Raw genomic sequence first — 72,089 nt, 5'->3', positions numbered from 1 at the left:
CAAAGGACAACATGGACAATAAAATGAGGTTCTGTAGTCCTATTAGATGTCAGTTCTCTAATAACTACCATGCTGTTTTCCCAGTGACACTCTGGGGGGTTTTAGATATTTTATCATGCTTCTTTCTTCAGACAAAACATGAGATTCATTTGGATGGGAAGGGAGAGGAATGGCTTCAGGTCCAGGGACACCTCAACATTACTAATTTCATAAGAAAAGGAGAGATTCTATTTGACATTGTCATTTGTGGATTCTTTATAATTGAGCTTGCTACAAAGAAACAATGTAAATATCATACCTAATCTCATGTGTGTAGGAGCCACCAAATATATATGTAAATATATGAATATTATCCATTATATTATGATATATATATATGTGTGTGTGTGTGTGTGTGTGTGTGTGTGTGTGTGTGTGTGTGTCCAGCCACCAAAACTAGATAAGACTGTTGAATCTTAGAAGGCATGCTACCAGGAACAGGATGCAGATGTTTCCTGAGAGACACAGCTCAAGGACATCCAATTCAGAAGTGAAAGCTCGTGTCAAACCAGTGAACTGAGAACGGACCTCTTGTTGTTAGATTTTGAGAAACGATTACAAGAGCTGAAAGGGCGTCAACACCATAAGAACAAGAATGCCAAAAAAACAGAAATTTCATTTTCAACCAATATTAAAAGAATGTATATGGACCGACCTAGTGCTCCAACTGTGGAGGAGTATGGCCTTTTTGGTCACCAAAGGAAGGAGAACTCCTTTGGTTTAATGCCTAGGTTTAACTCCCAGTTCATGGGAATATCAAGGGGCAGTAAGGGTGGTTATAGAGGAATTGGAGGGGACCGCTTATAGATCTTATGGACAGGAAACTGGAAAAGGACATAACATTTGTAATGAAAATATAGAAATATCCTATTAAAGAAGCAAATAACTTGTTAATTTAGAGAAAATGATAGAAGTTATAAAAAAGAGAACTGCCTGCTAATCATCCTTATTGACTCAGAAACATAAAGAGTCATGGACAATGCATGGTAGTCAGAGTAATACTAGTTGAAAGATTGAGATGATGAAGTCTCAACTAGAAGCACTTCTCTCTCCAAGATGTCAGTGTCAGAAACAATGTGCACACTAATTTCTTCATCCCTCACATAACTGTAGCCTTTTATTTTTGATGTTGAAAAATAAATCGAGGCTTGGATTTGAGAAGCATCATTGATCATAGTATTCTGCTAATGCAGTTTATCCAAGATTCTTAAATACACAACTGCCATAAAATCCCAGAACACACAATTTACTTATTACAAAGCAAAATTAGCACTTCAAAGAGTATTTCAAGGCTGTGCCATTTTGGTAACTAGAACTGCTAGGTACTAAGTGGGAGTATTTATTTAATTTAGTGTTTAAAAGTATTCTTCTTTTATGTGTGTGTTTGCCCGAATGTATGTAAGTTTACCTTGTGTGTACCTAGTCCCTTCAGAAGTGAGGAGAAGAAAATGAGTCCCAGGCATTGGAATTGCAGATGGCTGTGAGCTGTCATGGGGTACTGGGAACTGAGCAAGTTCCTCTCCAAGATCAACAGGTTTCCTTAGGTACTGAGCCATTCCTCCAATCCTATTTTAACTTTAAACAAGTGTATTCATTAAACTAGAAGGTTAACAAAAACTTACAATCAGTCCCCTTGTACTGCTCTCTTTTTGCACTCCCTATAGACAAACATTTGTAATTATCCATCCCATTTGCCTCCATAATTGTAAATGTTTTGATTAGTCAGTTTTAAACATTATCAATGAGCTGACAATTAGCTTTTAAATAAAAAAAAATATGCCAGCAAAAATCAGCAAAAGGTTTCCATAGGGCATCTCCTCAGTCTTCATTCTGAATTCTTCAGATTTGTTCCTACCCCCTACCCTAACTCCTCTTCTTGCCACACAGTGTATCCTCTTCTATTTTCATGTCACATGTGGTGATCACTACCATCCCCTCCTGCCTTAATAGCTCTTTTTAACCCTTTCATGGTCCCCTTTCTAGTTTCATTTCACACACACCCAACCTAGGTTCCTCATTGAGAGGAGGCAGGCAGAATTTGTATGACACTGTAACAGGATTTCAGAATGAAGGTAAACTGGACTGCACAATGGCTTCTTCACTTTTTTTCTTATAAATTTACGATTATATTTCAAGAAAGTATAACTTTATTTTCTAGAGCATTAAAATATAAAATAATAAGGGTTTGGGGATTTAGGTATGCGGTAGAGTGCTTGCCTACCAAGTGAAAGTCCCTGGGTTCAGTCCTCAGCTCCAAAAAATAAGAAAAAAGAAAAAAAAAACAAAATATATAATAATAAAGAAACTGACTGACAGAATCTATTTGCCAATATCACTGTATGGAATTCTACAAATGAGAAGTGTATGACAGGAAACAAACTAGCATTGATACAGAGCCACTGAACTTACACAGTGAGCACAGGAAACAAATGTGTCCAAGTGTTTACTAAACACAACAACAGTCATAAAAAACCCATGTGTGGTGATAATGAAGCAGCTTTACCTGTCCCTGCTTTCTTTCTTTCTTTAAAACGGTTCTAGGGACTGAAATCTGCATCCTGTGCCTGCTTGTGCCTGCATGCAGACACCTGGCCCTGCCCCTTGTTTCCCTTTAGTTGAGAATTATAAAAAAGTATGTTCAATGCTCAGTGATGTTTCCTAAATTCTCATGTGAGGATGACTGCTTCCCTGCAAGGGCTCACCCGAGGCCCTGATGCACACAGCATTTGCTTACGTATTCTGCTCCAGTCTTCACAGGCAACTTTCTCTGCCCAGGACCGCACAATCACATTCTTTTCAAAACACAAATTTGACATAATGGTGACATTTTGATATAGGTCAATACATTAACTCAGGCTTAGAAAGATGGTTCAGCAGTTAAAAACACTCTCAAGATGTCCTGAGATCAAATCCCAGCAACCACATGGTGGCTCACAACCATCTGTTATGGAATCTGATGCCCTCTTCTGGTGTGTCTGAAGACAGCTACAGGGTAGTCATATGCATGAAATAATATATAAATCCTTAAAAATTGTTAACTCAATCTCTATGCTATCCACAGCAGAACATTAGGCCAATAAAATTATCAAGAGTTAATGAAGTCTAACACTCTTACTTTGATAATCTTCTGCAGACTTCGCTGTCTGAATGGCCTAGTTGGTGTACAGCTGCGATTGGATAAGGACAGCTAGATTCCCAGTTCATGGCTCAATGTTGTCAATATCTAATCACATTTACCTTTACTAAATCATCTGTGTAAGGATTCTTGTTCTTTTAATTTAAAATTCAGCATCTCTTAGCCCTGTAACTCTAATATGCCAGTAAAATCATAAACAATATAATATAATATAAAATATATTATATACAATATATGACATATATATTTTTTTTCCCACTTTGATTGGGTTGGCACTCAATTCTAACAAATGTCCCACTGGCTCTACTACACAAAAAAGAAACAGATACGGTGTTTTGTGGACTATATTGGTATCTGGGATAATTGTTTTGTAATCATATTAGTTAACTAGACCTGTGTCAGTACTGCTGTATGACCTATCTAAAGATATATCTAAGATAAGTGTAAATGTTCCACACATGCTTTTTGGGGGTATAAAATTTCTTGACAGAGGAAATTGTTATCTCCTGCATTCTTATCAAAGAAACCCCAGTCCATCTTGAGATCCCAGATGAGGATATAGCAGGAGCTGATGATGCAAAGGATGACCACAGGTAAAAGAACACCATGGTGTCAGAGTGACTTTGTTCTGGAGAAACAGGAGAGAAGAGGAAAAGGAAAGAAAAGGTTACTAGATTGAATTACAGTTCCTTAGTGAAGGTAGATTCTTCATAACACCATAAAGAAATCAAACTGTTAAAACAAACATCCTTAAAAGAATCATTGTCAAACAATGGTTAATAACAAATATGACTTCTCTGATGTGCCTCAACAATCATTGAGCTACCCGTATACAAAATTATACAAATGTTTACTAGGGGTCTGTAGCATTTCAGTGTACTCTTTTGATGTCTAAACATGAAATTTAAACTTCTACCACTAGGTGACAGCTTAGGGTAAAGATGGGGAGAAAAACAGTGCAGAAACCACAGGAAGAGCCTGCACCACTTTCTCTCCAAGAGCATCTGGGGTGTTTTTAACTTTAGAGTATCCTTCACACACTGGATCATCAATGCTTACCCTTCAGGAGCACAGAGGACTCCAGAGAAAATGCTGAGAACACAACAGAGGTTATGATGAGTCACTTACTTGCCCTTTATGTTTATGGAGCTGAGCTTCCCGCAAGCTACAGAGATACATGACATTCCCTCCACGCCTCCCCCAACTGAGGCATCACCCATTCAAAGGCTAATCTGTCTTTATGCTGGAAACTTTTGGCTTTATTCTGAGAACACAATAAAGCACATCAAATTCAAATCAGAATAAAAACAATTTGTAAACATAGTCATACATTTTAAACTTTTTGGTTTTGAGTGCCATTTGCTTTCGGAAATCCTCCTCTGGTTATTTCATTTGTCCCCTTGATGTTCTCCAGTTTCAAGATATGGCTAGATAACCGATAAACTGGTTCTGAATTAGGTTTTAGGTATGAAAGTGTGTTATGTTTAAAAAAATTGTTGTTTATATCTAGGGTTTATAAAACATAAGACAACACACAAGATAGTTTGTAACCACTTGAAATAACATTGGAAAAGACATAGGTTTTGATTTCTGAATGCCTTTTTGAACCTTAGGGTCATTATTTTATTCAAATTAATGCTCAGACATTTACTGACACAAGAATTGCACAGTCAGAAAGAGCTGACACCTTGCAGGCCTAGAACAACTGGAGTCAGTATGTCTTATCTCATAAGATACATAACTGTTTGCTGACACAGTCATTATTAAACGGTAAGGCATATAAACTTACAGCTAGGTATATGTTAAAATAATAGACACTCAATTGTATCACTTCTTCCTGGTGTAAACTCTTTTTCTCTACCCTTCGCAGGTTGCATATATTCTATCTGGATGATAGAAACACTGTGCATTGTTGGTCTACTGTACATCTTCTTTCAACTCCACATGCAACAGTAAGTGGCATAAAACTGGGTCTGATGGGAAAATTTATATCATGGAAATCAAGAAACACTATAACAGAGTGTTCCCAATCTGTACTCCCACCTCAGAGCTGGTTTATTAAATAAATATACACCAGCATATGACTTACTTAGCTTCCTTTAGACAGTTAGTATGAGGTAAAGGCAAGTGATCCTAATTGGATCTATCAAAAAAAGAAGAAAATAGAGGAAGAGAAGTGAGAAGAAAAAAGGATGAAGAGGAGGAGGAAGAAAAGAAAGAACAGAACAGAACAGAAAGGCTCTGTTTTGATAGGAAACAATCTCCAGGTTTAATTCACTGTGGTTATTTGAATAGGTTTGGCCAAACAGACTGAAGGCTGGGTCCAAAGAGAGTGGCATTATTAAGAGGTGTGGCCTTGTAGGAAGAGACAGCTTTTAGTTCTAATATGTTCATGCTAGGCCCAATGTAATATACAGTTTCCTTATGTTCCCTTTGGATCAAGATGTAGAACTCTAAGTTCCTTCTCAGCATCAGTCTGCCTGTTCTTTGTCATGCTTCACACCATGAAAATGGATTAAACTTCTGAAACTTGTAAGACAGCTATAATTAAATGTTTTCCTTTATAAGAATTGCTGTGATGATATTGTCTATTCACAGCAATAAAGTAGTGAGAAAGTCATAAGAATTTTCTTCATAAGCATATTGGTCTAAATATTTATATTAGAACACTGAATTTGAATTCTACGTATCTAACAAAAAACTTGTTATCTAGTTATATTTGGATTTCTTCAGAGGTCAGCTAAGTAGTAGGACTTATCAGCTTCACGGGTAATTAAAACACACTTACAACTTATCTACCAATGTTTACAAAAATAAAGCAAATTCATGAATGGAATGAAATCCAGTCTTCAATATTTAAAAAAATAAGATGAACAGAGAGATTAAAAGACAAGATATTTGATGATAAATTAGCAACATTCAAAATGAAATGTTTATGATAAGCCATGTAATCTACAAATTTTATTTCATTTTAATAATAGTAATAATAATAATATTATTAATAATAATAATAATAATAGTAATAGTAATAAATTAACTAGCTTGCTAGTAAGTGAGGACTTGCACATAATAAAAGACATATATCCAGTAAGTCATATGCTGGTGTTTGTCAAGTGAGCATAAGTAGTATCAAGTCTTATTACTTTATTAGTTAGTGAAGAAATAAATATAAATTAATGTCAGAGGAAAGTATTAATACTGAAACAAAACAGAGTATACTAATCTCCCTGCATTTCTACATTTTTGGCTTGTCTTTATAATACAATTGTTAAGATGGTGTGAGCAGCTTCCTATTTCTAAGCCCATTTATTCTATGAAACTTGTAGGAGAAAAAAATTTAGTTGTACTGGCTTTTAAATATCTTCACAGACTATTCCAGAGTAGGTTATATTTTACGTCAGATATCAATGATGCACCCATGCTACATTTGGGTCTCATTTTTTTATCTTCCCTATTTCCCTAATAAAGAATATTCCGCCTTTAAGTCCTCCTCCTTCTTTGGTATTGAGAGGATGTCCTGGAAGGATGCTACCACAACTTTAGTCCAGCAATTACACCGTAATCTCTCTTGGCTTACCCTGCTAGTCCACTTTAGTAATAATAAGGATCACAGAAAATCAAGTCATTGCTATTCTGCCAGAGGAGTCTCTCTCTTACTCATCTGCCATATTTGAAACAGAATATATGGAACAAATTTATAGAACTGACATCTATTGAATTTAAAATAAAAATAAATTTCATAACAGTTGCTGAGCAACAGCCATGATAGGAATGAAAGTGAAATAAGAAGGGAGAGGAGTGAAAGGTAGGAAACCAGAGCACCAAACAGCAACCCATCTCTTTTTGAAAGGTGCTTAATGGGGCAGCATGTGAAGGGTGTCTATCCTGTCAAAAGTCTCCTACTCTGATAATTAACACTTTGAAACCAAATTTAGATAAAAAGTTAAATGGGGCATACATTGTTTTCAAAGTCCAAACTTTGGAGTAAGCTGAATTATGCCTGAGGTTTGCGCGTATGAAAATTTGCATTTATTCCTATAATCCCCCAGATCAAACTACTGATTTTTGAGATTACTACTGTTCTCTGAGAAATTAATAGACAGAAAATCTGCAACATATAATAATGTAAAAGTTGTATGACTTCTGAAGAAACTATAGCCTGTATTCTGACTAATTATATGTTGCATGACATCCTCACAGTGACAGGCAGCAGCAGTGGGCACAGATCCAGCAGTCATGAGTTCATGACTCTCAGCAACTGGTTCTCCCCAGTGCAAAAGCTCTGATATGTTGTCGGCTACATGCATGAAATCCACTTAGACTGACCATATTCTCAATGCTCATTAATTACAGGACACAACTTTCTCATCCGTCAGAAGTATGGGTGCCTAGTCACTGGTCATCAGTGAGTTTTAGTGCACATATGATTCCACATGGTACTCCTTAGATGATGACCACCTTCATCTTTGAGTGTGAAAAGCAGCCATTCTCATTTTCATTCACAGTTAAAGATACGACAATCCGAGAGACGGGAGGTACAAAAATAACTGGTTTTGATCTGAGTTGGAAGCCAGACTCTATCACTTCCCAAGCTTATGGTTACAGGAGACTTGTACTCTTACATAATTGGATGTAGAATGTGGCTAACTAGTCCTAAGAATAAAAGAGGAAAAATGAAATAGCAATTCTATTCTGAAAATTTGTACCTCAGAGCATGCTTCCCTGATCCCCTCTCACATTTAAAGTGAAAAGGAAGTCCTAGAAGTATGGAGTACGATTAAAACTATTTCTAAGATAATGCAGGGAAATTGTTTTAAACCATACATAGAGGTTAAGGGAGCAGCTCTGTGGTAGAGCAACACTCTGCCTGTGTGAGACCTGGACTTGACATTCACATCAAAAAGAAAAAAAAAACCCAGCTGGCGGGGATGTGCGCAATGGGAACATTACTCCATTGCTGGTGGGAGTGACATTTGGAGATTTCTCAGAAAACTGGGAATAGTACTAACCCAAGACATAGCTATACCAGTCCTGAGCATATACCCAAAAGATGCTCCACCATCCCACAAACACTTCCTCAATTTTATTCACGATAGTCAGGAATTGAAAACAACCTAGATGACCCTCAGCTGAGGGATGGATACAGAAGACTTGGTACATCTACAGAATGGACTACTATCCAACTATTAAAAAAAATACATCATGAATTTTGCAGACAAGTGGATGGAGAATATCATCCTGAGTGATGTAACCCAATCCCAAAAGGACATGCCTGGTATGTATTCACTAATAAATGATATTAGCCAGAAAACACAGGATACTCATGTTACATTCCACAGACCCAATGAAGCTAAACAGGAAGGAAGGCACAATTGTGAACACTTCAAACTCACATAGAAGGGGAATAAAAATGTCATTAGAGTCAGATGTAGGGAGGGAACTGGGTGGAAGAGGGGATGAGAAGGGGAATGGGGGGAATTCATTAACAGGTGTGGGGAGGAAAAGGAGGGATGGCCAAATGGACATGAGAATGAGTGTAAATCTGCAACTGACAGGGGTAGGGGTGGGCAACTCCAAGGTGAGACAGACCTGGGATAAGGGAGTTGACCAAGGTCAATGGGAGCATCCTTAGCTGTGACTCACAGCACTGGGGATATGGTACCCAAAGAGGACACTTCCTGTAGCCAAGGCAGAAACCTTGGTGAAACAAGAGAGACACCATCCCATCCATGAAACTTGACCCAAAATCTATCCTGTCGTCAAGAAATGCAGGGACAGAGGATGGATCAAAGACTTAGAGAATGGCCAACCAATAACTGGCCCAACTATAGATGCATCACATGGGCAAACACTAATCCCTAACAGCATTAATGAGTCTCTGTTATGCTTACATACAGGAGTCTAGCATGGCTGTTCCCTGAGAGTCTCCACCGAGCAGCTGACTCAGACAGATGTAGGTAACCAAAGGAAAAGAGTTGTCAGAACTTGAGGACTCTTATGTAAGAATTAGAAGGAAGGATTTTGGGACCAGGAGGGGAGTGGAACACCATACAAAGACCAACAGAAGCAACTCATCTGGATCTTTTAGGCTCTCAGAGACTGAATCACCAATGAAAGAACATACCCAGGTTAGACCTAGGCCTCCCTGCACAGAAGCAGCCTGGACTTCATGTCGGTCCTGAACATCTTGCGGTGGGTGTTCCCAAAAGCTGTTGCCTGCATGTAGGATATGTTCTAACTGGGCTGGCATGTCAGGTTTCAGGAGCAGTGGATATGCCTAGTCTTTTAGAGACTTGATGTGTAAGGGTTGGGGGATATCCAGGAAGAACCCTACCTAGTCAGAGGAGAAGGGATTGGGGAATGCGGAGAAGGAATGTGTGAGTCAGTGATGAGGAGGGGGCAGTGGGCAGGATGTAAAGTGAATTAAGTTAAAAAAAATAATAATAAAGGGGGAAAAAACCCTAAGTGTTAGTGTCACATATCTTTAATCCCAGCACTTAGGAGGCAGAGGCAGGCAGTATATAACTGATAAGTGGGTTCAATATAATTCTAAAATTAGGAAAAGAAATTAAAAGAGGCAAAACAACCAGGAAACGAATAGTAAGGCAGGGGGAATCTGTTTACCAAATTGAGATGTAATATGCAGTTCCAGTATTGGCAAACACAAAACACAAATGAAGAATCTAGGAATGGACACCACAGCCCCCAAAATGCCTAATTGATCTTGAAAGCTGACGTTCAATAGAGCAGAGACAGCTCTTTTCAATAACACTAGTGTTACTCAAACCTGACAGCCAGATATAATAAAAATTTGACTATTTCAAAACTTACATAGAAATTCAATCAAAATAGATCATGGACTTACCTGTAAAACAAGAAAATAGGACACCAATTAAAACGTGAAGACCGAGATAAAAAAAGAAAAGAAAAAAAAAAAAAAGAAAACTTCAGACCAAGGCCTTGGTAAAGAGTCTTCATACAAGGAAATATTGATAAACTAAACTTTGATTGTTAAAGGCCATGTTAGGAGGAAAAGCATCAGCAGATGCTTCTTTGTGTAGCCCTGCCAACTTGGAACTCTCTGTAGACCAGACTGATTTGAAACTCAGGGATACACCTGCCTCCACTTCCCTAGTGCAGGGATTAAAGGATGGGCCACGACTGCATGACTGGGGTAATATTTTCTTATAAAAACTACCAGATTTTAAAAACTACCAGATGAATTCTACCTAATATGTAAAGAACTCAACAAATTAAAAAAAAACTAATAGGAAATTCAACGAAGGGTGGATTGAAAACATACACTGATAATTCATCAAGAAACAAGAAATTCCAAATGAAACGGCTAAATTCCAATTTAATCATCTAGCAGTGTGGCACATGTGCTTGCAAATTGCTCTACAGAGTGACAGATGAAAACTGAAGCGACCTCTGATATACTGAAGTTCTCCAGAAGTGTGCTAAAAAGTAGACAAAGCTCCTTTCTGGGACTGGGTCAGTGTTTGAGATGGCTGGCTGTTCTTCCAGAGGACCCAGGATTAATTCCCAGCATCCATATGTTTCTTCACAACTACCTAAAACTCCAATTCCAGAAGTTTCCATACCCTCTTCTGACTTCTAAGGACATCAGGCTCACACATGGTGCAGACATACATGCATGCTCAATGTTCACATTCATAAAAATATTAAGAGGAAGAGAGAGACATTCTCTAGTATTTCACTTGTGCTTTCTACATGTTTCTGTCACACCATGGAGCTCAACCAACCAAACTCAGACACAGGAGTCTTACACAGAAGGTAAACCTTACAGGTAACAAAGGAACTGTATTTTACACTTATAAACCTATAATTTAGATGAGTGCCTCTTTCTGTGTAGCACAGTTCATATGGTAGAAAAGTAAGCCAGTCCTACTCTGTCTATATTTCCAAGGCCATGTTCCAGCTCTTGACATACCAAGGCTTTTCACTCAAATGTTTCTTTAAAATTCTTTCTGGCAGAGGACTTGGTTAAATTGAAAGAGAGAAGTAATGAAACCTTACTGTAGGCAATGAAAAATTATGTGGGGGATTAATAAGAAAACAATTAGAATCTTTTAAGTAGTGTTTGTTTGAAGAGGAAGAATTGGGTGGGGAGGTTTTTGATACAGGGTCTTACTGTATAACTTTGGCTGTCCTCAAACTCAAAATCCTCCTGACTCAGGCTCTCAAGTGCTGGGATTACTGGGCTATACCCCCACACCCAGCTGTGAAGTTCTTGATATAGGAAACAGAATAGTGTTTGTGTAAGTGTCAGGGAAAAGAAGGACCACCCAGCAGTTTCTACACTTTGTACAGTTTTCTTTGCTTTAGTCTTTCTGTACCAGAAATGAGATATGTTGAGTAGGTTATAATATTTCACTTTATTTGGTAAATGTTGATTCCCCTTATGTAATCATGTAAAATTTTTGCCTTTAAAGAAGATAAGCTCTTTGATCTCCTTTAAAACCATTAAAAAATATGTACCAAGCACTGAGAAGCCTGCCTGAATCAAATGCAAATGCTGTTTCGATGAAATATTAGGTGATGACTAGATTTTTCTTTTTCTTTCCACTAAATAGAAAGGAAGCAATATTTTACTGTATGAAACAAATTTTCTTTCCATATTTCAATGAAAACCATATACTGCATACTATTCAGGGTATCACTGAGGAGGCCAAGGTGTAGCTGAGTATAAGGATATGCTTATCATGTTCAAGGCTTTATTGTAAATCCCCAACATGTGTATGTGCAATGTGTGCACATTTTTATCCACTACATTTTAAGATATATATATATATACATATGTATATATATATATGTATATATATATGACATGTTTTATTTATTAGCATAATAGCCAACTTCCTAATTTTTTTCAATACTTCCTTTAAAATGTATTTTATTGGGGCAGAACAGATGGCTCGATGTTAAGAGCACTGGCTGTTCCTCTAGAGGATCCGGGTTTAATTCCTAGGACTCACATGGCAGCTCACAGCTGTGTGCAGCTCCAGTTCCAGAAGAACCTGGAGAGAAAGAGAGAGAGAGAGAGAGAGAGAGAGAGAGAGAGAGAGAGAGAGAGAGAGAGAGAGAGGGGGGGGGTATAGATACACACACACACAAATGGTATTTTGTTTCAAATGTGTTCATGAATGAAATATGAATCTTTGAACACAGAGATTGGCTGCTAGCTGAATTCTTTTGTCTCCAAATATCAATGATAGCAAATAACTAATATCAAATATGTTTATTTTTTAATATAACAAAAGAGGCCAAATAAATATTATCATAACTACTCTTCCTAAATAGGGTGCCTAAATGCTCACCCACAATGATTCTAAGTGCAGAGTTAATGCATCCACCTCTATCTTAACAAATCATGCAGCATAAAATAAAAACAACCACTTCACTGTATCAATTTTGAAAGTGCACTTAATACAGTGCTGTTACTATGGTAACCCAGGCAGACTAGTTCTTTGAAAGAATCACATCAGAGTCTAAACAAGATCATGTCATGGTCTTTTACTCTACTTTCCTCACGAATCTTTCTTTTGCAAAAGCCTCAATAGAACAATATCTACATAATTAGTCATTTTGTCTACCTTCTTTTGTCCCAGTAATTATTTCTAAAGACTTTGTTTTTTAGGACACTATCCAATAAAATAACCTAACTAGGGCTGGGGCAATGGCTCAACTGGTAGGGCATCAGCCTAGCAAACTGATGCCCTGAGTTTGATGTCCATCACCACATAATACTGGTTGTTGTTGTTGCACATTCCTGTAATCCCAGCACTTAAGAGGGAAACAGAAAGAAAGGAGTAGGAAGTTCAAAGTCAAGCGTGCTACATAATGAATTTGAAGCTAGTCAGACCTATGTGTGGCCTAGCCCTGTCTTTTTTTAATTTTTATGTGAGACTTGTAATTTTTGTTTTGTTTTGTTCTGTTCTGTTCTGTTTTTTGTTTTCTCATTCAAGACAGTGCTTTTCTGTGTAACTCTGGCTATCTCAGAATTCACTCTATAGACAAGGGTGGCCTTAAACTCAAAGATCTACCTGCCTCTGTTGGGATTAAAGGGATGCACTGTTACCACCTGACATGAGACCCAATCTTAAAGAAAGAAAAAAGGAAAGAAAGGAAGGAAGGAAGGAAGGAAGGAAGGAAGGAAGGAAGAATGGAAGGAAGAAAAGAAGGAAGGAAATGAAACCTGAACACAATTCAACGACAAAATTTTGCCATGCCAAGTTCTAGACTTTTTGGTACAAAAATTATTTATGTGTCCGATATGCAGCAATATTCAATTTTTTAAAAAAACTTTTTGATATGATCAACAAAATTAATAAACGGCTACTCCATTTTTCTCTCCAGGGCATTCATGCAGCAAGCACACCTATAAAGTCTATACCATGTTTTCAGGACGATTCTTACAATGATTCTGTGAAGTAAATAGATATAGGTATTATTATCTCCACTTTAAAGATATAGCTATGTGTAAGACAAAACAGCCGTGACAAATGGGGTCAAGGGAAACAGAAGAAGGAAACAGAATTACCCCTTACACTGCCAGGTGAGACTGGATGAGCCCTGTGGCTCAGTGACCACATGGCACACCACACTCAGGATCCTGAGCACGAGCCTGGTATCAAAAAATAAAAATAAGGAGCGAGACAGGGCTACTCACTTCTGTAAACCCAGAACTTGAGTGGATATGGCAGGAGGACCAGACCTTCACGGTCATTCTTAGCTGCATGTCGTCTGAATGTCATCTTTTATCTGTGGTCTTGCAGGATGTGTGAGAGATTTGTGCTAAGGGTTTTCCTGATCACTGCTCACAAAAAATAGTATAATAGAAGCCTTTCAAAAATATTTGGTTTTAAACCTCCACAAATTTACCACTTTAACCATTCCTTAGGATATACAGTTAAACAAAGCTCTATTATTTTAAATCAGATATAAGGAAATAATAATAATGTAATCTCACATTGTTTTGTTTTTGAGAAAAGAATATATTTACTATCAGTTTACATACATATGCAGTAGATAAGTAATCAATGCATCAAATATATTAATGTAAAACTCTACCACATTAAACTATAGTTAAATAGGAAATATATATATTTATTAGTACAGAACTGCTTCATTTATAAATAAATTTGCTGGCTCAAACTTCTGTTCACATTCCCTAGCCCCCTGTGATACTGAGGACAAAGCATCCATTTCCTCATAAGCCAACTGTTCAAACACAGAGGTCAGAAAACAACCTGATGGAGGCAGGTCTTTTTTCTCTACCATGGGTGCTCAGGGACTGAACTCAGGCTGTCAAGTTTTGCTTCAGGTGCCTTTACTTGTGAAGCCATTTTGCTGGCCCATCCCAACCTTCATTGTATTTCTTCTTACATCGTGCTAAGGAATGACCACAGAGCTCCATGAATGACAGGTAAGCTATATTATTTATTTTGAGACAGGATCTTATTATGTTGCCAAGTTTTTCTGAACTCACTCTGTAAATAAGACAGGCCTTTGACTTGTAATCCTTTTGTGTTGTTAAAGTTCTTTATGTAAACATAAGTTCCTCAAGGCTGAGTCTCAATGCTGAGATTCGTGATTGTAAATGGTGTGAAGACCCTAAGCCGACTACCTTAGACTGTCCCTTTGAAAGTCACTCACTGTTCACGCCTGAGTCTGAACATGCCTGTGACTATCCAAATCTGTCAAATGTGTTCTCTGTGTGTGGGGAGCTTGGCATCAGTGTCTTCCCAGGTGTTTTCTACCTTATTTTTTCAGACAAGGTCTCTGATTGAACCTGCAGCTCAATGACACCATAATATGACTGGAAAGCAAGTCACACTGTCTATCTCCCCAGAGTTGGAGTTATAGGTGTTTGCTGCCTTCCACAGCCTTTACATGGGTGTTAGGGACCAAATTCACTACAGCCCTAAAATGTATGCTTAGCAGGGCACCAGCCCTTACCAATCTGAAAGCTAAACATGTGACCAGACATCACAGATCTACACAGAGTTCCCCTTGTTTTGCTGCAGCCTGCTTATTTGCAGTGACCACCAATGTGATAAATGCACTGATTTATGTTTTTTTTCTGTATCAAATAAAATATTATGTGATCACCTCCAGTGGTTATAACCTGAGTCTGTGCTCCCAGGCTACGAGCACTTAGGTTTTCCTCAAGAATTAACTATCTCTTATTTCCTGGGGTGAGTTCTGTATTTTGTGTCAATAGCACCTACCAGCAATTTTAACTTCCTAATGAATATATTACTAGTATAATTTATCCCAATACTCATTTATATCTGAGACAGGAGGAAGATGTTTCTGATTATTTAGTAAAAGAAGCCATATAGCATCTTTTACCAAATCAACTGTCAATTCTATAAATCAAGGTGCATACTGGTATTGACTACTGGCATTCCTTAGGAGGAACTAAAATTATGGAATTCATGGGGATGTGTTTCCTTCACTGAGGTACTAAATTAAATTCTATCACTTAACAAGAATGGATACATTTTCAATACTATTCTAGCATAGACCCTATGTCATACTATGAATGTTCAGGGACACCAATATCATGGTACTAACAGTGCCCTCATCTGACATAGCATCAGATACATGTTAGAGCAACAGTAGTTTTGTACTTCTGAATATGTCTCCCAATTGAGCCACACAGAAAAGGTTACTGAGAACAATTTACGTGAGTATTTAAAAGCACTTTACTAATCTGCATTAGTCACAGCTCTTTGCACTGTGTAAGGTGTGGGCTGATGCCCTGTACTCAGCAGACAAAGAAGGAATGCATTTTAGTGCAAGGATGGGATATCACTGATTGACAGTTCTTGGAAAAAGGTTAAAAATTCAAAAGGAGCGTCTGCATTTGGTTCTGAACTTAAAAGTTTTTTTTTTTTTTCTATTCCCAACAGAAGAGCAGGAGCAAGTCATAGCAGGATGCCTTGGAGATGAGAAACAGGAGCGATCAGAGAACTCAATTTGCAATTAAATGGACTGTAAACAATTCTTACAAGTTCATCAAAGAAAATGATTAAAAATAAACTTGGTTGCGAGAGGGATTTTTATGCACCTAACCATTTCTTAACCTCATTAATAAACAAGGAAATTTCAACCTCCCCAAACCCCCCAAGAAAAAATTAACAAAAAAGTGCTCAAAAACAAAAAAAAAAACAAAAAAACACTCTAATGAACTAAATTAAAACCCCAGGCAGCTATACGTTTACAGCCACTGAGCAACAGACAGGGTGAAACAGCATCACAATTCTTACCAACTGACTGCAAGTCTTACTGATAATAACTGCTAATTGAAATGAGATAAAAACTGTATTCAAGGCTAAACTGAGATAACCCGGGTCTGGAGCCTCAGCAGAACCAACGGCAGGGATGGCAGAGTCCAGGGCAACAGATTGCAGTAGTAAGGGCTCAGATGGGAGACCTCAGCCTACCTTTGTGGGTGCTGTAAAGGGCTGGAAATGTCACGATGAAGAAAGTCGTAGAGTATTTGCCAGGCAGCATTTACTGGATGAGAAAAGGCTCTTCTTGTGTCACAGTACCAGCACAGGCACTGAATGAAATAAAGCCAAGCAGGAATGCACTGAACAGTGGCTCGCACTCCGTATGTATATCTTTGGCAAAATTCTGGTTCTGTGAAGATTTCAAAGAAGAAGGAAAACAATATCACAATTCAAATGAATTAACTGTTCATACCATTTAGTCTCACAGTACAGGTAACCATCAACATATCCGTAAAACCCTAACCCGTGGGTTCACAGTCACTTTCTCCTATGCAGACACCACTTGCTCGACCTCTTTAGTGGATGAGAAACCGGAGAAGCTGAGGTGACTACTGGGCAATGTTTTTTTGATTTCGGAATATCCTAGAACCAATTCAAACAATTTTGTACTTTTTTCAGTTGGAATAAAATTATAGGAAAAGAGTCTATTAATAAAAGGAAGAAAAACACATGCTTTGTTCTATGACTTTAAACATAGGAAAATGTAGAAATATCACGGGTACTGAGACAACTTTGTAAGTGGCAAGTTACTATAAACATACACCCAGAGCACGCTCTCTATGGCCTCCTCATAATCATAGAATGCTTATGGCTCATTATTGTTTTTTATTGCTGCTCTGCAGTAATTTTTATTTTGGGGACAGGATTACATTTATGCACCCCAGGATGACCGACCATCCTATGGCTTCAGCCTCCCTTGCAGTGATTGCAGGGGCGTGGTGGCCTGCCACACCCAATTCATCATGATCTTTTCTGAGTACAAGCTAGATCTGTCTCCATTAGATCTTTGTTATTAATGCAGAATTCCTAACTAAATGAACTTGGCATCACCTAAGCATGAGTAAAGAGCCAGAAGAAGGTCAAGACTTCTGAATTGACCAGGATGTTCTTTCTCACGGCATCTGACATGATTCTAAGCAATCAGTACATGGACCACTGGCACCTACAATGGCATCCTCAGCATTTCTATGAGGACAAGTTGCTGGCACTCTAGCCGTTGTGATACAGCTCCCAACACATATGAAGGTTGAGAGATTACTGCTGAATTCTTTAAGTGTAAGTTTTAGATATATTGGCAAGTGGTTAACTAAAATCATAACACAACCTAAAAGCCAAATAAATGATTTCAGATAAGGAGATTGCTAACAGGGTGACAAACACATTTAATTAGATGTGCAATGCTGTTGGATGAGTTTTCATCATGACCTTTACTGTCATAGTTATCATTCCCAATAGTTCTTTGTTTATGCTGGCAATTCACTAGTGTGAATACAAAATTATACACTAACTTGTGGATCATTTGGCAACCGGCCCGCCTCTCATCCCATTTTAGTTCTAATTGTTAAAACAGATCATATATTCCAGGTCCATGTGAATCACTGACAGGCTGATCATCTGATCAGCCAACCAGAAATTTTCAAAGCCTACCTAATGGAAGGGAGCAGTAAATACTGGATACTGAGAAAAAGAAAGGAAAAAAAATGAGAAAACATAGAAACAGTTCTCTAGTTCAAGGCTGACCATTCAGTGTGACTGCTGGTAAAAAGGTAACCAATAAATCACACAGATACACAAAGCTCAGACAACGAGGGTGGGTAAAGTAGTAAAGTAGGAAGGAGTTGAATGCAAAATTGGAAGGTAAACAGTGGATGAGTGTGTGGTTGTTGTTGAGGAAAGGAGGAAGGAAGGGGAGGTAGAATATGCTAGCCATAGTGGTTCGTTCCTGTAGGCCTTCACTTAGAAGGCTGAGGCAGCAATGCAACAAGTTTGAGGCTAGTCTGTGCTACGGAGTAAGACCCTTTCAAGAAAAAATAAGTGATGGAAGCACAATAGGCAACCTGTTGTTAGGGTACAAAGCATTTGCTGGACAGGGGAGCACTTGGTTGACTACAAATCTCTGCTTTGCCTATAAAAGACATGAAGGGCCAGACAGTGGGGGCTCATGCCTCTAATCCCAAAACAGGGAGGAAGAGGCAGGCAGATCTCTGAATTGGTGGCCAGCCTGGTCTACAATGTGAGTTGTAGGACAGCTGCACAGAAAAACCCTGTCTCAGAAAATCAGGGAGAGAAAAACAGGCAGGGAGTGTGATCATCTAAGGCCTGTTGCATTCTCTAAACTAAATGACACTCTTAGAGCATTGGGTTTCAAGCCCAGGGTCTTATGCACATGATGTATGCACTCTACCACTTGACTGCACCCACAGACTATATAATATTGATTTCACTAATGAAATGGTAATGACTGTGTTCGCCTTTAAATTTCCACAAAAATCACATCTGACCACTATTCTGAATATAATGATAAATCTTTTAAGCAACTAACTCATGCAATATATTCCCTTAGAGTTTATTGAATGGTATAGCTCAATTCTTATAACAATTCTCTTAAGGAGAATAGGTTGAGACAGAACTCACTATGTAGCCCAGGCTGACCTCTAACTTGAAATTCTCCTGCCTAAGTGCCAGGATCATAGTGTGTAACATCACGCCAAACTATGTCAATGGCATGTTTGCTGCTTTAGAGACAATAAGGAAGTTTTACTTTTGCTACTGTGAATGCTATCTTTTGATCAGAAAATTGTCATAGTACATTATTGAGGAATGAATATGTAGGTACAGTGACCATTATGAAATCAATTTCTCTGTCACAAGTTTAAGTTTTACCATAGGCTCCTGGAGTACAGCACCCTGGGCCCCATCACTGTTCTAACTGTAGGACTTGCTGTACCTTTTACTTCCAATTACAATACTAATTTTCCAATGTTCACTTCATTTTCAAGAGGCATATTTGTCTTGCTCCAACGGTTGCTTGCTCTCTTCTAGCCCTTTTCATATTTGTTTTAACAGACTTGATTATTATTATTCAGATTTACTCTTCGGATTACCACTAATGGCCTTCTTAAATCTCCTGTCCTCCTGGCTTTCATTCAGATTTCTATTTTCACACTAATTTAAACTACTACTAACCACTGAGACTCATCAATACCTCCACATCCCTCTAATCTTTTTAAATCAAATATCTTGTGCGAACTGAGTGACAAAAGCACACTTCAACATCTGTCTAGGTCCAGGGCATCTAGGACTATTGGAGTAGAGATATGATAAGTCCATAAAAACTATTTTAGAAAAGAAGGATGTTCTGAGGTACCCTGGGTGAAGTCACTTACTTTTATAGGTTTTCTGGCTTCTGAGCTGCTGCTTGTAGCCCAGCCAGAAAGTCTGGAATTAGATGCCCAGAACCACAGTACCTTGATCAAGGTCAGAATCCTAAGGAAGGTGTGTGGAATGGAAACTGACTCTCAATACTATTATTGTTATCAGTCAGAGATCCATAAATGGACCCAGAACTTGGTTTTTATTTTCCAAAATTATTCAGTCCCTCTTTTTTGATATGAACAGGGTGGCCAGTAATAGTTTGCCTGCTTTGCCTTTGGGTTGATTAACTTTAAAAACATTCTATAAAATAGAGATGAGTGTCTGAGTTTTCTCAGAGGAAGAGGGTTTCTTTGTGCTCTATTTGTATTGTTCACTGGATCTTAAGGAAACGCTTATCATAACTCTGGATAGAGGCTCTTTACTCAGATCTTTTCTTCCCAAAGGAGAAAGATCAGAGGTTACCTGTAGGAAAATAATTGCAGGAGCTGCACATTCTGAAGCCATATTCGACTGTTGAGGACACAAGGAACTTAATTGGATCAATCCTAGGTATGCAATGAGATACTTTGGGAGAAGAAGAGGAAAGGGCACTTGGGCATGGCTGATGCACAGCATGATGTCATCAATACTAAAAAGAAAGAGGGTTGGTGTAGTTCTTCTTCATCTTAATAAATGTGTATAATTTTTTTTAATGTTTTTTCTCTCCACGCATGGTTACGGAAAGATTGACATAATTTATTTATTTTTATTTACATTTTAAATGTTATTCCCTTTCTCTGTTTCACCTCCAGGAACAAACTATCCCATCCCTCTTCCCCTGATTCTATGATGGAGCTCCTTATACACCTACCACCTACTCCCTCCAACCTCCATTCCCTGACATTCCCCTACTCTGGGACATTGAGACTTGACAGGACAAAGGACCTCTCCTTCCAAGTCCATCCTCTGCTACATATATGGCTAGAGTTATAGGTAAATCCCTGTGTACTCTTGGGATTGTAGTTTTGTCCCTGTTATTTCCTAGGGGAAGGATATTTTTAAAGTTGTCACAGATATAATTTTAAGGAAACAGGTGCAAAGCAGAGAGGAACATGTTGTTATAAACATAAGCACACATCTATTGAAGGAAACTAATTAGAATGTCCAGTAGTTCTTATGATGCCCAGCCATACTTCTCCAGATTTCCAGTGTTTTTTTGTCACTGAACTCAGCCATTTAACATTAAAGGAAGGCCATTCTAACTCAAAGAATCCATACACACATCCTTGTCTTTATAAGTCTTCAGGAAATAATAAAGATATTATCCCCAAGGAGAGAACTGCTTATTAGTTTTAATACAAAATTCTCAACTCACAATGACAAACAACAGAATGTTCAGAAGAGACAGAGATAGACAACACATAAACAAATGTATATAAGGAGACAATTAATGGTGGCTACAACACAATCATACACTTCCGAAAAGGGTCATTTGGAGACATCTCACTAGAATCTTGATGTCTGTTACCAGAAGTAAAAAAATGGCCATCACTATGTTCAACAGAAGGTGTTATATCGAGTAGTGAAGTGGCAAGATAAATGACAATTTCTATAGGCAATTTAGACCAGGGTATCACAGGTGAATGAACAACTCTTTTGAGTTTCTTTGTCTTGGTTCCCTGTTGAATGCCTCAGGTTGCACTTTGAAAGAATTCTTCAGATATCAGGGTCATAGTCCATGATGAAATGTATAAGTTGCTCAAACTGGTTACAATTTCAAAAAGATAAATCTAAGGCTTCCCGATATTACAGGGTAAAATCGACAGACACCTCAGAATGACCAAAGCTTGGAGGGAAACATTTTCAATAGACTAACTCCAAATGCAAATTGCCAGATTGAGTTTTAAAGACACATATCCTGTTTGGCTATTGAAGGGGGAAACAAGAAAGCAGTCTAACAAGAGTCAAGAACATGTGGTTAGCTATGTCATCTTCTCAGTTTCTAAAAGAGTGTTGGGTGTTCTGCCATAAAACTTATCAGGCCAGGGGGTAGAATCGCGAAACAGCTTGAGCTTAGAAAAGATGGAGGGATCTTTGTCCTCATAGCCAATGTGAAAAGAAAATAGACAAACTAATGCAGAATGACAAAGGGTACAAAACCACCAAGCATGGAGATTGGTATCTAATGAGGTGCTTCTAATGGGTGAAGAAAATAAAACAGGGTAGTGAAGAAGGTATTTATAAATATAACCTAAGGTTGTATTTACACATGGTTGTCTAAATAACCATAACTAGTTGTAGAAAATGATTAATAATTGAAATCAATAATTGCTTCGTATTTTGTTAACAAAGTGTTTCTATAGATTTTTGTGTTTTCTTTCATCAACTACTGTACCATGCAATATAATAACAATTAAGACAATACAATCATTTTCATATTCATTTCAAATTTGAGATAATAAAGAAAGTGCCATAAATCCCATTTCACCTATTCTAAATCTATAACATGTTTGACATTGTGGAATTGATAATTATATCGCATTCAGTATAACTATGACCTGGTTTAATATATAATTCGTTTCTATTTGTATGTAGCATCATTCTACTATATCAAGGTACCATTATAATCTGGTCATTAATTTCATTTACAAATTATTCACAATATAAGGAAGTATGATGTCTCAAGTTGACAAGAAGTAGACTCGTGATGGCTAATTTGTTTGCCTACTTGATTACAACTGGAATTATATAAAACCATAAAATAATGGGCATATTTTTGAAGGAATTCTGCTTTCATTCAATGTGAAAAGATCTACTTCTAGTCTGAATATGTAAAATACAAAAACACACATTGAATCCAGATATTTAATTCTGCTACAAAGTGAGCAATTCCTTCTATTGGAAGCCTATATGAGGACATGGAAGAAAGAGGTGTTTGTTCTTATCCTGCTTGTTCTGTCTTGATAGAAAGTTTATTTCATTACTGGCATTAAATCTTAATTTAAAAGAATTCCAAAACCACAGAAGACAACTTAAGACATCATTCTTGGTGATGGTGCAACTATAAGATTCTTGAACTTAACTTTCACAGCCAGTCATTGTTGGATTAACTGGACCAGAGACTGTAAGTCACTGAAATAAATCTCTCCTCACCCCATATGTCCACAAACCAATACAGGCACACACACACACACACACACACACACACACACACACACACACACACATATATATATATATATATATATATATATATATATATATATCAGATCTATACTTCTCTATCTGTTCATCTACCTACCATGATACCTAGATACCTAGACATATAAATAGACACAAACATTAATGTTAGGTTGTGTCAAATTGGTATAGACTCAGGATAGAGTAGGTGCCTCCAACCAAGTCACAGGGATTTGGTGCTTAATTCTTCTCAATCCAAGATATCTGTTACTGCTGTGGAAGCAAACTTCCTCCATAATTAGTATTCAGTTAAACAGGACATAAACAAAACTGTGCGAGAGTTTATAGGTATCTTAAGAAAAAAGATAAAGAATGCCAATAAAGAATTTTGGTTTCAATTAAACTTCATGCATTTAGACTCCATCTTTAGCACTATGTTTCATGGCTCAAAACTCAACTTTTTTTTCCCTGAGGCCTACATGCACAATGGACAACCGGGAAGACACTGCTTCAAGCACTTGCCAGTCAAATCCCCTTAAAGCACACTCTGCAGGAGTAAACTACACCCTCAATCTTGCACTCCATTTTCTGATGCACAACTCTGACTGCTTTCATGGAGACCAGCTGTGACTAGGACTAACCACATAAGGTCCGGCCCCAATTCCTTGTGTAAAAAGACCCCTTAAAGCACACCCAGGAACCTTAAATAGCATCCCAATCCCTAGGGTCCATTATCTGGAGAACAACTTCCACCTCTTTGCTCTAGATTAATTTGGTAACAGGGTCCCCAATCAAAACTTATACTAGGTACCATAGAAACAAGTTAAGCACCCAAAACCCAATAGGTCACATAGGCCATAAACATCCGTGGATAGACTCCTACTGGGTTTGAACTTTTGCAAGTAACTGGTGCTCTGGGACACTCAGACTAGAAGTTAGAGAAAAAACAGGAATCAATGGTGTGGGGCATCCAAAAGCACTTTTCCAACACTGATAATCTCAGAAATCATCATGTAAATCAATAATAACTGCAAAACCAAGAGAGCTAAAGGCCAACATAAGATCACAATCAATAACTCCAGGGCAATTGGTAAAACCATGTTCTAGCTATCCTAAAGCAGCCTGTCATGAATATTAAATCACAGCTGCAGCAGAAAATGACCTTAAATCTAATCTTATGAAGATGGTAGAGAACTTTAAAAAAGTAATGAATAAGACCTGTAAATAAATATAGGAAAAGACGATCAAATGAGTGAAGAAAATGAATAAGATTGTACAAGGCCTGAAAAGAAAAATAAAAGAAATGATAAAAACATAAAATAAAGAAACCCTGGAAACAGAAACCCTAGGTAAGAGAACAGAAACTATAGACGCAAACATCAACAAGGGAATATAAGAGATGGGAGTGGCAATTGCAGCCATAGAAGACAGAAGGAATTAATCTATCAGTAAAGAAAAATAGTAAATCTAAAACCTCCGAGAAATATGGGACACTATGAAAAAAGTAAAAAACAAACAAACAAACCTAAGTGCAATAGTAATAGTTGGAGAAGATTCTCAGTTCAAAATTCCAGGAACTATTTTCCACAAAGTAATAGAAGAAACCTCTCCTAACCTAAGGGAAAAGATGTCCATGAATGTACATGAAGTTTACAGAACAAGAAATATGTTTGACTAAAAGAAAAGAAATCAAACAAATGTGTCCACATAATAATCAAAACACTTAATCTACAGAAAAAGGATATTAAACGGTACAAGGCAAAAAGCCCAAGAAACAAACATAGGCAAACTTAACAAAATTATATTAATTTTCAGCAGAAGGTCTAAAAGCCAGAAAGGCCTAGCCAGATGTCTTACATACAATAAGAGAACACAGATATAGGAAAAGATCACCATGGATTAAAGCTAGGATTAAAAATCAAGGAAAAGTCTCTACAAACTCATATAAATTAGACAACTCTTTACCAAATGACTGATGGCCTCGAGAGGACATACAGAAATTAAAAACATTCTAAAATTCAGTGAAAATGAAGGAGTAGCATACAGAAACTCATGAGAAACAATGAGAGAATTGCAAAGAGGAGAGTTCACTTCAAAAAGGGCCTTTCCAGTCCAATCAGAGAGATCACGTACCAGCAACTTAAAAACACAGGGGAAACATCTAGAAGAAAAAAAAAAAAAGAAAAAGGGAGGGAGACAGAAGGAAGTTATCAAACTCAAGGCTGGAATCAGTAAATTAGAAAAAAGGAACACAATAATATTATCAAGGATCCCAAGAGTTGATAAAATTAACAAGTTAGCTAATCTAATTCAAACATGGAGGGACACTATCCTAACTAACAAAATAGAGAAATGAAGGGAAACATAACGAGGAACAATGAGATAACTCAAAGAATCCTTAGGTTTACTACAAAAGCATATATTCCTTAACATTAAAAAATCAGAACAAAATAGTCAATTTCAAATTTAAATCAAGGTAAACAACTTAAATGGAGGTAAAGCCCCTAAGGAAATAGAATCATTAAAAGTCTCCCAACTAAAAAAGGGGGTGTAGAGTATGGCAGATTGGAACACATGTGGGAATCCTCCATCTCTAAGGCAAAGGATAGGGAGCAATTGAAGAGGAGCATGTGAGAGTGGGAATGGGATGAGAGGACTTGGAAAAGGCTGTAGTCCAGATGCAAAGGGAAGAGATGAAGGGAATTAAAACAAAGAAATTACTGGCCACATGACCTAACTCTCCCGCAGTTTTCCTTACTGTGTTGCAGTCTTCCTTTCCCTAACTTATGTTCCTTGTCTCACACACTTGTGGGCCCCTCAGACATGGGCACAGAGCTGTCACACAGAAGAGCCTGGAGAAATATTTGTTGATTGTCTGCTGAGAAGAGGGCAAGCTGTAGAACACACCTCCTCTCATATTTTGATTTTTGCCAACTAGCAACCTTTTAGGACACTTATGGAAGGTGATTTCGACCAATTGTGGATGACAGAAATTTTCTTCAGTCCTTTAAGGGGAGAAAATGCAAAGCTGGGAGTAGGTGAGAAAGCCTTCTGAATCCTAAGTGAAAGCATTGTATGGAGTTCCTCTACTTGCTTTCTGGTAAATCAGGGAAGAACCAGGCAAGAGTGCTTTCCTGGCGTACTAGGATATTGTAATGTAGTTTGTATGCAACAGGGCCACCAGGGGAAAGGATGGTTAGGAAGGCAAGAAATAACCAAAGAGCCTTGTAAGAGTCCATTGTCTTGGAAGTGTGTCTGACTAATGCATACTACACATCACCATTTAGAGCTCCTTCTTATGTCACAGTGGGAGCCTGTCTGTATGTGACAATTGCGGCACCCTGACTGTCCAGAGGATCTCTGAGACATACAATTCTTTATACACTAATCCTGATCTCTATAAGGTGTCAGGGGAGTGACCTTGGAGCACTGAGACAATAGGAAGACATAGCGCAAAACACACACACACACACACACACACACACACACACACACACACACACACACCAACACCACCACCAACACCACCACCACCACCATCAACAAGAAAAACAAAAACAAACAAACAAAAAACAGCAAAGAGGTAATTTGTTGTAGAAAGAAAATTAATCCCAATCTAGTGTTTTTACCCTGTCTTTGTCCATTTTATTCCCTGTTAAAAGACACACACACAACACACACACACTCGCACCCACACACACACACAACAAACATACATACACAATTTTATTTAGATAAGCTATTATGAGGAATGGAACTGGCCAGATATTTACACTTTATCTCATTAAAATCTATTGTCTATCTATAATTCCACACTATTAGTATGTTTTCTCTGGCCTTCTCTTAAGTCCAATTAACCAGATGGTATGTCCATGCTTTTTTGAAACATCAACCATTGCATGTTCCACCTCTTTCACTCTTTTTCTCTTCTGGGTCTAATATGCCTTCCTCCCCCACCCTGACAGTAAATTCAGCCTCAAGTCTTCCAATGATCCCTTTTGGCTTCTTCAAACATCACACATACCTGTGTGTGTGCATGGACATATGCATGTGCCTGTGAGTTTGTGTGTGCGTATGTGTGTGTGTGTGTGTGTGTGTGTGTGTGTGTGTGCGTGCGTGTGTGTGGGTGTGTGCATGCACATATTCACATGGTTAAAACACAAACAAACTTTGAACATAAAAAGAGAACTCATAACTCATTTGAAACAGCGCTATTAGATGAGTTTATCAATCATCAAAAAAAAGTATTTCTGTTCTCAACTGGTGGCTTTTTACATACATGTTGGGAATTCAAACTCAGGTCCTCATATTTGCATGACAATGAAATCACCAAATATGACATCAGCCGAACAAATTACATTTGAATTTTGTAAGCTTCTTAGGTTTAGTCTACATGTTAGTTATAAATTCAGATACTATTTGTTTAAATACAAGTTGTATGGTTGCGTAGAAATTTTTAAGAGTCCTCAGATGCCTGATATTGTTGGTTCATGCCTTTAATTCCAGTACCTGATAATGGGTGGGTGTAACTGTGAACTAAAGGCCAGCCTGGTCTATCTAGTGAGTACCATGATACCCAGGGCAATACAAATAAAACACTGTTTAAGAAAACAAAACAAACACAAAGACAGACAAACAGACAAAAGTGGCCCTTTGTCTGGAGCAATCTAGGAAAGGCTCAGGCTAACAGGTGACCCTCCTTGATTTCTTTGACCATTTGCGTGGACTAAGATGCAGGAGCTAGAGTTCCAAAGGGTCAAGAGACTTCATCTGGGGATTGCTTCTTGCACCTGATTTGCCTTTCCTCTCAGACTTACAAGCACAAGAATTGCTGTGCATTGCCCTGTCCCCCAACAGTCCCCACTGAGTATCTGTCCTGCAGATCAACAAAAGATAAGCTTTCATATAATAATGTTGGTTAGATGAATTAATGATTTTATAGACTTCCTCATTTGCTTCAGATAATCTTAGAAATTAGGATTAAAGATATGATTTTAGTTGTTTGCTAGAAAGATGTAATAAAGCAAAACTAAAGGATAGAATGAGACCATTCCACTTAATAGTAAATAAAGGCTATATAATGATAAATACAAAAGTATTTCATTATTACCCTAAAAAGAGAAATAAGTTGGGGACGAATTTGTATTCAAGGTAAATATTCAGGACCACGGCTTAAGTCACTGTGCATGAAGTTTAGGCAATGCCATAGGACACTGTTTCTTTCAAATTATAAAGACCATATAGAATGAAACAACCCTTTGAACATCATCCTTCTATAACTCCCATGATTTGTAATATTTTATATCTGAGGTAATTTTTAAGATCATTTGTTTAAGGAGACATAAAAATGCCATTGAAAAGAAATAAGTTTGGTGCTTTGGGGGACTCTTTCTCTACCCTATCAATCCTTGCATCGATCCATCGATCCACCCAAATGTATTGGTAGGTCCTCTACGTTTAATATCCACATACATGGAGGTATATTTGTATGCATTTAAGTATGCAGAACACCTGTGGATGAATCAGCTGTTGGACTGAATGACTATATATAAAATGTACACCAGTCTAAGCACATTATCCTATGTAAAGTATTTAACAATAACCTTTGGAACATTTTACCTAGATGGAATTCTTTTTTGCATAGAGAGAATATTGTCTAAAATCTATGAAAAGGTAAAAGCACTAAACAAAAGGTTGTGCAGCTTTTTTTTTGGTTCATCTGATATATATATATATATATATATATATATATATATATATATATATCAGTGGGAGTGATGTCTTTCTTTCCCTTTTATATGAGGTTCAATAACAGTTAAGGAGCTCCCCAATCAGGGAGAGGCTCCTGGCTGACTTGCCAGAGAAAGCAGGAATAAATATTTTTCCTGAATTCCTTCTGCTAAATAGCATGTGGTAATCAACACATATTAACACTTGTTTAAGAACAAGTAATGAAGAGCTAAGGTTTAGCACAGAACAGTAGGACAAAACGGAAATAGTTAATAAAGTGTCAAATTTGATGAACAAGTGATTCCCATATTTCTTTATTTATAGTCATTTGGATCTGATCACAATCTATGGATCTGGGAATCAACTTCTTTGTTCTGGGTGAAGGTCCCCACAATGACTCTTCATTGCTCTGGAATGCCATCTTGTATTTACATGCTTTTGTGCTATTTTAACAATAATCCAGAATCATCCAACCTAGCTGTCAAACATCACATTATCTGATGTTTCCAAACCAAGTAATTGCTAGTCCCTCCTGGCCATGGCATATCACGGTGTTGAAAATCCATTGTAGCCCTCAGCAATGCTTCTTCAAAACTTGTCAGCAGCTGCTGTACTAATCCACACATCCTTTGATACATAAACTTTCTCCTGTGAGAAAGAATAACCTATACAGCAGGCATCGTGTACTCTGTTGTATACGATGTTATTCTTTCAGCCGACACATTTCACTGTGTACTTATTATATATCGCAAACACTATTGGGAAACATCTGCCTATCCAAAAATCTCAAATGAAACCAGGATGAACTTTAAAAACTTTAAAAACGATTTTTCATGATCAGACCTTTAGTTCAGGCTTTGAAACATAACAATACACATTGATTTTCCTTATGGAAGAATAAATTCCTGACAAGAGTAGGGAGAGATTGCTGTCATCTCTGTAGAATATTAACATCAGTATCCCATTTATGCGATATGGAGAGGCTTCAATACTGTACTGTGTAAATAATATGATGCTTTTGGTGTAGTCTGTCTAAATAACAGTGTGACATCCATATAGATTCCTGACCCAGCACATATGGAGGCCGGAGGATTCAGTCAGCTTGCTAAAGCCCCTAATAGAGGAATGTTGCTCACCAACTCCTTGTTGTTGTACACCTTATTGGACTACTTGCTAGCGGGTGTCAAGGTTCAGAACAACTTTGTCATATATATATATATATATATATATATATATATATATATATATATACATACATACATACATACACACACACACACACACACACACACATATATATATATATATATATATATATATATATATATATGAATAACAGCAGGAAATAGATTGGGGAAAGGTCTACACCAATCCTACACCTGACAGAGGGCTATTACCTAATACATACAAAGAACTCAAGAAGTAATGCTTCAGAGAGACAAATAACCCTATTAAAATTGTGGTCCAAACTAAACAAAGATTTCTCAACTGAGGAATATCAAATATTTGAGAAGCATCTAAAGAAATTTGCATCATTTTTAGTCATCTAGGAAATGTCAATGAAAACAACCCTGAGATTCCACCTCACACATGTAAGAAAGGCTGAAATAAAAACTCAGGAGATAGCAGATGTTGATAAGGATGTCAAAAATGGGGAATGCTCCTTCTTTGTTGGGATTACAAACTGGTTCAAACACTCTAGAAATCAGTCTGAGATTCCTCAGAAAATTAGAAATTGCACGACCTGAGGACCCAGATATATTATTTCTTGGCATATAACCAAAAGATGCTCCAATATACAAAAAAGAGACAACCTCAACTATGGTCATAGCAGCCTTATTTATAATACCCAGGACCTAGAAGGAACCCTAATGGCATTCATCAGAGGAATGAATACAGAAAATGTGGTACATCTACGCAATGGTGTACTACTAGGGTATCAAACCAATGATCTCAAAAAAGACATAGACAAATGGAATGAACTAGAAAATATCACACTGATTGAGGTAATGCAATCACAGAAAAATACACATTGTTTGAAATCACTGAAAGTGAATATTGGCATAAAAGCTCAAGTTACACAAGATGCAGTCCACAGACAACTGGAAGCTTAAGAAAAGAACACACAAAATGTGCATGGTTCACTCCTTTTTAAAAGGTGGAACAATACTATCTATGAATTAAGAGCAGAGACTGATGGAATCCCATTCAGATCATGCCAAACATGTGGCAGAAATATGTATGTATGTATATATATATATATATATATATATATATATATATATATATATATATATATATCACTCACTAGAATAGATGAATTGATAAGTTTGATAAAGCTAAGATGCGCATGCTGACAGCAATTGTATATAGATCTTCCATGTGAGACACAGCTAGAGCACATCAAATACAGAAGTGCATTCTAGTGGCACATCAATGAGCTGAAAACAGACAGTAAGGGGGGTTATATAAGAGGAGGGGGACCAGATAGAGATCTTCTGGGCAGGAAATTGGGAAAGGAAATAAGATTTGACATGTAAATATAAAAATATCCAATAAAAAGGGAATAAAATTTGCTTAAAAAATTGAAAAGTGTAAGAAATAAGAGAAAAGAAAGCTGCCAGGTAATCACAGCTATTGACTCAGAAATCAAAAGATCATTGTCAGGGAATGGTAGTCAGAGTAATACTAGTTGAAAGACTGAGATAAGGAAATATCAACTAGAATCATTCTCTCTCTCTGAGATATCAATGTCAGACACAAACTGCACTATAGGAATCCAAAAAATGGAAGAGTTAACTGTGAGGGGAGGACACAACACTTGTCTTTCTCTTCTTCTTTTGGACCTTTTTCTTCTTGACAAAAAGAATGACGGCCATGAGCTCTCAGGAAAACAACTGTGCCCTGCCGAACACTTGGCTTTTGGAATAAAGAAATTAATGATATAAAATCTCTAACTTCCAGGAACCAAAAGAACAGGGAAGTCCATATGTTTCTGAAAGGCTCCAAGCTCATTATTCCCATATGTGGAAGGGTCAGATCAAGGCTATCTCTTCAGAGATCCCACTCAACCCCTACTAAAGTCTCTGTGAGCTATCCCAAGTATCATATATTTCTTCCTTTTTTTGTTACACCAAGACAGAAGGCCAACTTTCATCTCCCCATCACTGATATCATCATCCTCTTTATTCTCCCTCCCAAATGGCTGTTTACTTTGAATTAGAGACCAATTAGTTTACCCTAGAGGTACTGAAGGAACATATGAGAGGCAGTTGCAGCCACGACAATACTTGTGACATCACAGAAGAAGCTAAGGGCCTCCAGGCTACAAGAGATATTTGAAGCAGGGTCTAATGATTATGTCACTGAGAACTGCCATGGCCTAATATATAAACAGTTTTCCTTACATTGATTATATTTGGAGTGCCCTTTCCAGGTATGTCTCCTGTGACACAGTGCAAATCTTTACGTACTCCATCTCTCTAAAGCTAGAGAAATCTCTTTGCTTCATTAGTGGTTACATGCTCTGAATGGAGAAATGTACTCAGGGTTTGGCATGGATAGAAATGATTTAGGAATATGAAGTGGAGAAGAATCTTCTATATAATAATTCATTGCCATTTCATTCCTGTGATATATAGTTCAATTTTCTAGGTTTTCTCTGTTTCCTAAAGGCCAGTATTCTCCGTACAGATATTTAAATGAATAAATATTGTATTTCACTTTCTTATTGTACATTCCTTGATAGGGGACTTTATGAATATTCCTTAATTATGTACTCAAAAATATTTTGGTTTACAATTTCATTTTTTGGAATGATTTTGGAAACAAAGGGGGCCCAGATATAGAGTGACTATAACAGTGTAAATATTGTGGACCTACTTCAAATGATAAACTCTCAAATCCTTATTTAATCCAAAATAGTTTGGTGCATATATGTGTGTGTGTGTGTGTGTGTGTGTGTGTGTGTGTGTGTGTGCGTGTGTGTGTGTGTGTGTGTCTGTGTGTGTGTGTGCCACATGTCCAGCAGATTCTGAATGGCCATTTCTTCAGTCTCCTAAGAAGAATGCCTCCCTACCCCTCTTATGGATATTTTATTTACCCTTAAGGAAGGCGTGAATCATGTGCATTTTGTTCCTCCTTCTTCAGTTTCACGTGGTCTGTGCATTGTATCATAGCTAATTACAACATTTAGGCTGATATTCATTAATCAATGATTATATACTTTGTTTGTTTTTCTGTGATTGTGTAACCTCACTCAGGATGATATTTTGTAGGTCCATCCATTTGCCTATGAATTTCATGCACTCATTTTTTTTTGATAGCCGAGTACTAGTCCATTGTGTTAATATAGGCCATTTTCTGTATACATTCTTCTGGTGAAGTACATATGGGCTCTTTCCAGCTTCTGGATATTATGAATAAGGCTGCTGTGAACATAGTGTAACATGTGTCCTTGTTGTATGTTGGAGCATCTTTTGGGTATATGCCCAGGTAAGGTAGAGCTGCGTCTTCAGCAAGTGCAATTTTGGAGGAAACTCTGGACTGATTTACAGAGAGGTTTTACCAGTTTGCAATCCCAACAACAATGGAGGAGTGTTCCTCTTTCTCCATATACTTAACAGCATAGGGTGTAACCTGAATTTTGACATTAGTCATTCTACTGATGTGAGGTGGTATCTCACGGTTGTTTTTATTTGTATTTCAGTGATGACTAAGTATGTTATACATAACACAAAGCGTTCTAAGAAATGATATTCTCCTAACTGGTGGTCTAGATATAGCTCTGTGCCAATTGATCCATTTCTCTCTCCTTCAAAGTTAAAGGCCAAGAACATCAATGAAATCCTCACAAAATCAGATATGCAGAAGCCAGTAGAAGGGACAGTGTCAGAAAGTGCCTAGAACACATTTGCACAGGAGAAAATTTTCAGAACAGAACACCAAAGGTTCATACTCTAAGAGCACCAATCAATTTACGAAATCCCATCATTCTGAAAACTTTCTTTAAAGTCAACTACACTGACAATAAGAAAACAGCAACCTACATATTTGGAAAAGAGTTTTACGAACCATACATCTGAGAGAGGGCCAAAACCAAAAATATAGAAAGAACTCAGAAATGTAAACTCCCAGAGAATCAAGCAACCCAACTTTTAAACTGGATTACAGAGCTAACAAAGAATTCTTAACTGAGGTAGCTCAGTAAGTGAAAAACATATCGAGAAATGTTTAACATCCTTAGTTCACAAAAAGGCAAATCAAAATGAACACAAGAGTCTTTGTTAAAACAATCAGGATGGCTAAAGAAAAAACATTAATGCAGTAGCATAGTGGGCTAGAATGTAGAGAAAGTTTAACACTCCTACAATACTCGTGGGATTAGTAGCTGGATAGTCACTTTGGATGTCTAAGTGGAGGTTCAGAGAAAATTGCACATAGCTTTACTTGAAAACCCAGCTTTACCACTCACTTCAACAAATAGACTCAAACTTGATCCACACAGAACAAGGACATGTGATTGAAGATATTCACAGCAGTCTTACTTATAATATTTGAATGCTGGAAACAATCATGGTATACCTCATCTCCACTCTGGAAAAAATACAGAAAATATGCTATATTTAAACAATGGAACATTATTCAGGTATTAAAAATGAGGACACCAAGAACTCTGTAGACAAAGGATGAACTGGAAAATAGTGAAGTAACAGAGATCGAAAAGGACCTAACATGGGATGCACTCAGTGACAAGTAGATCTTAGCCCTGCTAACAGAATACCCGCTATACTAATCCTTTACAACATGAAGGGTAACATGTTAGAAGGCCAAATTGTGGATGCCTGCAATCCACTTAGGAGGGAGAACAAAATAAACATGGAAGGCAGAGGAGTGCAGGAAGAGAGAGTAGCTAGAGGTGCAAAATGATGGACAAAGTGGTGGGAGTTGCAACAATTAAAAGAGACAGTGGAGAAATTCAGAGGAAGCGTGGAGTAAATAAAAATAAGCATCAGTTGTTGGTGGTGAACTTGGGTATCCCCAGGAAAATCCCTGATGCCAGGGATGTAAGTATATCCCAGAAACTTACTGTGATGGTGGTAGTTTAAATACCGAGCAGGAAAATAGATAGAACAACTAGAGACTGCCTCCTGTAGCTCGACATGCCCACCATTGAAGGGTTGGTGCTGCCCACACAGCTCACAATTTTTATCTATAAATGTCAAATCTAAAAAATCTAAATACAAAAATTAGCAGAGACTGTAGGAAAGGCAATGCAGAGACCACCCAACCAGAAGATCAATTTCATCCACAGACTCCAAATCCTCAGACTATTCCTGAAATCAAGATGTGCTTGCAGATAAGACTCTAATATGTCTCCCCTCTGAGGGGCTCTGCCATCTCCTGACTGTGACCGATGCAAAAAACCTAAGCATTTGACAACACCTGACAGCCACAAAAGAAGAGTTAGGGGAATGAATTATGGATCTGGAGGGGATTGGAACCCAATATGAAGAACAAAAGTATCAATTAAGTTTTCTCTTAAAATGTTCAGGAAAATTTCCACCTCCTAGAGTATGCTTTGTCCAGTCCAAGACTTCTGCTACATAGATATCAGAGCATATGTGGAATACAACTGCCTCATCTGCCATATCTGGGAAGGGAGGCAATTGGTCCTGTGGAGACTTCATATCCCAGAGAAGGGGGATGTGGTCCTGTAGATGGGGTAGCACAATATTAGAAAAATGAGGATCAGAATAGCTTAGGGGATTCAAGAAAGAAAAACCAATTTGGGAAATGACATTTGAAATGTAAATAAAAAATAGATTATTTTACACATATAATGTATATAATATAATACATTTATATTTACAACAGAGATATTCACATCGTCTCATTAAGGAATATATATTTCATTATCTATACTATAGGCTTATTGAAAGTTGAAATCCATAATTTTTGTGAGTTTCCTATTATTGAAAATTCACATAGATATACCCAATCAATGTTTTATTTTCTGTTCTTATAGCTATATATCTTTAGTTACCTCGACAAAAAAAAATAAAAAAAAAATAAAAAAAATATTTTTTTATTTCTGTTTCATTAGGTTTCCATTCAATGCCTTAAATGTCTCCTAATTTAACTGTACATCTCTATATTCCCTCCATTGTCATCCTCTTCCCTCTTTCTTCAAATTTGACATTCCCGTTCCTGACAGTGTTCCTCTGCAATCCATAAGTACATTTGTAAATGCCAAAGTGAGGACAGTCTGGACCACATCCCTTGACATTTACACTAAACTAATCATAGCAATACAGTGTGGAGACTTAACATTCAGATTAAAGTGAAAATGTATCCCATTTTTCTTTTTTGATCTGGATTATCTCATCTATGATGACTCTCACAAAATACATTCATTGTCCTGAAAATTACATGCTTTCCCATTCCAATCTGTTAAAAGCACCACATTTTCTTTATGCATTCATTTGTTAAGGAACAACTTGAACATTTCCAAATATTCAAGGGTTTCTATACTAGGATGAATCAACATTTGGATATATTTTCCTCGAGTTATTTCCATTTCTGCATTCCTGAAGAAACATCATATTGATTTCCAAAGTTGCTGTACAAGTTTGCATTCCCACCAGGAGAATAGGAATGTTCCACTCCTTCCACAACACAATAAACAAAAGTTGACTCATGTGTTATAAAACTAAATTTTCAGAAAGGGAGGAAAAAAATCTCAGAATAATTTTGATTTGCATTTCAGTAATGTATAACGATGATAAATATTTCACTTTCGATTCTTAGTCACTTGAATTTCTTCATTTTGAATATTTTGTTTGGATATGTAGCCCAATATAATTATGTTTTCTTGATATATAGTGTTTTGGTTTTTACAATATGATTTATAGAAGCCTGTTGTTGAACATGTACATGGAAATAATGCTTACTATTTTTGAAAAAAGCCACTTTAAACTTATTAAGATAAAATTACAAAATGCACTCATTAAACTCACAGAATTGGCAGATCTGTTGTAACCAACAGAAACCATAAGGTAGCTTCATTAAATATCCCTATATAATAAAACATTTTCTATATACATAATATTGAGGAATATAGTTTATATATTTTACTATTTGAGAATTTCCACCAATGAATTTTGATATTTTTCCATTTATTTTACACATATCACTCTATTTCTTTGAATCCTACCTGTGTAAATCTTCTACATTAAAATAGTGTTTAATAACTCTATGATAAACCCTTACAAATATTTTTTCAACCCTCCAACAGAAGACACTAACTGTCCATAGTATGTCAGGTAGTTATAGCAGCTTTCAGGTCTTTTCACTGGATTCTTGACTGTTGACTGGCTTGAAGCTGTGTAGGAAGCCACAGCTGCTATGTGACATGAGGGCAGCACTTCTTGTATCCAGAAGACGCTTCATGTCTGATCCAATCCACAATTTGGGCATCTACACTCTCTTTGCACCTTGTTTCAGGATGGCTTTTTAGCTTTGGGGAAGGGGTATAACATGTGTATCCAACTCATTATGGCTGAAATCAATAAAATGTAGACAACTATATAATGAAAGAAAGGAAGAGGTCACTCTTGGAAGGTATTAACAAGATCGTCATACCCTCTGGCCATGTTAGGTAATGAAAGGTTTGAATTAATAAAATGAAAGAGAATATAGGAAACATGGAGAAAACACAGACTATTTAGATTTACAGTCCCAAATCTAGAATATTTTTTAAAGCATTCATGATTTACTGTGGGAAGCGAGTTTAGCGGAAATCCCAAGATGGAGCCTGGGACTGATACCGAGTCTCCCGACCAGCACGTGAAATTAAGCCACGCCCCATCATGAGAGCTGCACCGGTGTACCATGACGATTGATCAGGCCATGTGACATGGACCTATGAATGGAGGTTATGCAGACTGGACGGTTGACGTGGTTGAGGGCGCATATAAGGGAGTGGGCTCAGGGGCTGGATGGAGGTATTGTTCTGGCTTGCAGACAAAGGGTTCCTGAATAAACTGCTTTGGGAAGAACATCATTGTGTCACACCTTTCCTGCTGGTCAGGGTTGGAAGCCACAGGAAAAAAGAGTTACAGAAGACTGGCAGAAAGAGAGGAAGATATCACACACTAATTTGCACCTATACACACATATTCTCAATAAAATACTTGTGAACAGATTCAAGACAACATTAAAAAATAATCTTCAGAGTTCTCTGCACCCAAATCCCGTGGGAGGGAGAGCTAAACCTTCAGAGAGGCAGACAAGCCTGGGAAACCAGAAGAGACTGCTCCCTGCACACACATCTCGGACACCAGAGGAAAAAGCCAAAGACCATCTGGAACCCTGGTGCACTGAAGCTCCCGGAAGGGGCGGCACAGGTCTTCCTGGTTGCTGCCGCTGCAGAGAGCCCCTGGGCAGCACCCCACGAGCGAACTTGAGCCTCGGGACCACAGGTAAGACCAAAATTTCTGCTGCACGAAAGCTGCCTGGTGAGCTTGGGACACACGGAAGCAGAATTTCTCTAGGACCGGGCACATTCTGTGTTTAGCGGAAGTCCCACACCCGCGGATCCCGGCCCGCAGCAGCTCTCTGCTCCCAGACCCGGTGAGAGAGAGACCCAACCGCCTGGTCAGGTGGGCACTCCTGAGGCTGCAGAGCAGAAGAGACCACCAACACTGCTCACCCCTGCCCACATCCCTGGCCCAAGAGGAAACTGTATAAGGCCTCTGGGCTCCCGTGGGGGAAGGCCCGGGAGCGGCAGGACCCCTGCGCCTGAGACACCGCCGGAACCTGAAAGAAACAGACCTGATAAACAGTTCTCTGCACCCAAATCCCGTGGGAGGGAGAGCTAAACCTTCAGAGAGGCAGACAAGCCTGGGAAACCAGAAGAGACTGCTCCCTGCACACACATCTCGGATGCCAGAGGAAAAAGCCAAAGACCATCTGGAACCCTGGTGCACTGAAGCTCCCGGAAGGGGCGGCACAGGTCTTCCTGATTGCTGCTGCTGCGGAGAGCCCGTGGGCAGCACCCCATGAGCGAACTTGAGCCTCAGGACCACAGGTAAGACCAAATTTTCTGCTGCAAGAAAGCTGCCTGGTGAACTCAAGACACAGGCCCACAGGAACAGCTGAAGACCTGTAGAGAGGAAAAACTACACGCCCGAAAGCAGAACACTCTGTCCCCATAACTGACTGAAAGAGAGGAAAACAGGTCTACAGCACTCCTGACACACAGGCTTATAGGACAGTCTAGCCACTGTCAGAAATATTAGAACAAAGTAACACTAGAGATAATCTGATGGTGAGAGGCAAGCGCAGGAACCCAAGCAACAGAAACCAAGACTACATGGCATCATCAGAGCCCAATTCTCCCACCAAAGCAAACACGGAATATCCAAACACACCAGAAAAGCAAGATCAAGTTTCAAAATCATATTTGGTCATGATGCTGGAGGACTTCAAGAAAGACATGAACACACTTAGGGAAGCACAGGAAAACATTAATAAACAAGTAAAAGCCTACAGAGAGGAATCGCAAAAATCCCTGAAAGAATTCCAGGAAAACACAAACAAACAGTTGAAGGAATTAAAAATGGAAATAGAAGCAATCAAGAAAGAACACATGGAAACAACCCTGGATATAGAAAACCAAAAGAAGAGACAAGGACCTGTAGATACAAGCTTCACCAAGAGAATACAAGATATGGAAGAGAGAATCTCAGGAGCAGAAGATTCCATAGAAATCATTGACTCAACTGTCAAAGATAATGTAAAGCGGAAAAAGCTACTGGTCCAAAACATACAGGAAATCCAGGACTCAGTGAGAAGATCAAACCTAAGGATAATAGGTATAGAAGAGAGTGAAGACTCCCAGTTCAAAGGACCAGTAAATATCTTCAACAAAATCATAGAAGAAAACTTCCCTAACCTAAAAAAAGAGATACCCATAGACATAGAAGAAGCCTACAGAACTCCAAATAGATTGGACCAGAAAAGAAAAATCCCGTCACATAATTGTCAAAACACCAAACGCACAAAATAAAGAAAGAATATTAAAAGCAGTAAGGGAAAAAGGTCAATTAACATATAAAGGGAGACCTATCAGAATCACACCAGACTTCTCGCCAGAAACTATGAAGGCCAGAAGATCCTGGACTGATGTTATACAGACCCTAAGAGAACACAAATGCCAGCCCAGGTTACTGTATCCAGCAAAACTCTCAATTAACATTGATGGAGAAACCAAGATATTCCATGACAAAACCAAATTTACACAATATCTTTCCACAAATCCAGCACTACAAAGGATAATAAATGGTAAAGCCCAACATAAGGAGGCAAGCTATACCCTAGAAGAAGCAAGAAACTAATCGTCTTGGCAACAAAACAAAGAGAATGAAAGCACACAAAAATAACCTCACATCCAAATATGAATATAAAGGGAAACAATAATCACTATTCCTTAATATCTCTCAATATCAATGGCCTCAACTCCCCAATAAAAAGACATAGATTAACAAACTGGATACGCAACGAGTACCCTGCATTCTGCTGCCTACAGGAAACACACCTCAGAGACAAAGACAGACACTACCTCAGAGTGAAAGACTGGAAAACAACTTTCCAAGCAAATGGTCAGAAGAAGCAAGCTGGAGTAGCCATTCTAATATCAAATAAAATCAATTTCCAACTAAAAGTCATCAAAAAAGATAAGGAAGGACACTTCATATTCATCAAAGGAAAAATCCACCAAGATGAACTCTCAATCCTAAATATCTATGCCCCAAGTACAAGGGCACCTACATACATAAAAGAAACCTTACTAAAGCTCAAAACACACATTGCACCTCACACAATAATAGTGGGAGATTTCAACACCCCACTCTCATCAATGGACAGATCATGGAAACAGAAATTAAACAGTGATGTCGACAGACTAAGAGAAGTCATGAGCCAAATGGACTTAACGGATATTTATAGAACATTCTATCCTAAAGCAAAAGGATATACCTTCTTCTCAGCTCCTCATGGTACTTTCTCCAAAATTGACCATATAATTGGTCAAAAAACGGGCCTCAACAGGTACAGAAAGATAGAAATAATCCCATGCGTGCTATCGGACCACCATGGCCTAAAACTGGTCTTCAATAACAATAAGGGAAGAATGCCCACATATACGTGGAAATTGAACAATGCTCTACTCAATGATAACCTGGTCAAGGAAGAAATAAAGAAAGAAATGAAAAACTTTTTAGAATTTAATGAAAATGAAGATACAACATACTCAAACTTATGGGACACAATGAAAGCTGTGCTAAGAGGAAAACACATAGCGCTGAGTGCCTGCAGAAAGAAGCAGGAAAGAGCATATGTCAGCAGCTTGACAGCACACCTAAAAGCTCTAGAACAAAAAGAAGCAAATACACCCAGGAGGAGTAGAAGGCAGGAAATAATCAAACTCAGAGCGGAAATCAACCAAGTAGAAACAAAAAGGACCATAGAAAGAATCAACAGAACCAAAAGTTGGTTCTTTGAGAAAATCAACAAGATAGATAAACCCTTAGCCAGACTAACGAGAGGACACAGAGAGTGCGTCCAAATTAACAAAATCAGAAATGAAAAGGGAGACATAACTACAGATTCAGAGGAAATTCAAAAAATCATCAGATCTTACTATAAAAACCTATATTCAACAAAATTTGAAAATCTTCAGGAAATGGACAATTTCCTAGACAGATACCAGGTATCGAAGTTAAATCAGGAACAGATAAACCAGTTAAACAACCCCATAACTCCTAAGGAAATAGAAGCAGTCATTAAAGGTCTCCCAACCAAAAAGAGCTCAGGTCCAGACGGGTTTAGTGCAGAATTCTATAAAACCTTCATAGAAGACCTCATACCAATATTATCCAAACTATTCCACAAAATTGAAACAGATGGAGCCCTACCGAATTCCTTCTACGAAGCCACAATTACTCTTATACCTAAACCACACAAAAACACAACAAAGAAAGAGAACTTCAGACCAATTTCCCTTATGAATATCGACGCAAAAATACTCAATAAAATTCTGGCAAACCGAATTCAAGAGCACATCAAAACAATCATCCACCATGATCAAGTAGGCTTCATCCCAGGCATGCAGGGATGGTTTAATATACGGAAAACCATCAACGTGATCCATTATATAAACAAACTGAAAGAACAGAACCACATGATCATTTCATTAGATGCTGAGAAAGCATTTGACAAAATTCAACACCCCTTCATGATAAAAGTCCTGGAAAGAATAGGAATTCAAGGCCCATACCTAAACATAGTAAAAGCCATATACAGCAAACCAGTTGCTAACATTAAACTAAATGGAGAGAAACTTGAAGCAATCCCACTAAAATCAGGGACTAGACAAGGCTGCCCACTCTCTCCCTACTTATTCAATATAGTTCTTGAAGTTCTAGCCAGAGCAATCAGACAACAAAAGGAGATCAAGTACATACAGATCGGAAAAGAAGAGGTCAAAATATCACTATTTGCAGATGACATGATAGTATATTTAAGTGATCCCAAAAGTTCCACCAGAGAACTACTAAAGCTGATAAACAACTTCAGCAAAGTGGCTGGGTATAAAATTAACTCAAATAAATCAGTTGCCTTCCTCTATACAAAAGAGAAACAAGCCGAGAAAGAAATTAGGGAAACGACACCCTTCATAATAGACCCAAATAATATAAAGTACCTCGGTGTGACTTTAACCAAGCAAGTAAAAGATCTGTACAATAAGAACTTCAAGACACTGAGGAAAGAAATTGAAGAAGACCTCAGAAGATGGAAAGATCTCCCATGCTCATGGATTGGCAGGATTAATATAGTAAAAATGGCCATTTTACCAAAAGCAATCTACAGATTCAATGCAATCCCCATAAAAATACCAATCCAATTCTTCAAAGAGTTAGACAGAACAATTTGCAAATTCATCTGGAATAACAAAAAACCCAGGATAGCTAAAGCTATCCTGAACAATAAAAAGACTTCAGGGGGAATCACTATCCCTGAACTCAAGCAGTATTACAGAGCAATAGTGATAAAAACTGCATGGTATTGGTACAGAGACAGACAGATAGACCAATGGAATAGAATTGAAGACCCAGAAATGAACCCACACACCTATGGTCATTTGATTTTTGACAAAGGAGCCAAAACCATCCAATGGAAAAAAGATAGCATTTACAGCAAATGGTGCTGGTTCAACTGGAGGGCAACATGTAGAAGAATGCAGATCGATCCATGCTTATCACCCTGTACAAAGCTTAAGTCCAAGTGGATCAAGGACCTCCACATCAAACCAAACACACTCAAACTAATAGAAGAAAAACTAGGGAAGCATCTGGAACACATGGGCACTGGAAAAAATTTCCTGAACAAAACACCAATGGCTTATGCTCTAAGATCAAGAATCGACAAATGGGATCTCATAAAACTGCAAAGCTTCTGTAAGGCAAAGGACACTGTGGTTAGGACAAAACAGCAACCAACAGATTGGGAAAAGATCTTTACCAATCCTACAACAGATAGAGGCCTTATATCCAAAATATACAAAGAACTCAAGAAGTTAGACCGCAGGGAAACAAATAACCCTATTAAAAATGGGTTTCAGAGCTAAACAAAGAATTCACAGCTGAGGAATGCCGAATGGCTGAGAAACACCTAAAGAAATGTTCAACATCTTTAGTCATAAGGGAAATGCAAATCAAAACAACCCTGAGATTTAACCTCACACCAGTGAGAATGGCTAAAATCAAAAACTCAGGTGACAGTAGATGCTGGCGAGGATGTGGAGAAAGAGGAACACTCCTCCATTGTTGGTGGGATTGCAGACTGGTAAAACCATTCTGGAAATCAGTCTGGAGGTTCCTCAGAAAATTGGACATTGAACTGCCTGAGGATCCAGCTATACCTCTCTTGGGCATATACCCAAAAGATGCCTCAACATATAAAAGAGACACGTGCTCCGCTATGTTCATCGCAGCCTTATTTATAATAGCCAGAAACTGGAAAGAACCCAGATGCCCTTCAACAGAGGAATGGATACAGAAAATGTGGTACATCTACACAATGGAATATTACTCAGCCATCAAAAACAACGAGTTTATGAAATTCGTAGGCAAATGGTTGGAACTGGAAAATATCATCCTGAGTGAGCTAACCCAATCACAGAAAGACATACATGGTATGCACTCATTGATAAGTGGCTATTAGCCCAAATGCTTGAATTACCCTAGATCCCTAGAACAAACGAAACTCAAAACGGATGATCAAAATGTGAATGCTTCACTCCTTCTTTAAATGAGGAAAAAGAATACCCTTGGAAGGGAAGGGAGAGGCAAAGATTAAAACAGAGACTGAAGGAACACCCATTCAGAGCCTGCCCCACATGTGGCCCATACATATACAGCCACCCAATTAGACAAGATGGATGAAGCAAAGAAGTGCAGACCGACAGGAGCCGGATGTAGATCTCTCCTGAGAGACACAGCCAGAATACAGCAAATACAGAGGCGAATGCCAGCAGCAAACCACTGAACTGAGAATAGGTCCCCTATTGAAGGAATCAGAGAAAGAACTGGAAGAGCTTGAAGGGGCTCGAGACCCCAAAAGTACAACAATGCCAAGCAATCAGAGCTTCCAGGGACTAAGCCACTACCTAAAGACTATACATGGACTGACCCTGGACTCTGACCCCATAGGTAGCAATGAATATCCTAGTAAGAGCACCAGTGGAAGGGGAAGCCCTGGGTCCTGCTAAGACTGAACCCCCAGTGAACTAGTCTATGGGGGGAGGGTGGCAATGGGCGGAGGGTTGGGAGGGGAACACCCATAAGGGAGGGGAGGGGGGAGGGGGATGTTTGCCCGGAAACCGGGAAAAGGAATATCACTCGAAATGTATATAAGAAATACTCAAGTTAATAAAAAAAAAAAGAAAAAAAATAATCTTCAACCAGGTAAGCTTTCTCCAATTCCCAGACTTACAAGTTTGATCAGTCTTGGGGAAGCTATAAGTATGGAGGATATAGTTCAACATAGTAAAGGCAAGGTACAAGAAGCCCACCACAAGCATCGTGCTAAAGAGAGAAAAATTCAAAGCAGTTCTACTACAAGCAGGAAGAAGACAAGTATATACACTGGTTTCATACCTATATATTACAGTATTTGTAATTTTAGCTAGAACAATATGACAACTGAAGAAGATCCAGGAATACAAAAGAAAAATGAAGAAATCAAATTGGTCTCATTTGCAGATGTAATGATACCATTTTAAAAACTCTAAAAATGTGTCAGTCTCTTAAGACTGAAAAATATGGTCATAAAAGTAGAATATCATACGAACACACATAATTCCTGAGCCTTCATTTATGCCAATCCAAACCATACTGTGAGAAAATATGGGTAAAATTCCCCTCATAATAATCTGAAAATATAAAATAAAATATTGTGGATAAAAATATTTAAAATGCAAAGACCACTATGAATTAGCTAGAAGTGATCCTGAATAGAGACAATTGTTCTCTGAAAGATTAAGTTTCTTAAAGCTGAAAATACATTCATAAAATAGTAGAATTCAAAGTGAACACAAGAAACACGTTATCTTTCCTGTTTTCCAATTTCAAACCATAGGAGGGAAATCAAGGAAATATTCCACCTGAAACACTCTTAAAGTATATAACAAAATACCGTAGATTAGCATAGTTATAATGCATAATATTAGTTAGAAGACATATGAAGTAACCATGATCCATCCAGAATATATATAAGAACGTTCCAGCTGATGTTCTGAAGAACCTTAAAGACTTGAATAAATCAAATCTTTTATAGTTTTGAGGATAAGTAGATAATATAATAATGTCAAGTTTTGATTAATTAAAAAGTTAATGCAATAAATATTGATTAGAAAATTTTACTACAATAAATCACCCACTTTTACAAAACTCAAGAATTTGACTATAATTATTCTACTATGGGACAGGGGAAAACTTTAAAATACAAAGTGCTAACATGTCTAGGGGGATAAATTTAAAGAGAAACAAAGAGGGAGGAAAAATATCATGAGATTAAAAAAAGTAAGAGTTACATACATATGATGTTGTTGGCAGAGTAAATATTTCAAAAGATTGGAGCATCCAGGATTTATTTATTGTTTTAAAAGTGAGGTTACATACCAGCAGGAGGATGGACTATCGGATCAGATCTCAAGAAAATGCCAAATGTTCTAGTTAGTAACTACTATGTTTTAGTAAATATAAAATGCCAATGTGGGAAATTGAAAGTTTTATTCACAGCACAAGTTCCAGTTCATAATCAATGGAATCCAAGAAAAGAACACAAGGCAGCAGCATGAAATGAAAGAGGAACTCTGCTTATTAATCTGCTCAGCTACCTTTTCTCTATAACCTCCTCAGCTTACTAGTGCTGGTACCATCCACAGTGGGCAAAGTCCCCATACATAAACTAGCCATCAAGAAAATGCAATACACTGATGCGTACAAGCCATTCTGATGGAGTCAGTTGCTCAATAATGCATTGTTTAGACAGCCACAATAAGCAATCACAGTAAGCCATAAAAAGAAAATAGAAAACTTAGTCAATGCAAGGTAAGAGTACCCCTTAATGAATGGAATTTGAGGTAAAAAGTGAAGTTCTATGTGTTGAAGAAATTAGAAGGAATTAGGCCAGAAATCACACATTATTTAAAATAAAAGTGACAACAAGACAAAGCTACAAATAAAATATTGTTAGGTTTGAGATTTTGAAACCTCTTCTGGAGATTGAAAGGTATCCTCAGGAAATGGATTTTGGCTGGCAGCACCATTGAACATCCACCAAAGAACAACCATCCTTCTGGTGGAGGATTTTCCATCAGAAGCCTTAGCTTTACCACAGAGGCTAGGTACAAAATACAAATCATAGTCAGTCAACTGATTGCCATATCTTGTGCTCCAAAGAAAAAGAACAGTAAATTTATTCATGATTTGGTGATGACTCTAACTCATTTCAGAGTCATAGATATTGTCAGCATATAGAAAACCATAAGACCCATTGTCAAACAGCAGTATTTTCCGCATTGCCCACAGGCACCATAGTGATACCAGTGGTGAGCTCTACAGTATTATTTGTTTCTGTTTCCTGTTTTTGCAGCTTATAAACCTTGTTCCTTGGACCCAAAGAGAAGTTTCAAATAAAATAATGAAAAATTTTTGCATTGAAAGCTATTGGTGGCTTGTAGTGTAGTTAAAAATGAGGACCTCAAACAATCTTCACTCGGTCCTCTTCTTTTAGGATTGGGGTTGATTCGGTTTTGCTTTTGCTTTTGCTTTTTGTTTCATTTTGTTTGTTTTTTTTTGTTTTATTATGTTTTCTTTTTCTTTTTGTTATTTGTACATACAGAGATCAAGAATTGGTCAGAAGAATTTCAAGTTCAAATTCAGATGGCTGGGAAGAGCCCAGTCTTTCTAACAGGTCCACATTGTTTGCTGTACTAGGGAATTTCTCTTGCCTTTAATGTTGCCCATTTCCACTTTTTGGATCCTTTTATCCTGGCATAATTAATACTATAAATATATTATAATTATTTGAATTTCAACTCTGAAATTCTAATTGCTCTATCTCCCTCCCAAAACCAGAGATATGGATTGAGTCTTGTTTGGTCACGTTTTGATTCTTCGATCGGGAATCTTCCTGCAAACACTGAAGGTCCTGTTCCGAAATTGATTCTGTATAGTTCAATAAAGATGTGCTTGGCCAACCAGTTGTGTGAATATCTAGTATTCCTGCAAACAGGCTAGTAGACACAGGGGTGGAGAAAGGATTTAAGGGTGGAGTAATAGCTACCAGTCATGTGAGATCTAGTATGGAGTGGCCATTGGTGTAGCAGGCAGGATGTTAGAAACACAGTAAGATGATGGCATATTGGGGTGCTGAGCTATGACCAATGAAACTGAGCAATTGAGCTAGGGCTCATTTAGAGGTGTTGAGGAGGGAGTAAAAAGGACAGCTTGCTATTTGTTAGAGGCTTAAAAAAAACTTGACAATAGAGCTAAAGCACATCAAAAGTTCCTCAGCGTATGTGGCTTTCATGTGCATTCTAAGGGAACCTGATCAGCTCTGGTAGCTTGGTCTTCCTGGAGCTTACACTGAGGCAATAGAAAAAACCTTACGCAGAGTCTTATGAGAGCAATCCATGACCACAATGAGCGTGTCCAAATTGACCTTGACCATGAGAGTTAGAGCTGACCCCCATGTATCTTTTGATTATAACCATTTCTTCTATGTGAACTTTTAGTGTTCTATTTGCTCAAAACTATTAGTGAAGAGGGTAAAATGATTCTAAAGGCTATTCTTGTTTGTCAACTATTCATCTGAGATTATTTAATCCCCAATGATAGAGGGAATATGTGAAGAATTTCTTAATAATATAAGGTCAATGTCAAATGTGCTTCTTATATGGATCTTTGGAGTAGGATGTTGCATCTTTACCCTAGAATTTTATCAAGATCTATTCTTTATATTTATTTTTTCAGGCATCTGCAGATACATCCCTTTGAAAAATGAATCCTTCTCACTAGAGACCATAGAGGGAACCTGCATTTCAATGATAATTAAATGGCACTTCAAGACATCAAATCAAAATATCAAAGTGAGAATGGAATAAATTTATTAGGACATTGTTTTGCGAACAACTTCTTTCACAAACAGCCTTGGAAGGAGAGTTCTGAAATTTTGCATTTTATATTTGACTTTGCTCGTACTCTGACACAATCAACTCAGAACTGTTTTGGACTTTATGGACAATTAAACACGACAAACAGAGCTGAATGCATCATATGCTCTACCGTCTGTGTTAATATGGCTACAGTGAAGAACAACCATGCTAAAGCTATTCATCTCTTTTTCAAACAACATCCTCATACAAGTGTGGACTTCTGTGGGTTGTTGGATGAATAGGTTAAAACACTAGCTGAGAGTTGCCAAGGCAGACGTGGGATGGTACATACTTGGGGCATGAAAGGCCTGTGTGTAGATCATAAACAACTTCATAATATTCATTGCTTTAATAATTTCTAGGAAGTGGACTTCTGTAAAATGACTTCAGAAGACCAGCATGGTAGGCAAACAGTAACTGATTCCCTGGAGATTTAAATGATCTGGATTGTGAAACATGGACTTAGAGGTAGAGACATGTCAGCACATGAAGACTGGAAAATCAAACCTCTGTTGTCTCTTAAGTTTCCCTACCCCATGGTTTGAGGCAAACAGCAACAGATTTTTTTGCACTGAGGAATAGAATAAAAGCCAATTTGTTTTAAATCCCAATCCTAAGAAAATACTGAAATAAATCATCTGTGATGCACTTCAACTCTCAGCATGGTTTCAGCATGGTTGAATGTCTGCTGTCAGCATGGGCTTTTACAGCCATCCCTTTTATAACTGCAGAGCTCCAAACTGCTTCAGCAACATCATTATATCCTCTTTCTGTTGCAGGGAGATTAGATCACTGTGACTACCTATGCAGTCTTTCTCTACCTTTAAAGATCCAATGAACTATTCTCACTCCAGTGACCTGTTGTAAGTAATCTTGAATCGCATTGTTGTTGTTAGTAGATCTAATCTCTTTGAATCCCAGAAGACCATGTGTCCAAAAAAGTTGATTGAGAAAGTCTTGGGTGTTTCTGTAGTAGGGGCAGGTGTGATTGATGAACAGGACTGCCTTCCCAGACTAGATCTTGCAGTTCACATACACCTGAGCCATTCTGACAGCGTGCAGCTTCCCAGAAATGAATGTTCAGTTGAAGATACTGGTCTGTTTGAGAATGGCAATCCCAGTCTATTCTTAAATATGCCTTTTATTTGAATCCCCATAGAAAACATGGAAGAAAGAAGCTTTTACTTTTTCATGTTTGCACTCACAATGCTAACAAACCCTCACATACATTAGAACCTGCATAGTGAAAATTTATCCATATACTTATGACCAGATGAGACACCAAGCCTTTTGGACTAATAAACTAATGGATTCTAGGAGTTTACAAATAGTCAGCCATTGTTAAATTATGTGGTCCATAGTCTGTGATCATTTAAACCAATCAGATTCCTCTGTACAGAGAGATTCATCCTTTACTATCTGTTTGGGAACACCAACTACTACACCAGGTATCTAGAGAAGACCTTTTATGGCAGTTTGTCTCTAGTAAGAGTTTCAGCTCAGTTACAAATTTCCAATGGACACATTCCTGTAGTCTGATTTTCAAAGGATGCTTTGATACAGCCCTTCTTATTTTCTATAGTTCTTGGCAACAGAATTAAAATATCAATTGTAATCTATCAATGAAATGCACCCTAATTTATTTGCATTAGTGCATCAGAGAGAAGGATTATAGGATGAACAAGAATTGAAAAACAAGATGTCGTTCCTTCTGAGGACCAAGACCAGGAAATCTGAATTACATAGAAATCTGAGACAAGTTGTCTGAATTTTGTTCTTTCCTTCAATCATGGATCTCCTAGTGAAGGAGCTCAGGTCTCAAGAGTTGGCAAAAAAATAACTTTATTGCTGAGCCAGGTCAACTGCTGAATACCTCTTTCATGGACCTGAAGTAACTCTGTATACATCTTGCTATAATGTGTATATATCTATGTATCATTCATAGAATGGACACTTTACTGTTTGTTTGCAAGCAACAGTTTGTCCCTGAAGAGACACTAATTTCTTCTTTAGCACATTATTTCACAGGCTGATGGTGGGTCTCATAAGTTTATTCTGGTAGTTGCTTTACAATAATCATTCTCTGATCTGGAAGAGACCCTTTTTAATGTTATGTGATCTGTTAGAACCATATCAACTATCATTTTCCATTCCCAGTTTAGTACTGAATCATTCTAAACTAAAGGTCTGTGGTCTCTGATAAAGGCAGCATCTCCCCAGACTAGTCTGAATATTGCTCTTGGCACTGCATTTATGATACATCAATGTGATTTCCTTACTATTTTCATCCCCAGGAGAGTTTTTCAATTCTTCATTTCATCTGATGGGTCTAATCTACATCGTCACCCAGGATGATATTTGAGAGTTTTGCTAAAAAAATTTTAAAAATGAAAGAAATAAAAGAAAGGAAAACTGCAAGATATCTCACCAATTGACTCAGAAAACTTAAGTGTTAGTCAGTGGAAATACTAGTGGAAAGATTGAGATGATGAAGTCTCAACTAGAAGGACTTCTCTCTCCCAGATATTAGTGTAAGAAACAAACTGCACTATTGGTATCCAAAGCATGGAGGAGTTTGCTCTGAGCAGAGGACACAATACTTTTCTCTCCCTTATTATTTTGGACCTTTTTTATATTTTACGAAAAGACATAATGCCATGAGCTCTCAGGAAATCATCTGTGACCATCCAAACACTTGGCTTTTGGAGTAAAGAAATGAATGATATAAAATCTCTGACTTCCAGCAGCCATAAGAACTGCGAAGTCCAGATGTTTCGGAGAGGCTCACAGCTCTTGATTCCCATATGTGTAAGGCTCAGATCCAATCTATCTCTTCAGTGATCCTACTCAACACCTACCAAGGATTCACTGAGATTTCCCAAGGACCACATATTTATTCCTTTTTTTTTACACCAAGTCAGAAGACCAGCTTCCTTCTCCCCATCACTGATCTCTTCATCCTCTTTCTTCTCACTCCCCAATGGCTCGTTATTCTGATTACAGGCCAGTTAGTAAACTCTAGAGGTCCTGAAGGAATATTTGAAAGGGAGTTGCAGTCACAACAACACTTGTGACATCACAGAAAAAGCCTACCTGCTAAATAGCTTCCTTACATGAAACAGATACAAGGGTGCCCTTTCCTGGTATGTCACTTGTGACACAATGGAAACCTTTACGAACTCCATCTCTCTAAATCTACAAACTTATCTTTGTTTCATTAGTGGTTACATGCTCTAAATGGTGAAATTTGGTCAGGGACCTGGCATGGGTAGAAAAGATTTAGGAACATGGAGTGTAGGAGATTCTACTAGATAATATTTTATTCCTAGGTACATTACTGTGAAATACAGTTCAAATTCTAGGGTTTCTCTGTATCAAAAAGGCCAGTATTTTCCCTACAGACCTTTAGTTTTAATGAATATTGTATTTCACTTCTTACTGTATATTCCTTGATAGGTGATTTTATAAATGTTCCTGAATGTGTACTCAAACATTCTAATTTCCAACTCATTTTTTTGCAATGATTTCTCAACAAAGGCGCACAGCAATAGACTGAGTATAACAGTGTAAATATGGTGTAGCGACATCAAACGATAAACTCCAAAATTATATTTTATCCAAAATGTCCACATATCAGTTAAAAAAGGACCATATGGAGCATAGAATTTTCTTTTCTAGTCACTTTTGATATCATCTGCAAAAATATCTACATTCTAGTGTCTCAGGCCCAGATTTAATTGTTTAGGATGTTTTACCATGTTTCATTCTTAAGGCCAAGCAGAAGGTAGAGGAGGATGATCACAAAGAAGAATGGCTTCTGGACCAGTGAAACCTCAACTTCAATAGGTTCATAAGAACAGGAGAGAGTCTACTTGGCAATGCCATTTGTGGATTCTACCTTCTTGACCTATTTGCGCAGAATCCATGTTAAAATTCCACCTAATTTCATAATTGTAAGAGTCACCAAAAGTATATATATATATATATATATATATATATATATATATATATATATGTATATGTATATCAGCCACCAAATTAAATAAGATTGATGAAGCTAAGAAGTGCATTGTACCAGGACCTGGATGTAGATATTTCCTGAGAGATATAGCTAGAGCATGTCAATTACAGAAGTGAATGCTAGTGGCAAACCAGTGAACTGAAAACGGACCTCTTATTGGTATATTTTGAGAAAGGATTACAAGAGTTGAAGGTGCTTTCAACACCATAACAACAACGGTACCAATGAACCAGAACTTCCTGGTACTAGACCATTATTCAAAGACTTTACATGGACAGACCAATTTCTCTAAATGGATATGTGGCAGATGATGATCTTAATGGACACCAATGGAAGGAGAAGCCCTTGATCCAACCCAGGATTGTCTTCTAGTTCAAGGGATTGTCAAGGGGCAGAAAGTGTCATTAAAGAAGGGATAGTGAATAGGTAGGGATTTTATAAGAAGGAAAATTAGAAAGAAAATAATATTTTACAGGTAAATAGAGAAACATCTAGTTTAAAAAAAGCAATTAAATTTGCTAAAAAATAAATAAACTCAAGATATAAAAGATAAGAAAACAGTCATCTAATCAAACCCATTGACTCGAAAATCTAAAGTGGTATTCAGAGTAATACTAGTGGAAAGACAGAGATGATGAAGTCTCAACTAGAAGCACATCTCTCTCCCAAATATCAGAGTCAGATAAAAACTGCACTATAGGAATCCAAAGCATGGAGGAGTTTACTCTGAGCTAGGCACACAATACTTGTCTTTCCCTTCTTCCTTAGGACGTCTTTCTTTTGGACAAAAAAAAAAATAAAGGCCATGAGGTCACAGCAAATCAACTGTACTGTTCCCAAAACTTGGCTTTTGGAATAAAGAAATTAATGATATAAACACTCTGACTTCTAGGAACCATAAGAACTTGGAAGTACAGATGCTTCTGAGGAGCTCTCAGCTCCTGATTCCCATATGGTGAAGACTCATATCAAGGCTATCTCTTTAGTTACTCCAGTCAACACATATGAAGTATGCACTTAGCATTCCTAAGGACGACGTATTTTTCTCTTATTTTAATACCACGGCAGAAGGCCAGGTTCCTTCTCCCCATCATAGTTGGGCACTATGGGAGTAGAAGCCCTTTGTCCTCCCTAGCTTTGTCTCCAAGTTCAAGGGAATGTCAATTGGCAGAAAAGGGGGTTTGAAAAGAAGGAAAGGGAACAGATATGGATCTTAAGGGCAGGAATCTGGGAAAGGAAATAATATTTTAAATTTAAATATAGAAACAACCCATTAAATAAATAATAAAATTTGCTAAAGAGTAAATATAATGAAAGATATGAAAGAAAACTGAAAATTAATCACATATATTGACTCAGAAATCCAAAGTGGTATTCAGAGTAAAACTAGTGGAAAGACTGACATGATGAAGTCTCAAACAGAAGCACTTCTATCTTCCAGATATCAGTGTCAGACACAAACGGCAGCATAGGTATCCAAAGCATGGTGGAGTTTACTCTGAGAAGAGGACACAATACTTGTCAATCCTATCTTCCTTAGGACACTTTCTTTTTGACAAAAAGAATAAAGACTATGAGATCTCAGGAAAACAACTGTGCCCTTCCTAACATTTGACTTTTGAAATAAAGAAATAAATGATATAAATTCTCTGACTTCCAAGAACTATAATAACAGGGAAGTCCAGATGTTTTGGGGAGGCTCCTAGCTTCTGTTACCCTTAATTGAAGGCTCAGATCAAGGCTGTCTCTTCAGCCATCCCATTCAATCTGTACCAATGACTCACTGAGCTTTCCCAAGGACCATGTATTTCTTCCTTTTTTTATATAAAGAAAGAAGGCCAGCATCCTTCTCCCCATCTCTGATCTATTCATCCTCTTTGCTTTCACTCCAAAATGGCTGTTTACTCTGAATTAGAATTCAATTAGTAAACACTAGAGGTACTGAAGTGATATCTGATAGGGAGTTTCAGTCACAACAATACTTGTGACATCACAGAAGCTAGGGCTTTCCAGGTTACAAGAGATGCTTCAGGGAGGGCCTAAAGATTATGTCATTGAGAAGTGCTATGGTTTACCTGCTAAACAGCTTTCCTAACATAGACCAGATTCGAGGGTGCCCATTCCATGTATGTCTCCTGTGACACAGTGGAAACCTTTACATACTCCATCTCTCTTAAGCTAGAGATTTCTCTTTGATTTTTTTAAGCAGTTACATGCTTGGGATGGAGAAAGTTAATAAGGGCCTTGGCATGGGTAGAAAAGTTTTAGGAACATCTAGTGTAGGAGGTTCTTCTAGATAATATTTTTATTCCCAGGTTCATTCCAGTGACATAGAGTTCCATTTTCTTGGTTATCTATGTATCACAATGGCCAGTATTTTCCCTACAGTCCTGTAATTAAATGAATATTGTATTTTACTTTCTTATTGTACTTTCATTGACAGGGCATTTCATAAATATTCCTGAAAGTGTACTCAAATATATTGATTTTCAATTCCATTTTCTACAATGATTTTGGCAACAAATTGTGCCTAGCTATAGACTGAGCATAACGGTGTAAATACTGTGTACACACTTCAAATGATAAACTCCTAAATGCTTATTTCATCTAAAAATTACCAGACATCAGCAATACAAAGGGCAACATGGACTATAGAATTTGGTTCTCTAGTCCCATTTGATATTAATTCTGTACTACCTATCTTCTTGTTTTCCCATGGCCAGACTTGAGGGTTTTGGATGTTTTAATATTATTCTTTCTTAAGTAAAAACCTTAGATACTGGAGGATAGGCAGGGAGAAGAATGGCATTATTACCAGTCAAACCTCAAATTCAATATGTTCATAATACAGGATGGAGTCTATTTGACATTGTCATTTCTGAATTCTACATTCTTTACCTAGTTGGGAAGATTTTATGTTAACATTCCACCTAACCACCTAGTTGTAGGAGCCACCAAAAGTATTATATATATATATATATATATATATATATATATATATATATATATATATATATATATATATATATATATACATCTGCCACCAAAACGATATAAAATTGATGAAGCTAAGAAGTGCATACATCCGCCGGACCCTGAAGGAAACAGACCTGATAAACAGTTCTCTGCACCCAAATCCCGTGGGAGGGAGAGCTAAACCTTCAGAGAGGCAGACAGGCCTGGGAAACCAGAAGAGACTGCTCCCTGCACACACATCTCGGACGCCAGAGGAAAAAGCCAAAGATCATCTGGAACCCTGGTGCACTGAAGCTCCCGGAAGGGGCGGCACAGGTCTTCCTGGTTGCTGCCGCTGCAGAGAGCCCCTGGGCAGCACCCCACGAGCGAACTTGAGCCTCGGGACCACAGGTAAGACCAAATTTTCTGCTGCAAGAAAGCTGCCTGGTGAGCTTGGGACACACGGAAGCAGAATTTCTCTAGAACCGGGCACGTTCTGTGTTTACCGGAAGTCCCACACCCGCGGATCCCGGCCCGCAGCAGCTCTCTGCTCCCAGACCCGGTGAGAGAGAGACCCAAAAGCCTGGTCAGGTGGGCACTCCTGAGGCTGCAGAGCGGAAGAGACCACCAACACTGCTCACCCCTGCCCACATCCCTGGCCCAAGAGGAAACTGTATAAGGCCTCTGGGCTCCCGTGGGGGAGGGCCCAGGAGCGGCAGGACCCCTTCCGAAGACACCGCCGGACCCTGAAGGAAACAGACCGGATAAACAGTTCTCTGCACCCAAATCCCGTGGGAGGGAGAGCTAAACCTTCAGAGAGGCAGACAGGCCTGGGAAACCAGAAGAGACTGCTCCCTGCACACACATCTCGGACGCCAGAGGAAAAAGCCAAAGACCATCTGGAACCCTGGTGCACTGAAGCTCCCGGAAGGGGCGGCACAGGTCTTCCTGGTTGCTGCCGCTGCAGAGAGCCCCTGGACAGCACCCCACGAGCAAACCTGAGCCTCGGGACCACAGGTAAGACCAAATTTTCTGCTGTAAGAAAGCTGCCTGGTGAACTCAAGACACAGGCCCACAGGAACAGCTGAAGACCTGTAGAGAGGAAAAACTACACGCCCGAAAGCAGAACACTCTGTCCCCATAACTGACTGAAAGAGAGGAAAACAGGTCTACAGCACTCCTGACACACAGGCTTATAGGACAGTCTAGCCACTGTCAGAAATAGCAGAACAAAGTAACACTAGAGATAATCTGATGGCGAGAGGCAAGCGCAGGAACCCAAGCAACAGAAACCAAGACTACATGCCATCATCGGAGCCCAATTCTCCCACCAAAACAAACATGGAATATCCAAACACACCAGAAAAGCAAGATCTAGTTTCAAAATCATATTTGATCATGATGCTGGAGGACTTCAGGAAAGACCTGAACACACTTAGGGAAGCACAGGAAAACATTAATAAACAAGTAAAAGCCTACAGAGAGGAATCGCAAAAATCCCTGAAAGAATTCCAGGAAAACACAATCAAACAGTTGAAGGAATTAAAAATGGAAATAGAAGCAATCAAGAAAGAACACATGGAAACAACCCTGGATATAGAAAACCAAAAGAAGAGACAAGGAGCTGTAGATACAAGCTTCACCAACAGAATACAAGAGATGGAAGAGAGAATCTCAGGAGCAGAAGATTCCATAGAAATCATTGACTCAACTGTCAAAGATAATGTAAAGCGGAAAAAGCTACTGGTCCAAAACATACAGGAAATCCAGGACTCAATGAGAAGATCAAACCTAAGGATAATAGGTATAGAAGAGAGTGAAGACTCCCAGCTCAAAGGACCAGTAAATATCTTCAACAAAATCATAGAAGAAAACTTCCCTAACCTAAAAAAAGAGATACCCATAGACATACAGGAAGCCTACAGAACTCCAAATAGATTGGACCAGAAAAGAAACACCTCCCGTCACATAATTGTCAAAACACCAAACGCACAAAATAAAGAAAGAATATTAAAAGCAGTAAGGGAAAAAGGTCAAGTAACATATAAAGGGAGACCTATCAGAATCACACCAGACTTCTCGACAGAAACTATGAAGGCCAGAAGATCCTGGACTGATGTTATACAGACCCTAAGAGAACACAAATGCCAGCCCAGATTACTGTATCCAGCAAAACTCTCAATTAACATTGATGGAGAAACCAAGATATTCCATGACAAAACCAAATTTACACAATATCTTTCTACAAATCCAGCACTACAAAGGATAATAAATGGTAAAGCCCAACATAAGGAGGCAAGCTATACCCTAGAAGAAGCAAGAAACTAATCGTCTTGGCAACAAAACAAAGAGAATGAAAGCACACAAACATAACCTCACATCAAATATGAATATAACGGGAAGCAATAATCACTATTCCTTAATATCTCTCAATATCAATGGCCTCAACTCCCCAATAAAAAGACATAGATTAACAAACTGGATACGCAACGAGGACCCTGCATTCTGCTGCCTACAGGAAACACACCTCAGAGACAAAGACAGACACTACCTCAGAGTGAAAGACTGGAAAACAACTTTCCAAGCAAATGGTCAGAAGAAGCAAGCTGGAGTAGCCATTCTAATATCAAATAAAATCAATTTCCAACTAAAAGTCATCAAAAAAGATAAGGAAGGACACTTCATATTCATCAAAGGAAAAATCAACCAAGATGAACTCTCAATCCTAAATATCTATGCCCCAAATACAAGGGCACCTACATATGTAAAAGAAACCTTACTAAAGCTCAAAACACACATTGCACCTCACACAATAATAGTGGGAGATTTCAACACCCCACTCTCATCAATGGACAGATCATGGAAACAGAAATTAAACAGTGATGTCGACAGACTAAGAGAAGTCATGAGCCAAATGGACTTAACGGATATTTATAGAACATTCTATCCTAAAGCAAAAGGATATACCTTCTTCTCAGCTCCTCATGGTACTTTCTCCAAAATTGACCATATAATTGGTCAAAAAACGGGCCTCAACAGGTACAGAAAGATAGAAATAATCCCATGCGTGCTATCGGACCACCACGGCCTAAAACTGGTCTTCAATAACAATAAGGGAAGAATGCCCACATATACGTGGAAATTGAACAATGCTCTACTCAATGATAACCTGGTCAAGGAAGAAATAAAGAAAGAAATGAAAAACTTTTTAGAATTTAATGAAAATTAAGATACAACATACTCAAACTTATGGGACACAATGAAAGCTGTGCTAAGAGGAAAACTCATAGCGCTGAGTGCCTGCAGAAAGAAACAGGAAAGAGCATATGTCAGCAGCTTGACAGCACACCTAAAAGCTCTAGAACAAAAAGAAGCAAATACACCCAGGAGGAGTAGAAGGCAGGAAATAATCAAACTCAGAGCTGAAATCAACCAAGTAGAAACAAAAAAGGACCATAGAAAGAATCAACAGAACCAAAAGTTGGTTCTTTGAGAAAATCAACAAGATAGATAAACCCTTAGCCAGACTAACGAGAGGACACAGAGAGTGTGTCCAAATTAACAAAATCAGAAATGAAAAGGGAGACATAACTACAGATTCAGAGGAAATTCAAAAAATCATCAGATCTTACTATAAAAACCTATATTCAACAAAATTTGAAAATCTTCAGGAAATGGACAATTTCCTAGACAGATACCAGGTATCGAAGTTAAATCAGGAACAGATAAACCAGTTAAACAACCCCATAACTCCTAAGGAAATAGAAGCAGTCATTAAAGGTCTCCCAACCAAAAAGAGCCCAGGTCCAGACGGGTTTAGTGCAGAATTCTATCAAACCTTCATAGAAGACCTCATACCAATATTATCCAAACTATTCCACAAAATTGAAACAGATGGAGCCCTACCGAATTCCTTCTATGAAGCCACAATTACTCTTATACCTAAAACACACAAAGACACAACAAAGAAAGAGAACTTCAGACCAATTTCCCTTATGAATATCGACGCAAAAATACTCAATAAAATTCTGGCAAACCGAATTCAAGAGCACATCAAAACAATCATCCACCATGATCAAGTAGGCTTCATCCCAGGCATGCAGGGATGGTTTAATATACGGAAAACCATCAACGTGATCCATTATATAAACAAACTGAAAGAACAGAACCACATGATCATTTCATTAGATGCTGAGAAAGCATTTGACAAAATTCAACACCCCTTCATGATAAAAGTCCTGGAAAGAATAGGAATTCAAGGCCCATACCTAAACATAGTAAAAGCCATATACAGCAAACCAGTTGCTAACATTAAACTAAATGGAGAGAAACTTGAAGCAATCCCACTAAAATCAGGGACTAGACAAGGCTGCCCACTCTCTCCCTACTTATTCAATATAGTTCTTGAAGTTCTAGCCAGAGCAATCAGACAACAAAAGGAGATCAAAGGGATACAGATCGGAAAAGAAGAGGTCAAAATATCACTATTTGCAGATGACATGATAGTATATTTAAGTGATCCCAAAAGTTCCACCAGAGAACTACTAAAGCTGATAAACAACTTCAGCAAAGTGGCTGGGTATAAAATTAACTCAAATAAATCAGTTGGCTTCCTCTATACAAAAGAGAAACAAGCCGAGAAAGAAATTAGGGAAACGACACCCTTCATAATAGACCCAAATAATATAAAGTACCTCGGTGTGACTTTAACCAAGCAAGTAAAAGATCTGTACAATAAGAACTTCAAGACACTGAGGAAAGAAATTGAAGAAGACCTCAGAAGATGGAAAGATCTCCCATGCTCATGGATTGGCAGGATTAATATGGTAAAAATGGCCATCTTACCAAAAGCAATCTACAGATTCAATGCAATCCCCATCAAAATACCAATCCAATTCTTCAAAGAGTTAGACAGAACAATTTGCAAATTCATCTGGAATAACAAAAAACCCAGGATAGCTAAAGCTATCCTCAACAATAAAAGGACTTCAGGGGGAATCACTATCCCTGAACTCAAGCAGTATTACAGAGCAATAGTGATAAAAACTGCATGGTATTGGTACAGAGACAGACAGATAGACCAATGGAATAGAATTGAAGACCCAGAAATGAACCCACACACCTATGGTCACTTGATTTTTGACAAAGGAGCCAAAACCATCCAATGGAAAAAAGATAGTATTTTCAGCAAATGGTGCTGGTTCAACTGGAGGGCAACATGTAGAAGAATGCAGATCGATCCATCCTTATCACCCTGTACAAAGCTTAAGTCCAAGTGGATCAAGGACCTCCACATCAAACCAGACACACTCAAACTAATAGAAGAAAAACTAGGGAAGCATCTGGAACACATGGGCACTGGAAAAAATTTCCTGAACAAAACACCAATGGCTTATGCTCTAAGATCAAGAATCGACAAATGGGATCTCATAAAACTGCAAAGCTTCTGTAAGGCAAAGGACACTGTGGTTAGGACAAAACGGCAACCAACAGATTGGGAAAAGATCTTTACCAATCCTACAACAGATAGAGGCCTTATTTCCAAAATATACAAAGAACTCAAGAAGTTAGACCTCAGGGAAACAAATAACCCTATTAAAAAATGGGGTTCAGAGCTAAACAAAGAATTCACAGCTGAGGAATGCCGAATGGCTGAGAAACACCTAAAGAAATGTTCAACATCTTTAGTCATAAGGGAAATGCAAATCAAAACAACCCTGAGATTTCACCTCACACCAGTGCGATTGGCTAAGATCAAAAACTCAGGTGACAGCAGATGCTGGCGAGGATGTGGAGAAAGAGGAACACTCCTCCATTGTTGGTGGGATTGCAGACTGGTAAAACCATTCTGGAAATCAGTCTGGAGGTTCCTCAGAAAATTGGACATTGAACTGCCTGAGGATCCAGCTATACCTCTCTTGGGCATATACCCAAAAGATGCCTCAACATATAAAAGAGACACGTGCTCCACTATGTTCATCGCAGCCTTATTTATAATAGCCAGAAGCTGGAAAGAACCCAGATGCCCTTCAACAGAGGAATGGATACAGAAAATGTGGTACATCTACACAATGGAATATTACTCAGCTATCAAAAACAACGAGTTTATGAAATTCGTAGGCAAATGGTTGGAACTGGAAAATATCATCCTGAGTGAGCTAACCCAATCACAGAAAGACATACATGGTATGCACTCATTGATAAGTGGCTATTAGCCCAAATGCTTGAATTACCCTAGATCCCTAGAACAAACGAAACTCAAGACGGATGATCAAAATGTGAATGCTTCACTCCTTCTTTAAATGAGGAAAAAGAATACCCTTGGCAGGGAAGGGAGAGGCAAAGATTAAAACAGAGACTGAAGGAACACCCATTCAGAGCCTGCCCCACATGTGGCCCATACATATACAGCCACCCAATTAGACAAGATGGATGAAGCAAAGAAGTGCAGACCGACAGGAGCCGGATGTAGATCGCTCCTGAGAGACACAGCCAGAATACAGCAAATATAGAGGCGAATGCCAGCAGCAAACCACTGAACTGAGAATAGGTCCCCTATTGAAGGAATCAGAGAAAGAACTGGAAGAGCTTGAAGGGGCTCGAGACCCCAAAAGTACAACAATGCCAAGCAACCAGAGCTTCCAGAGACTAAGCCACTACCTAAAGACTATACATGGACTGACCCTGGACTCTGACCCCATAGGTAGCAATGAATATCCTAGTAAGAGCACCAGTGGAAGGGGAAGCCCTGGGTCCTGCTAAGACTGAACCCACAGTGAACTAGTCTATGGGGGGAGGGCGGCAATGGGGGGAGGGTTGGGAGGGGAACACCCATAAGGAAGGGGAGGGGGAGGGGGATGTTTGCCCGGAAACCGGGAAAGGGAATAACACTCGAAATGTATATAAGAAATACTCAAGTTAATAAAAAAAAAAAAAGTTAGTGAAAAAGAAAGAAAGAAAAAAAAAAAAAAAAAAAAGAAGTGCATACATTATGCCAGGAACAGATATTGACCTTTCCTGAGAGACACAGCTATAGTATGTGAAATACAGAGTTAAACGATAACGGCAAATTCTGTACTGAAAATGGACTTCTTGTTGGTAAATGTTGAGAAAGAATTACAAGATATGAATGGGGCTTTAATCCCCATAAGAACAATGACAATGAACGAAACCTTTCTGGTACTAAATCAACATTCAAGACTGCACATTACAGACCAATGGCTCCAATTCCATATGTAGCAGAAGATGGTCTTGGTGAGCAACAATGGAAGAAGAGGCCCTTGGTCCACCCTAGGTTTGATTCCCAGATCAACGGAATGTCAAGAGGCAGTAAGGGGGTTATAGAAAAAGGGGAAATGGACAGGTCAGGGCTCTTTTGGAGAGGAAACTGGGTAAGAAAATTATATTTGTAAAGAAAATATAGAAGTATCCAATTAAAAAAGCAATAAATTGCTTAAAAAATGATATAAGTAAAAGAAAAGAAAATTGTCAAGGAATCATACATATCGACCCAGAAATTTAAAGGGTACCTGTCAGTGAATTGTAATCAGAGTAATACTAGTGGAAAGACTGAGATGATGGTGTCTCAGCTAGATGCATATCTCTGTCCCAGATATCAGTGTCAGAAACAAAGTGCACTATAGGAATCCAAAGCAAGGAGGAATTTACACTGAGGAGAGGATACAATACTTGTCATCACTCCTTCCTTAGGAACTTTTTCTCATGGAAAAAAAATAATGAAAGTCATCAGCTCTCAGAAAAACAACTGAACCCTTCCGAACCCCTGCCTTTTGGAATAAAGAAATTAATAATAAAAAATCTCTGATTTCCAGGAACCATAACCAGCAAGGAAATGCAGATGCTACTGAGAGGCTTTCACCTCCTGAATCCCATATGTGGAAGGTTCAGATCAAGGCGATGTGTTTAGTGTACCCTCACAACCCCTACACAGCACCCAGAGCTTTCCCATGTACCATGTATTTCTTCGTTTTTTAAACTAAAACATTAGGCCAACTTCCTTCCCCCCATCTCTGATATCTACATCCTATTTGTTCTCCCTCCTAAGTAGCTGTTTAAACTAAAATAAAGGCCAATTAAAAAACCTTAGAGGTACTAAAGGAATGTCTGAGAGGCAGCTGCAGTCACAACATTACTTTTGATATAACAGAAGAAGCTAGGGCTCTCTAGATTGCAAGAGATTTTTTAGAGACGGCCTAATGACGTTATCCCTGAGAATTGCCATGGCCTACCTGCTAAAAATCTTTCTTTATATTGACCAGATTCTGGGGTGCCCTTTCCAGGAGTGTCTCCTTTGACACAGTGGAAACATTTATGCAGAATATCTCTCTAATGCTAGAGAGTTCCCTTTGCTTTATGAGTGGTTACCTGCTCTGAATGGACAAAGTTATTCAGGGTCTTGGCATGTGTAGAAAATACCTAGTAACATGGGATGTAGGAGAGCCTTCTGGATAATTTTATTACCAGGTCCATTCCTGTGACAAACAGTTCAATTTCCTAAGTTCTATCTGTTTCCCAAAGGACATTGTTTCCCTACAGATATTAAAATGAGTGGATTATGTATTTCATTTTCTAATTGTTAATTCCTTGATAGGGGACTTTATAGGTATTCCTGAATGTGTACTCAATAATTCTGTTTTCAAATCTAGTTTTTTGCAATGATTTTCGCAACAAAGCTGGCCAAGCTAAAGAGTGAATTTAATAGTGTAAATATTGTGTACCTACTTCAAATGATAAACGCCCAAATTTTTATTTAATGCAGAAATTACCTGACATCAGTAAATCAAAGGACAGCATGGACTATAGAAAGCAGTTCTGTAGTCACATTAGATATCATTTCTTTAATATCTACCTTCCTGTGTTCCAAGGGTGAGACTTCAGGCTTTTGGATGTTTTACAATGATACTTTCTTCAAGCCAAACAATAGATACAGGATGATGGGAAGGGAGAAGAATGGCTTGAGTTCCATTAAAACCTCAACTTCAATAGGCTCAAAAGAACAGGAGGGAATATATTTGGTATTGTCATTTGTGGATACTCCATTCTTCACCTAGGAGCGCAGAATCCATATTAAAATTTCACATAATTTCATAGATGTAGAAGCCACCAAATATATATATATATATATATATATATATATATATATATATATATATATATGTAGAGAGACAGAGACAGAGACAAGGATGGATAGATAACTAGATAGATAACTAGATAGATAGATAGATAGATAGATCAGCCACCAAAATTAGATATGATTAAGATTAATGAAGCTAAGAAGTACATGCTTCCAGGGACAGGTTATATATATTTCCTGAGAGACACAGCTAGAGCATGTTATTTACACAAGTGAATGCCAGTGGTAAACCAGAGAATTGTAAATGGACCTCTTCTTGGTAAATTTTGAGAAAGGATTACTAGAGCTGAAGATGCTCTACACCATCAGTAGAACAATGACAATGAACAAGAACATTCTGGTACTATACAGATATTCAAAGACTGTACATGGGCAAACCTATGGGTCCAAATGCATATGTAGCAGAGGATTGCATTGTTGGACACCAAAGGAAGGAGAGGCCCTTGGTTCTCCCTAGGTTTGACTCCCAGTTCAAGGAAATGTCGAGGGGCAGTAAGAGGGGTTTAAATGTAAAGGAAGGGAAACGTTCAGGTCTCTTATGGAGAGGATACTGGGAAAGGAAAAAAAAAACATTTAAAATGTAGATATAGAAATATCCAAAAAATATTAAAATTAACTTAAAAATTAAAAAAAAATCAAAGAAATATAAGTAAATAAAACTGCAAGGTAATCAGACATATTGATTCAGAAATCTAGAGGGACACTGTCAGGGAATGGTAGTCAGCATAACACTAGTGGAAAGAATGAGGTGATGAAGTTTCAAATAGAAGCGTTTCTCTCTCCCAAATATCAGTGTCAGACAGAAACTGTACTATAGGAATCCAAAGCTGGAGGAGATTACTCTGAGCTGAGCATACAATACTTGTCTTTCCCTTCCTCCATAGGTCTTTTTCCTTTTGGGGGAAAAAATAAAAGCCATGAGCTCTCAGAAAAAAAAAACACTATACCTGTCCCAACACCTGACTTTTGGAATAATAAAATTAATGATAAAAAATCTCTGATTCCCAGGAACCATAACAAGCAAGGAAAACCAGATGCTACTGAGAGGTTCGCAATTCCTGAATCCCATATATGGAAGGCTCAGATCAAGGCTATGTGTTCAGTGAACCCTCACAACCCCTACACAGCACTCACTGTGCTTTCCCATGTACCACATATTTCATTTTTTTAAACTAAACAGAAGGCCAACATTCTTCTACTCATTTCTGTTATGTACATACTCTTTGTTCTCCCTCCCAAATGACTGTTTGTACTGAAATAAAGGCCATTTAGTATTCCCTAGGTGTACTGCAGGAATATCTGTGATGCAGTTCCTTGTGACATCACAAAAGCTAGTGCTCTCCAGGGTACAAGAAATTTTTCAGGGAGGGCCAAATGATGATGTCACTGAGAACTGCCATGGCCTACCTGCTTTCCTTATATTGACCAGATTCAAGGGTGCCTTTTCCAGGAGAGTCTCCTGTGACACAGTGGTAACCTTTATGTACTATATCTCTCTACAGCTGGAAACTTCTCTTTTTTTCATCAGTGGTTACAGGCTCTTAACGGACCAAGTCAGTTAGGGGCTTGTATTGGGTAGAAAAGATCTAGGAACATGGGTTGTAGGAGATTCTTCTGGATAATAACTCTATTACCGGGTCCATTCCTGTTACAAACAGTTCAATTTTCTAGATTTTCCCTCTTTCTCAAAGGCCATTTTTTTTCTCTACAGGCATTTAACTGAGTGAATTTTGTATTTCATTTTCTAATTGTTCATTCCTTGATAGGGGACTTTATAGATATTCCTGTATGTGTACTCAAACATTCTGTTTACCAATTCTAGATCTTTGCAATGATTTTGGCAACAAAGGTGGCCAAGCTATAAAGTGAATTTGCAAGTGTAAATATTGTGTATCTACTTAAAATGATAAGCTATCAAATTTTTATTTTATGCATATACATAGCTGCCTGAGTAAATAAAAGGAGAGCAGGGACAATCGAAAATGTTTCTGTAGTCCCATTAGATATCATTTCTGTAATATGTACCTTCCTGTGTTCCAAAGGGTGATATTTCAGCATTTTGGATGTTTTAAAATGATTCTTTCTTCTGGCCAAAGATAAGATAAAGGAGGATTGACAGGGAGGGAAGAACTTGAGGTCCAGTGAAACCTCAACTTTAATAGGCTCATAAAAACAGGAGCGATTCTATTTGTCATTGGCATTTGTGGATTCTACATTCTTGACGTAGCTGCTCAGAATCCATGTTAAAATTCCACCTAATCTCATAGCTCTAGGAACCACCAAAAGTATATATATATATATACATACACATATACATATATATACATATACATACACATATACATATATATACATATATATACACATATACATATATATAATATATATACACATATACATATATATAATATATATACACATATACATATATATAATATATATACACATATACATATATATAATATATATACACATGTACATATACATATACATATACATATACACATGTACATATACATATACATATATATATGTGTATATATATATATATATAATCAGCCACCAAAACTAGATAAGATTGATGAACCTAAGAAGCACATTCTGTCAGGAACCAGATATAGATCTTCCCTAAGGGACACACCTAGAGCATGTCAAATACAGAAGTGAATGTGCTGTTGCAAAAATATAAAAATAAAAAAAGTAGTCTTTTACCCCGCTAACACTGTCACCATAGTTTCCCAAGCCTCTGCTAGATATCTTGGTTGAATACAGCCCTACTCCTCATCTGCCCAGTGTCTCTTACTGCCACACACATTCTTACTCAAATCCTCACATAAAAGAACACACAACAAAATAATCTTTGACCCAATTGATAAGATATAATAGCCCACTTAAGCATACCAAGCCTGGTACCATCCATACCTTTGGAACATTAATAACAACAAGTAAATAAACAGAGCAGAATCTTAACTTCACCTGCTATGGCTTCTCACCTCTCCTCTTCCTGTCTCTCCTTTTTCCTCTAGTCTCTTCTACTTCCTTCAAACTTCTTTCCTGCCCATTCTTCCTTCCTCCAATGATAGGCCTCCTTCTTTCCTGGACCCGCCCCTCACCTGTACTTCACAAATTTAATGGGAAAGTGGTTTTGGAGAATTCACCTGAGTTCTGAATACAGGACAAGGCAGCTGTCCTTAGAGCAGTGGATTAGCATCAAAATACAGATAACTTCAGTGTAAACAATGTTTCCCCCTTTTTGTCCAGTTAAACAGACTTTTAATTTACATATCAATTGAGTAAGATTATTACCATTCAACAATTTTAAAGCATTTGATATACACAACACCCAGTCTGTCACTATATCAGTTAGAAATAACATTTAGTTCTTCATTTCAGCTTCAGAAAGGCTTAAAATCTATATTATGTCTTGGCTAGATTGTATACTATCTGATAACTATCCGAAAAATATGTATATCCAGAGTTATACGGCCTGATAAGCAACGAGACTATAATCAGTCTCCAACCGTGCCAGAAATCTGAGAAAGACCAATATCTATACACATAGGAAGCCTAAGACCACTTCTAGTACTGAGAGGTTGTAGAGACACATTTCCACTAGCACAGTCCACTGTTAGCAACATGTGAGTGGGATACTTTCTACACTTTTCAGTGTTTCTTCCTAAATATTGACTTTAAAATGCATTTAGCATAATAAATATTGAGGAGGATGGAGGGAGGGAGGAAACTGAAAGGGAGCGGAGGTAGGGAAGGGAGTGGGCTTTGGAGGAATTAGTTATAGGGAAAGCAGGGAAAAGAGAATGGAAATCACAAGTTTGGGGTGCACATCTCAAGGAAGATCCAGAGAACTGGGAAAGGCGAGTCCCCAGGATGTCTATTGGGGTGACTGTAGCAGTGAGGGTACAGATCCTTAATTTGCCAATTCTGTAGCCAGGAATGACCCACAGTGATGTGACAAGGAAAAAAACCCACCCATTAAACCTTCAATCCAAAGTTAACACAGCCTACAAGATCTTCAGAGACAAAGATAGAAACAGTAGACATGGAAGGAATGTCCAACCAATGGTTATTACAGATTGAGACCTACCGCATGAGCAATCACCTATCTCTGATACATTAAAGATACTCTATCATGCTTGCACACAGATTCCTAGTATAACTTTCCTCTCTGTGACTCCACCCTATACCTGAGAGAAACAAGTGTAAAGATTCACCACCAAACATTAGCTGGAGCTTGGGGAGTCTTTAAAAAAACAGGTGAAGAATCAAGGCCCAGATAATATGAGGGACTTCACAGAAAGACCAATAGAATCAACTCATGGGGACTCTTGGGGTTTTTCAAAGACAGAACCACCAACCAGAGAGTGAATATGGACTGAGCCTGAGCCACCAGGACATAGGTAGGAAATGTATAGCTTTGTCTTTTTATGGGTTCCCCTGACAATGGGTGTTGGCGTACCTTGAAGATGGAGCACCGATCTTGGGATGTAAAATGAGTAAATAAATGAATGAATTTTAAAGAAACAGATGTCCCATCTACATACAACATGTTTTGGGGAAACCCAATTCTAGTTGTTCGGTACCCACATGAAGACAAAGCCTGTGGACTGCCTATATCCTTAGAGGCCATAATCCTTTTCATTCTGTTCTTCCATCTGTGTCCCCAAGCACCACCCCTGGTATGGCTAATGGATGTCTGCTTCTGTCTGAGTCAGCAGCTTAGTGGAGTGTCTCAGAGGGAAGCCATGTTAGACTCCTTTCTCCAAGCATAACAGAGTGTCAGTAGTAGTGTCAGGGATTGGTGCTCATCCCTGGGATGGGTCTCGATCTGCACTAACCATTGGTTGAAATTTCCTCACTCTCTGTTCTATGCACGGCGCCTTCATTTCTTGTGGTCATAATAAATTTTGGGTCAAAAGTAGGTGTCTTTATCACTCCATTTGGGTTGCTCTCTGGCTACCGGAGATTGCTTCTTCAGGTCCATATCACTGAGGCTGTGAGTCTCAACTAAGGAAACACCCATTGATTCATGGGCATCTTTTACCCCAGCTCTCTGCCTCTTTCTGGATATGACCTCTACCTCCTCAACCCATTTATCTAGGCTGCTGTGTCTGTCCTCACTAGCAGATGGTGTGATCACAGAGACTAGATATGCAAGGTGAGGAGATACCCGAGGGTTCCCCTCCTGCTCAGAGGAGAAAAGGCTGGGGGAAGGATTGTGAGAGGGGTGAACTGGAGGGGGCAGTGTGCAGCATGTAAAGTGAATAAATAAACAAATAACTATGAAAATAACTAAGTCTACTTGAAGGTAAGAAGCAGGTGTGTGTGTGTGTGTAAGTAAGTAAGTAAACTTGAATGTAAGAGCAGTGTGTGTGTGTGTGTGTGAGTGTGAGTGTGTGTGGCTGTGTATGTATTTGTGTGTGTATATATATATATATATATATATATATATATATATATATATATATATATATGAAGTTAAGAACAGGTGGGTGTATGTTTAATATTAAATTATCACATTTGAGAAAACAGTAGTCTATGCAGAAGAAAGGACAATTTAGTCACTATATTTACAAAAAATGGTGTTTGCTGCAGATGAATGAATGATTCGGTGATTAATAGCATTATCTGTTCTTCCAGAGAACCTGTTGACAGCTCACAAGTGGCTGTAATTTCAGCATCACGGAACCTCACACCTTCTTCAACCTCCTGGACAGTAGGCATGCATGTGTTGCACATGTGAACAAGCATATGTACAACAAAAAGTATAAAAACAGAAGAGCAGTTCCTGGTTGACATAATTTGATTTTCGTGAATATTCATAGTAATGATCACAGTCAAATAAACACTTTATTGTTCTATAGTGCAATCAAAACCACTAAAAGTTAATGATCACATGAGTCACTTAAAATCTATTTATTAAAAAATTGCAATAAAAATTTGCAGAAATGAAATTAAAATTTTATTACTATATGAATTAAAAAACATTAATATTCTCATATAGAGCTGAAAATAATACTTTACACATATTTCTTTGGCTTGTATAAATATTGCAGTTTGTGGTTAATTTGCTGCTGGTTTTTGTAGGAGTTCTTTTCCAGGTATTAGCCCATAAACTCTATAAACTCATGAAGAATACACTACAGGAATGTAGGCTCTATTGTGTTGAATCCAGGAAGGTTGCTATATGTATTCCTTCTTCTCTGATCAATTTTCTCTACGTACATTACAAGGATATTTTTGTTCATGGGTTCTTCCACTTTTGTCAAGCTGATAGCTGATAGCTGATAACTGGAGAATATTTAATTTTGGAAGATCATTTTTGAAGATATTTCCTAATGTCTGCACTATCAATGATATAGATTTTCAAATGTGTGGCCAAAGGAACAGCTATCAAGGGACTAAACATGACTTTTAACTACTGTTGCTTTGTCTTTTTGAAAGAAGTAATCAGAAAGGCATGCTGTTTGTTTTAAGGGACTCTGGGGGGAAAACAGGAAGGAGGACAGCATTTGAGACATAAATAAATTAATAAAATAAATAAATACAAAAAATAAAAAAGAATTCAAACTATACAGGAAAAACAGATTTAATTGCTAGGAAACAGTATGGTTTTATATCGTGTCCTAATTCCTGAATTTTATATACTTTAAGCAATCTAATGACTAATTCTCAAAAATCAGAAAATTGAAAAAAAAATGTTACAAGTAACACAGTAGGTTTACCAAATCATATCAACAATGTTTCTAGAACTGTACACTTTCTATGCCCATATCCAATCCAGAAATCCAGTTAACATTTACTTATTACATATCTTAAGTCATTCAGTTTTGTGATAATTCATTACTATTTTTATCTTCTGTGACCACACCTTTGAAGATAACTACTTACCTTGCAAGAATGTCTCTGAATTTGGATTTGCCCAGTGGTTTTCCTCTTTTAGGTTGAGATTATATGTACTTGACACAGATACCACAAAGTGTTTCTTGCTTCGCTTATCGCAGGTAAGCATTAGGAGGATATCTGTCATCTTAACAAGAACCAAATATGGAGCAATGAAATTATTTTAAATTATTTTCCTTTCATATTTAAAATATTTTAATGTATTTTCTTTTGTATTTCTTTTAAAGTAATAGAAGTTATGGGAGAATCACTTAAAGCCTATGGAAAGACTGTGTGTCTCTTCAAAACTTTAGGATTGGTTTTCAGCATCTCTGTCATTTTTTCACCAACATTTTGACCTGAATGATCCTTACTCCATGTAAGAAAACTCAGAACAATGAGTCTGAAGAGAATATAATTACTGTCTTTCTGTATGGGTGACTCATGCCTAAAACAATACTGTAGTTTTGGTGTCATGGTAATTTGTCAATGTCTTCAATATTTTCAGCACACTT

The sequence above is a fragment of the Rattus norvegicus genome, assembly GCF_036323735.1.
Source record: "Rattus norvegicus strain BN/NHsdMcwi chromosome Y unlocalized genomic scaffold, GRCr8 chrY_unlocalized_11, whole genome shotgun sequence".
In the NCBI taxonomy this organism is placed as follows: domain Eukaryota; kingdom Metazoa; phylum Chordata; class Mammalia; order Rodentia; family Muridae; genus Rattus; species Rattus norvegicus.
Note: the sequence above shows the minus strand (reverse complement) of the source record.